The sequence below is a fragment of the Rhea pennata genome, chromosome 24 (assembly GCF_028389875.1).
Source record: "Rhea pennata isolate bPtePen1 chromosome 24, bPtePen1.pri, whole genome shotgun sequence".
NCBI classification, from domain to species: domain Eukaryota; kingdom Metazoa; phylum Chordata; class Aves; order Rheiformes; family Rheidae; genus Rhea; species Rhea pennata.
In genome coordinates this window covers 2,963,094-3,031,432 of record NC_084686.1, presented here as the reverse complement: position 1 = coordinate 3,031,432, position 68,339 = coordinate 2,963,094, and the positions used below count along the sequence as shown (strand labels likewise).

Sequence of the window (68,339 nt, the reverse complement as noted above, 5' to 3'; positions counted from 1 at the left end):
GTTCCTTTTTACTCAGCAAGCCTTGGCCTGGTGGCTACCACTGCCATTTCTCTCGTCCTTCACTTATGAGTCTTCATGCTCCCAGCCACTGCTTGGAGCAATACTGCTGCTAATGCAGCATTTTCTTTCCTTCTAATGAGACCATCTTTTTCTGCAGAAGACAGGATTGGTGGGGTTTTTCCCTCTGTCTCCTTATTAAGATAAAGCTGTCATCAGCTTCCCCATTCCACTGGTTTGTTGGGACTTTCAAAGCCTAGAACTGTATTAAATATTCAATCTACTCCTTTGGGCTGCATTACAGCGCCTCTATCCCTCCCTTTAATTGCTCCATCAAGAATAGATTAAAGTTTGATACTGAGGCTTTGACTAGGACTAACTCATTTTGGGCTCTGCTGATTTATTTATTTCAAGAGAAAAATATCTGGATTTTTCTGCTTAAATGAGGCTCTGTGCAATTGCTAAGGACATCTTTTCTTTTGTTCTTTCACTCATTCATGCATCTTTCCAATATTTCACTTTTCCTTGCTATTTTTGATTGTTCTAAATTATTTGCATGCTCTTTCTTTTGTCCCTTTTTTCCATCTTTCTTCTAACAGTGACCAACTTTACATGTCTTCAAACACCCTTTCCAGAATAGCACTGTGCCCTTTACCCCCTCCCCTTGAGAAGACAGATGGAGATTTCCATCCAAGCAGATACCTCCCAGGGGCACTGCTCCATCAGCAAGGTGGCAGAAAGCAGTGCCTGGAGAGAACTTGGCCAGCAAGGAAGATCCTCTGCATAGCTTCAAAGGATGGCTCTGATTTACACGCACCCAACAGAAGCTTGTTAATTTGTTCCCCACCTATTTGCTCCCTGGCCCACCTTTCCCAGGAGGCTGAGCACTCAGCCATGTCTCCAGGGCCCTTCCTTTCTGCCTCTCTGGAGCATCTTTGTTCTTACCCTGAACACTGCTTGCTTCCAGCACTGGCAGAGGCCAGTTTTGCCTTTTTCTCCAGCACAGGAAGGCAGTTTTCCCTGCACTTCAGCTCCCTCCTTGCAGGCTGCAGCTGGAAGGAGCCTTTCATTTGTTCAGGGCTTTTTTCCTTTCCTATGCTTTGCTTTGCCCTGCCCATAGCCACATCTCAGATGCCTTTTGATGAGGTCTGGAGTTTGTGGGTGAGCCCATTTGTGCCAGGATGGGGAACAAGGTCAGCTCCATCACAGGGCTGCACTGCCCTCCAAATTCCTTTGATGTAATTAACATCCTTTTGTTATTGTCTGCAATCATGTCTGTCTATGCTTTAATCATCATCTCCCAGCAATGAGCATTCCTTCTCACTAGGGGCTTAAAAGCCTCCATTATAAACATGTAAATGGGACGCAGTGAGGAGGGAAATATTTTACTACTCCAATTCCTGTGGTGCCACTGCCCGCAAGTCATGATGCTGCTATTAAGCATCTCCAAGCAGCACCAGCATCTGCAGGACCAGACCTACCTTGTTCTAGCATACCCCTAGTGATATGAAAATTCCTAGCCTTTAAAGGAAAACAGAGTTTAAGTAACATGCTAGCCAGGCCCTTCCCAAACAAGAATTAATGCAATAATATTTACAGTACAAATATCAGTTCTGTTCACAGGAAAACCAAATTAAATAGGAATGTGTCAGCACATAGGGAGCTGACTTCAGCTGATTCAGGGGAGAGCTGACCACTCACCTCTTCAAAAGGATGCTAGGATGTGTGTGTCAAGCTAGATGCTCTTCATGAAGGCTGTTCCTCTTTGCAATGATTCTCACAGAAGCAGAGGTCTCAGTGAACCTCTTTGGCTCTTTAACAACAACCTTTCATGTAAGTCCTAACACCTCTTCCGTTGCTCTAATCACTGGACAACCACCTGCCAACCCCCTTCTGCTCTCTGAGGTTGATCAAGACATACCTGTCATTTTGTCAGGCCGTCTCTCCATTGCTTGAGGCTCAGACACAAGATCCCTTGCATGGATGCCCCATAGGCTGTGTCATATAGCTGTCAAGCTTGCTTCTCTCACAAAAACTTCTGTGCCAGGCCTCTTAGATCTCTTCAAGAGCATCCATAAGCATTCAAGCTTCAGGATTCAATCTTCATATGCCTAAAGTCCACATTATAATATTTTATCCTTTTCCCCTCTTCTTTCAGGTTTTGTTTACAGTGGGGAACAAGGGACATTTGATCTGAACTCTCCAGACATGTTGTCTGCCATGTGCATACTAAGCTCTCTGCAAACAGATACCACTAATATACAGAAAATATTTCTCATCTCAGGTGCCTAACTCTTACAGGAAGAAATTGCAGCCAAGGTACAGAGAAGATATAGCAAATCAGGCACTATAGCTCTTTCAGCTCAAGTCTCCTTGCCTTACCTCCCAATAAAATGTTGATGAGGCTTCTTCCATCTCTCAGTTCCTCTCTAGTATGTGAATTTGGCACCTATAAGCTTTTTAATTTCATAAACCATTAGTGCTTTACCTTCGCTTTAGCATCCATCTGCTTTCCTAGAGTTCTCTAAGCCAGGTGTAACCACTTGATAATTCCCTATAACACGATCACATCAGCTGCAGCAGGGCCCCTGTGCCAGACATAGAACTGTACTGAACTACAGCCTCAACTTAAGACCAATGTCAGTAAAAGAGCAGGACAGTTGGGAATTCAAAGTCCTCTCAAGCCTAGCTTGCCTCACATGAACCTTGCTATTTCTCTAAGCCTCAGCACAGCTCCTAGCATTAACTGCAGCAGCATCCTTCCGTACAACAAAGCCTAGCTAGGCTGCTTGCCTTATTTCACAAGCTCCCACACACCCCATCCCCAGAAAGGAAAAAAGCCTCTAGCTCTTTGATGCTTTATATTTTAGGTGCACCTGAGGAATGGGCACATTTTATTGGTGCCTCGGTTTGAAAACAATTACACACACCCTTCCCCACTCAAGTCATCAAGGGGAAAAGCAGAAAAAAAAAAGCAAACAAACAAAAAACCCCACTGCTTACTCAGTTGGAAGGGTAAAGGCAGGAAAGTTAAAGGAGGTTAAACAGACAGATGAACGCTCTCAGCTTTTTGTGTAAGACCTTGTCCTTAGGGGCAGCCCCATCAAATTTAATCCTTTTAAGAAACGCACTGGCTTTGTTCCTGAACCTGTCTTTGTGTTCCCGTGGAGACAAACCCTGAAAGCTTCTCTAACAGCCTAAGCTGAGTGCTCACATTTACTGCCTTAGCTGGAGTATACCCTGACCATGCCCTGGCCTTCCCTTGGCCAACCCACAGCTTGGAAAGACAGGATAAAACAAGACAATTGCCAGAGCCAATTCTGCAGCAAAAATATTCCCATTCTTGCACAAGTGGTGCTGCACATCCTCAATCCCTCTCATTCTTGTATTGGCCACAGCCAGTTAGGGCATCTCTGCGAACAAGGCGGCCTGGACTTGCACTAACAGCTCAGGAGTCTAGAGACTCTGATCTGGTTGCAGGGAATAAGTGGAATTTATAGGCAAACACATCCACTCATCCAGAGGCCTGCTGCAGAACTGCTTCATCCTCTTCCAGACATTGTGCAGTCAGGATTTAACACTTGTTCTTTCCTGTTTGTGTCCCCATCTTGGGATCTTAAAGTATTAAGAGATGATAATTGCTCTTTCCACAACGAGCTCCCATTGACTGCAGTAGAAAACCCACACCTGCTTTTAAACATGGGAATGCTCTTCCTAGACGTCTTCCCCAAATGACTCCCCTTTCTCCCCAGTCAGAATGTAAACTTCTGTGCAACACTATCAATTACTTCCCACTCCTCCTTGATGCTCAAATATCTGCTAAAAGATTAGTTTAAAAGAACAGAGTCCCTGTGCGTGATGCTGACAGCGAGGAAAGTGTCTCCTTCTCTGGGTTCAGCTCAGGCTAGGGCAGGAGTTATGAATTATGATCCAACATTAGGCATGTTTAATAGTGGGAAGAAGGTTTGAACTGGTAGTAGAGATAAGGCATCAAGATTACGGGGCTAATTAGAGTTTTAAGGGAGGCTTGCTCATAAATGATCATGAATGAATAGGGAGAGAAAGAGGGGAGGCTGGCTAGATACATAAACGAGTGGGAATTAATTGTTATAAAGATTAAATTTGGCCTTCTGTTCTGATTAGGACTGGGATATGACAAGACTAGATCAAAGTCTGGATGATTTCAGCCTTTGCTCTGTACGACTGGCCAAAATTGTAAATATCCCTTTGTTTCATTTATTTGGGAGAAGATATATCTATGGATGCAGAGATTAAAATGGCTTTTTTTCCCTGTCAGTTTGGGTGCTGATTTTAATCTTTCTTTTTCCTTTCACAGCTCCATTGCTAAAGAAAAGGAACAGCTCAGAGAGAAATTGGAGCTGCTCCCAGGACAAATGGGCCTGACTGGCAGTGCATAAAATTACCACTGTCTCTTCACCTTGCTTTCTGCATTCTCTTTATTAACTAACTGAATTTGCAATCATTCTCTCTTTCCTAGCTCATTCATTCTCTTTCTTTCTCCCTCTCTCTCCACTCCCCACTAAAAGGTCCATAAAGGTACATGTTTGTGGACTAGCAATGCACCCAAATCATGGGGGAGTGCAAGCAAATGTCCTACAAATGTCACTAGCCCAGGCTGGTAGCAGTGTGGCCAGGCTGGCCCTGTAGGACACACCGGGTCTGGAACCAAGAGCTGCTTTCTCCTGTAAGCCAGCACTGCAAACACTGGTGTGCTGGAGAGGTAACACAGGTACCTGTCCCTCGGGCCAGAGACACATCCAGCAGGAGCTAACAGCAATATGTTACCAGGATATATAGGAATCTTGCCCTCTACTCCTCTAGCAAAGGGAGGCATGAAGAGGAAACGAACATAGGAACGGCAGAAGGCTCAGCTAGCCCAGGATTCTGCTGCCGGCAGGGTCAGGAGCTGATGAGAAGGCCCACCAGCCCCTGGTGGTGTTTAACATACTTCTTGCCCCAGTGCTTAGCAGTTGGAGGGCCTAGGGGGTCCCCAAAGAAGGGGTTCCAGGTACCAAAGAACCCACCCTCCATGAACTGCTGTCTCAACCCCTCTCAGAGCCCTGCCATTACCTGTCACACATTGCTGTCCAGTGCTGTCCAGCAAGCTCTGACTTCAATCCCTAAAATAAGGATTTATACACTACCTCCAGCTGTCAGTCAAAGCACACATCAAGGTTGAGGTTCCAGGAACGTAATTAATTTCTATCCAAAGACTGGAGGAGAAGTGTATTTGTTTAATGAATGCGTTAACAATTTGTTCTTCTGCTCAGTATGTGTTCTGGCATTTTATTAAGAATTTTTTTTAGTGGGGGAGGGGAACAGCAGCTAATAAAATGTGTTAATGACAAATACCAGCTGCATGAACAGAAGACAAGAAAGAGACAAGATGATCCATAGGCTAGATTGAAAGAGACTCTGAGCACAGCTGACAGACCAGGACGGAGAATTCACATCACGTTCACCTTAGAAAGGTGATGGGTTTCTAGCGCTATTAAATCTTGTTTATTAGCGTCCTTCTGTGATGTAACTGTGTCTGAAGGAGTCCAGCCCTCTCCAGACCAGTGTGGTCTGCCACAAGGTCTGTTCTCCAAGCCCTCTTTTTTGCTCTCATGCCACCTCCACATCCCCACAAATCTTAGCACAGTGTTGATGATGTACAGGACTGCATTACCCAACCCATCACCAGGCACCAGCACTGGGGCTTTCTCCTTGACACAGGCACCAGGGCAGCAAAGGAGAATTGTGCAGAGCTTTTCACCCTGCACCCTGCAAGTATTGCTAGGGGCCCTATGGTGCATAGTGTGGGAGCAAGTGGACATGCTGGCCCTAGGCACCCAATGATGCAAGACTGCAGCTGGAACCAAGGGCTGCAGGTGCTGTCCAGTGCAGCACGTCACCAGACAGCTCTGCAATTCCCCCAGCTTCTTCAACAAACTTTCCCTGACCTCTTCATCACCTGTCCAGAGCCTTTTCCCGCTCCTGCACCCTCCTGCCCCTGGGAAATTTTCAAGAACCTCTAACCACACCCCGCTATGTCACTCCTTGACTACTGTGATCAGTGCCAGAGGAAAATATCACTTCTGGAAAGCTGCTGGCAAATTGTTTTCTGCCTTGCTAAGGAGACCCTCTCTTCATTGCTCCAGCTTACTGCTGTTTCCCACTCCTGATCCTCTGGTGGATGTTTTGATAGCCAAGGGGGCTGATGAGGATCCCATCTTGGGGACTTCATGTAATTGTTTCTAAGGCATGATAAGAAAGAACAAGACCAAGAATGATTGTTGACTAAAGCCCAAGTAGAATGAGAGGAGATGCTTCTACCTGTTTCCAACTCAACAGCCTCTTAAACATGCTTCCAGAAAGCCAAGTGATGCAAAACTGCCATTCCTCCCTCTGGCTCCTCGCAGTACCACTCACAACTCTTCTTTGGCTAGTGACATGTCGCTGCTTCTTGCACGGGGTGCCCAACTGCACACTGCGCCAAACCGCTTTCAGGGTGCGCAAGGCACTCCACAGCTGTCTTTCTCACCATGTGCTTTGCAAGGTTCCTGATGCCACTGGTTGCATGGCAACACAGAACAAATGCAGGTATCAGCCACACCAGGGACACCCAAATTTGCCTACTTTTTCCTCATCTCATCCCTGTGTTGCAGACTTTGCCCTCCCATGTAACTCCATCCAGTGATATTTCCTTTCAGTATATGGCTAGATTTCTGAGCCTTCTGCTCTCTTTATCCCTGCTCTCTTCCACATTCAAGCATGATGCTCCAGGGCAGTCTTGTTCTCTCTGGCACTAGACTGTATCTAGGATAAATTGTATTTTTTATTTTCCTAACATTTGTAGCTGACGTGAAAATAAATAGCTAGAATCACCATGCCTTTGTTGTAGCAAATATTGTTTTACAGGAGATGAAGGCAGATATGACCCTCAATATACTGCCCTTCATTGCTGATATTTTCTCTTTCTTCTTCTTTTTAGTGAAGTTTTCTAGAACCATTTATATTTTTCCTTATGTCACTTTAAAATCAGAAAGAGCTTTAAAGAGAAAATTGTACTTTCCTCTCTCAGCTGAAAGCCTTAGCTTTCTTACTACTTTCCTCTTTGATTTTCTTTTCTCCTAAAGTAAATAATACATAAAAATTTTCTACAACAGTTTCAAGAGATTACATTCTGGTCATTTCTCGGGTTCTTTTCCAATATTCAGTGGTAATTATTACAAAAAGAACCATTTTTCCAGCCAAAATCCAGAATGGGAGTGATCATGCAAGCCCCATTTTCAAAAGGATAAGGCAATCTGGCTAGATCCACCTGTTAAATAAATCATGGGTGCTCCAGAGATTTTGGGAGTGCTTTGATTTGCACAAGCTGAAGAGCAGAACTTATATTTTCAACTTCTGCATCCCCCGACAACCCCAACACTTTCTCAACTTGTAATTGATACACACAGAAACTACTAAGAAAGAGCGTGCACACAACACCTACATGTTTAGCACTTCTCACTGTTTGGCGATGGTACCACCTCTTTCAGTGTTTGTCCAGTCAGATACTTACACACATAGCCAGTAGGGTGTTGTTGCAAGTTGCTGAGCAGGGATTGCAGCCTTTGGAAAGGAGGATCAGGAACTGCTCCCCCTGCACTCAGCATCCCAGTATCTCAGGTAGCAGGACTTGAGGAGTTAGCTGACATTTCTCCTGCTGCTAACAAATGCCAAGCATGAGAAAGCAGGAGATGAATAGCAACAGGTCAGGACACAACCTATCCACTTATGAGCCATTTGGTTTTCAAAGGAAGAAGCATCAAAAATTTTCTTGTCTCCCTGACAATGTCGGTTCTCAAACGCAGGAGAAGAAAGCTGCATTCTCAGATGGTTAGAGATGCCCACATTGTGAATGCAGATGGAAATAAAGTGTGGCCATAAAGGACAGTGGCTGTGTGTGAACACTTCTGTCCCCTCCCAGTACAAGAGGAACTTGTTCTCCCTGTTAGGGAGAAGCTAACCAACAGAGTTGTTCTCTGTTCTGCATTAAAGAGTGGCCAGAGTTCATCAGAAACAGTTCACCAGGAATCACACTCTGAAGACAAGCTCTTAAGTCTTTCCTGCTTTCTCTCCATCTGGTCTGAGTTTCTAATGATTGCCCCATTACTGCTGGTGACAGGCTTGTGATAACATTGCCATTTCATTAGCTGAGTATTGTTCAGGAGATTGATGGCTGGCACGCTGAGAAAAATTGCATCTCCCTCTGCAGCTGCCTGTCCCATAGACAGCAATTCATTGTAGATAGAGGAAAGGAAAAAAAACATACAGGACTAGAAAATGGATGTACTTGCAACCCATTCATGTTGAGTGTCTATCTGTAAGCATGAGAGATTCTGGAGTCCAGGCATTTTCCCTTCACTGCTCCATCTCTCAAAAATATTTTCCCGGAGAAAGTAAACAGAAGTCTCAGGACCACCCTCCTCCGCCTTAGCTTGCATAGCCTGACTTGGAAGCTTAATTTTTCTACGATCCAGACTTATTATTAAGCAGACAGCTCCAAAGGACAGCAAATATTGACATTAAACAAGAAAGCAAATGCCATCTTGCTCCTGGGTGCTTGAAGAGAGTAAAGAGAAAATAAGGCTCTGGGAAGTTTTAGAGAGACTAAGGCTTGCTCCCAGGCCTCTGTGAGCATCTGCTCTCCTCTCTCCCTTTTGTTGGGGGAAGAGAGCCTTAGGACTTTCTTACAGAGATAGCCTCCGAGCTGAGACTATGAATGCAAAGTAAGGCTGCACCAAAAAGCAGTGTCTACACCTGGTAGATGACTGATGTGACAAGGCCTGCAACAGGGGTCAAACAAGGAAGCATTCAACCTCAGCCCAGCATGCACCACCTGCTCCAGTTCTCAAATACACATTGGCTTCTCCAGGTTCCAGGTCTCTTCACTGAGCCCTCTGGCTTGTTGCATATTTCACACTGTAGAGCGGGAGCGAGCTGTAAGTTTCCTCTTCTAGAAAGCAAAGCTCTCCTTGCATAGAGCGCTCCAGGTCATCAGCAGTACGGTATTTCCAGGTCTGTCCTTGAAGACTAGAAGGTAGAGACAGGACAGCATCTCACCTGGTTGAAGGCCTGTGCAACAGCCACTCTCAGCCCTTTCCTGAGGCAGGTAGATTCTCCTCCCAGCCAATTTGTTGTTGCCACAGTTACAGGATGATGGGCATGCTTGGCCCTCTCAATTGCTCTCTGGAGGTGACAGGCTAGCTCTTGCACGTGGCACTCTGATGCTCCATCCCCTGGGATCAGTTCCTGCTTCCCAGCCATGCTGAATGTGACAAGACTCATTGATTTTGGCCTTGGTGAGCACTTTCATTCCTGGGAGCTGTGACCAGAGTTGATTAAAGTGACTCAGTGCCAGTGTCTTCAAAACAAAGTATGATTTATTCATTTGCCCAAAGGTACAAAGCATGCAGAGAAAAGAGTAAAAATAATACAAAAAAAAAAAAAAAAACATTTGCATGGTTTTGTCTGACACTCCATCTTCCTTGGTTAGCTTTTGCAAGTTTCTTCCAACCTAGCTGACCTGTTCTCAGGATGGATGAAGCCAAGTGTCCAGTTTTCAGAAGACTTTAATTCACGCTGAGTGTCTTCTTCCCTGCTTTCAACACCTCTGCTGAGCTGAGAAGAGATGGGAGGGTCTACCAGTGAACAGATGGTGTGTGATCCTAGAAATTTTGCACCAGTTTGGCACTATTGCCAAGGTCTGATTTTCCTAAGTTGCTCATTGCCCAGCGGTCTGTTGTCCCGCAATCAAGACATTTCCTAGAGGGCCAAAGAGGGGCACACTCCAGTGTGTTTGTGACAAATAACCCCAGTACATATCAACTGTGCACCCTGTCCAGCCACTTCCAGAATATCATCCCAGTTCTGTCTGGGCCTTCTCATCCGTCTATCCATTGGGAGGCAGTTTCTGATGTGAGAGGCCTGAGAGCTCCTGCTGTGATAAACAAAACCCACCTCACAGCTATACACAAAAAAAACTAAAACCTCATTTATGTCTACTGAGTGAACAAACCACAGCTAATTAAGTTCTGTAACAATAGGATATTATACAAATGAGTACCACCTCCTTAAAAGCACAGCTGGGGATATATAGTTATTCATTAGGTGCCCCTCCAGAGTCACAGGGTGAGAAGTCTTTCACGGCAAGGCCATGCAGCAAAGCAGGAGCTCCCCCATGCCCTGGCAGTAAAATCCAGCCACGATAGATTTTTTTTTTTTTGGGGGGGGGGGGGGGGGAAGGGGGAGAGGAGGGAGAAAACACACACAGACACACACAAACAGTATGAGTGTTCTCCTGCTGCGTCCCTGAGGAAGACCTGAGCTCTCAGCAATCACCCCCGCTGTGGGGTGGTGGGGTTCCCGTTGTGCTCACCGTGGCTTTGTTTGCAGCACCTCGCCCTATGGCAACACAGAAAGGCTGGAGCTGCAGCTGCACGGGGAGCAGAGACACAGCCAAGCCACAGATGTGGTGCTAAACAGGGACAAATGCTCCACGGGCTCTGTCCTGCTGTCTAGCTCGCGTCAAGTGCTGAAGCCTACACGGCACAATTTATTATTGTATTATTGTCTAGGATGCATGTCAGTGAAACCATATCCATCTCCATCGCTTAAATAACTTCTGCTATCGCACAGGACCTGCTTACTAGCTTCGCATATCCTCACCACACCTGGCAGTTCACAAGTTCCTTTGCTCTCCTTTTCCCAGACAGAGCCAAGAACAGCAGAGAAATTTAAATGACATTTCCAGGGCCAAGAAACAAAAGTGCAGCAAAGCCAACACCTGCATCCAAACCTGATGCTCCCTAACTGCCCCCCGCCAGTCTTTGTCCTTTCTTCTCTTGCCACAAGCCTGGCCGAGCTGCTGCCCTGCACTCGATGCTCTGCCCCACCAAAGGCACCCACTGGTACAGGGCAGTACCACGCAGGAAGTGGAAGGTCCCCATCCCTCTGCGGACCAGACTACTAGGTGGCCAACAGCTGCAAGCCTGCTTTCCATTCTGTTTATTTTTCAACCTACTGCAAAGTGCTATTCTTGCTCACAACACTGGGTTTGGAGTAAACAGTACTTGAAAGTTTAAGGTGGATCAGGAAGAGACCTGCTTTGTCCTAGAAGTATGAAGTTTGCTAAGCTGAGCTCAGGCTGAAATGCGCAAGCAGAATGAGGCTGAGCATTCTTTCACCAGCTACGTCCCTCTAAGCTCAGCTCCTGTTAACTTTTCTGTAACTATTGGTTAACAAACATTTCTAAATAAAATGGTATTTTCTAATTGAAGTGGCACGTGCTTTCCATTTCGGAAATCCTGAAATGGCATGATTTCCAAGATCAGGAAGATGATCCCCATCTTCCATTCTTCCCAAAAATGTGGCACTAGGTTACTTGTCAAGACTGACTTATGATTTATTAAAGTTCTGCAAAAAATTTAATTTCAATGAATCAGTTTGATGGCAAAACAAATAATCAGAGAATACCTGATATTATCTACTTATATCTCCTCTCTCCTCACCAGTACAGAGGAGCTCTTCTAACACAGTCTGCCAGCTGCAGAAGTAGAAAGTCTGGATTTCTATATTAGCCCTGTCCTTGGAATAGGCATGTCAGAGTCAAAGAGTAATGAAGGAATCTGAATCCCAGGCCAGAACAGGGTAGGAAGCAAATGAGAAAACTAGCTCCTTTTGCCCAGACTCTCCTCAGCTGGCAGTATTGGAAGCATTGTTTTTTTTTCCATTTTGCAGTGACTTGCATGAGTCTTTTAGTCCCTGGGGAATAAAACATCAAGCCTGGAGCTTGAAAGAGTCTAGAAACCCAAACAGAAAATTAAAACAGAACACAAGGTTTCGTGTGGTACTGATGCAACATCAGTAATTCCCTGTAGTTGCTACCAGCAGCTGTGACATCATCTGTAGGCACCTGAGGCAATCCACAAGCACTCAGGCCTGGGCAAGCACAGTACTAGCACGCTTCCTCCACAGAAGTCCCAGACCATGCCTAGGCGCACACCCTGTTTTGTTATACTCCCCCTTAAGTAGCCACAGTGGGGCCCATTCTCAACATCAGGCCTATTCCTGAAGCCAGAGGTTGGGCAGGAAAGGAGAAGAACCAACCGAGGAACCAAGCGAATGCAGAATACAACCAACGAACGGCTGCGAGGGGGGCGGCAGGCAGAGGTTCAAAGGACTGGATTTGCCCTCATCACTGAAGCTTCCCCTGCCTGGACTCAGGTCTGATGGTACTGTTCTGTGTAATTTTGTACTGAGGTCTTGAAAAGTTGGTGGGATTTGTAGGTTTTTAAATCATTTTACATCAGTTCTATGATTTCTTGACTAGCTCTAATTTGCGGCAGAAGCACCAGTAGCCATGCAGAACCATCCCTCCTCCCCTCAAGCTTCTCTTGCTCTTGAGAGCTGCTTAACTAACACACCTGAAAGATTATTTATTTGGCAATAAAAACCACAAATAAAACACAGATGCCTAATGAAGGCAGCTTTGTAAGTTTGGCCCATTTTTTAATTTTAATGTTGCATGTAATCTCCATTCTAGCCTATGGACTGTCAGCTGTTTTACAACCCCTGACTTTATGAGCGCAGTGGGAAGAGATGGCTCAGAAGATGAGCAGGGACAGCAACATTAACAGCTGTCCCTGGGGAACCTAACCAAAGGAACCAAGATTTGTCTACACCACCACTGCAATAAGAGCAGTGGCTGGGCATCCTTTTTCATGACCTACCTCTCTACTTATTTATAGGTATTCAAGCAGCTCTTGGCCTTAAACACAAGGGAAAAGCAAGTTTCTGCTTCACCAACCACAGAGAGGAAGGGACATTTCACTGTGTTTTATAGGAGAGCAACTACAGCAGAGTAAAAGCAGAAACCCAGGGATCTGCCTATGGGAATCAGGAGGTGGGGCAGCGACAGAGCTGGGGGCCCAACCTAGCACACAATGTGCTATAAGGCACCTATAGTCAGGGAGCAGGTACCCCAGTGCTCTGTGTGCCTGTTATGGGTGGTTTGAAGATATTGTCTGCTGTCTCAAACAGAAGTGGACTCAGACTACCTTGCCACATCTGCTTTGTTTCATGCAGCCATGCTGCTCAGTCTGAGCCAATGCCTCAGTCCATGCTACACGCAAAGCCACCGACTTTAAGGCATTTCTTCCAGTGCCCTTGAGATTTGCCAGCCCTGCTTTGTCACTTAAGCAATGGGGACAAGAACAGACTGAGCAGAGCAGTGCTCTTTGCCTCACCTGGCCTTAACTTGATGTCAGCACCACTGTCTCCATCCTCAGGCCCATCACAGCTCAGCCCTAGCCTGTCTCCCTCGATTAGTCTGCATCCTGCACATCAGTGCCAGGAGGCTCCTGAGCCTTCTCATTCCATTTCTCACATTGTCCTCACAAGCAGCAGGTCACAAGAGGGGTGGCAAAGCAGAAATTCAGCCAGTGGAGGAAGGGTAGCAAAGAACTGGCTGGGAAGATCTTCTTTTAGACAACCATCTGAGTTGGGAAAGAATGAATACATTCAAAGACACTCCAAACCACCAGCTGCTCCAGCTGACTAGTTCCTCGTGGGAAGCATGGTTCTGGTAGCTACATGCATAGAGCCCCATATAGCCAGGGCTGCCTGGCCTGATGCCCCTGTATAAGGCAGCATCTAAGCACTTCTAGAGCTCGTTTACCCCAAGAGCTGCTCATCCTCTGCAAGAGAGTGGCCAGAAACTGGAACAGTCAGAACAGTATCCCCTCATTTTAGTGAGGGTACTGGGCATCCCCTCCCTCAGGGACCATCTCTTGCCTGCTATGCCCTTGCCTTTCACAGTAAAAAGTCAGCACTGCCCATCCAACAGCCTCATTCATACTGGTCATTAACACAAGTTTCAAAGCACTTGGTATTCCTTCATGTTGCTTTTGTCTTTTTAATTGGATTTGTCTCCAGTAATTAATTTGACCCTCTGAGACCAATGCTGATGGAGCACATGCCCAAGAAAGTTGATAGTGTTGGGATTATCTCTCTCCAGAGATGATGATGAACAGGTAATGTGGTTGAAAGAAGGCAACATTCAAAGCTTCACTTTCAGATGCTAGCACAGATTCAGCAGACAGGAATGGTTTCCCTCTGGGAGAGAGGCTTGCAATCTTGGGCTGCCTTTGGAGACATCTATAGCCAGGCCAGCCCCTGCACCAGACCACTCTTCCACAGCATCAGAGCTGCAGCTCCAGCACACAGCCCAGCCCCAGCATAGGGCATTTCCCATCGTCAAGGGGCTCTCAGCCAGCAATGAGTCCCATCAATAAGTAACATTCCAGCCTCCTCTCCAGAGCACCATCCTGCCAGTAAAGCCCTTCAGACTCATTCACCTCCTTTCATTATATGGGCTTTGTGCTAAACTTACAGATCAGAGAAAATCTATTCAGGGGCTAAGAATTTTCTGACAGGAAGATGGATACAGAGGAAGCAGGTTCCCTCCCAGAATGAATAGAGGCAGGCACAGAAGTGCTTGTGCATAAAAACCCCAGGCACTGTTTCCATTCAGAGACCCATAACCTCAGCCCTGCTGCTTGCCTTGCTCTCCTGTCTTCAAGAGCCCCAAGCTCACTGCTCCAACTGCTACCACAAAGGATGATCTCCCCTGCTTGGTGAGCACACTGACCTTTCCTCCATGCTTCTGCAACAGGCAATTGCCATTTCACCTGGCAGGGAAGAGGCAAAACACCAGGGAGTGCCTGGAGAACAGAGGCTGCCTAGGTTAACATCACAGCAGACTGAGGAAGGTGGATGCCATCTAACAGCTGGAGACATGGGAAAGAAATACAGGCTTTGCTTCATGAGCAATTTTGCCAGTCCAGGATCAGGTTTTCCAGAGCAGCATACAGTACTCCACTGTTCTCCTACACCAGGACTGCTATAGTAGCTAAAATGGGAGGTTGTGATCTTCTGCAGGAACAGCCTCAATCCTAAAAGGCTTGCAGTCCCCATAGCCAACACAGGAGGTGCCACTGCCTTAATGTCTGGGCAAACTCTGACCTAGAGGAATAATATGACTTATTTACAGTCCTACAGAGAGCCTGTAGCAAATGAGGGAGCTTTATCCTAGTCCTCCACCAGTTAGTCCCTCCCAGGACCAAGAACATGGTTTAATCAAAGTCTATCCTTTCTCTTTGCAATGATACAAGACAGGAATAACTTCCCTAGAAGAATGCTGTCCCCTCTTCTGTGTAGCAACCTGCTAAAGGCAGGGAGCTGTGGAGCTGCAATCATAGTATCAGTCTGTCCTCACAGGCAGATTCAAACTGGCAGAGTGGCCAGAAAGTCTCCATATTATCAAATGCCTCAAGACCACTGAGTTCCCCAGCCTTGAGCTTGTAGGGTCTTTCCTGATGCTGAGCCTCCTTTTTGCTACACACACACACACACAAAAAAAAAAAAAAAAAAAAAAAAGAATACTGCTTGCACAGTACTTGGATGAGATCCACAGGCATCAACCCCCAGCAAGAAAGGGGTGGTCTCATTCCTCTGGCTCTCCTCCATGAATCAGCACATCAGCCACACAAGATGCTTTTTGCATGAAGTGCAGCAACTGCCACCAGCTGTGGAGCTGGTGAAAACCAGCTCAGCCATCAAAGAAACTGTCTCCAGAGACAACTGACACAGATGCGTCTTCGCCTCCCAGGCATCTCTTGTCTTATGCACTGTCACTATTCTGTCTCAGAATTAACCAGAAGGACTTTGTCATTTCAGTTTGACCTTCTAAGGATGTTCAGCATCTGGTCTATTAAGGATGTGACATGCTTCACAGATGTGCAAGACAGAAGGCACAGGCTTTGCAGAGCCACAACCTTGTTCTTCCTGCTTGCTCACGATCTCTTTCCAGGCATGGAAGATTCTCACCTTCTCCCCAAAAAAGGATGCTTTCCAATATTCACGCTAATCCTCCATGACTGTCCAATCTGAACCCCAGCTGAGGGAGAGGTGGTGAAGGCAGCTTCCATTTCTGCTGCCTTGCAGAACAGAAGAACCCATGGTGAGCCTTGCTTTTACTCAGTTGCCAAAATGCTATTAGGAAATGTCTTTCAGTTGCAGTCCACCACTCTACAGCCATGCCCCTGACAGTATGCTCTGCTGGATTACAAACCTTCATTCAAGTACACATCCCAGTAAACCTCCCACTGACCATGAAGGGGCCATCCCACTGATTGACACTTCTTTCATTCCTTTGTCAAATTCACCTGTCTTCAACCACACTGGAAATCCCTGTGTACCTCAGACTCATCAACTTGAGCTGCAGTCTGGCATTGTACCGATACCTGGAGCTACCCTGCTGGCTAGGTTTCCCATGAGGCAAGAAAGAGGCTTGCCTGTCTCAACAAGATTTTACTGGAATCCAGCCTGGGAGAAAATCTGAAGAGCTTCCTAGAGGAGGGGCAGCTCCCCAACCAGAGCCCAGGCAACGCAACATCTTTTCTCCATCTCTCAGAAGACCAGAGCATAAGCCCCAGAGGGAGCTGAATTGGGTACCTCTCAATTGCCAGAAACCAACTTGGATACTCCAGCACAGGCTGCCTGTTGTGACAGGCATTCTCTGTTCAACCTAGGATAACGGAGGTAGCCATAAGAGTCCTGACTCTGGTAAAACCAAGCTTAGTCTCCATTGCTTCCTTAAGCTTCACATACTTGGTCTTGTGAGGCTCCCAGAAGTAGAGTCAGCAATCTCTCTCTCTGCTTCCCCACAATCCTTTGGAGAGGAACTGCTAGAGGCCAGGGGCATTGAAGCTGCTTAGCAGTGCTAGACAGAGTTTGCTCAGGTACCTCTCACCATTGCAACATGCCTGCAGCCCCTCTAGTGCTGACCCTGGGCCCAGCAAGGCTGGCACCACCCATGATCCATCCTGGAACTCACTGTAACAAGGAACTTGCTGAACAAGTCAATCACATCAAGTTTCTTCTGGCTGCACTATGCTCATTAATGGAAACTCACAGCTTGAAAACTGGAGAAGGATGGAAGAAAGGATGAAGCAGAGAAGCTTGTGGTGCTGCTGCCCTGCTGCCTCCCTGAAGACGGGGAGACTCAGGCTATCTCTCTCTCTGGAGGGAGGGAAAGACTGGCTGGCTGAACCTTGCCAGGGAGTGAGCCAGGTTGAAGCAATGTGGTGTTCAGCTGGAGGGACCAGTCCGCAGAAGTGCTGGGCTCTTTGGCACCACCCACAGGACTACCCCAAACATCCAGGCCCACACTGTGCCCTGTGCTTTGTCCCCAGAAAGGCTTTGCTGGGTCAGTTAGGCAGTTCCTTTCCTCAACTATAAAAACAAGCCACAAACACACACCACTCACTGGGCAAACTGATCTGGGCCCATGCCTTCTTTGCTCATTTACTTTGAAATCCACCAGTAAAGAGTACAGATCACTCCCTCTTGCAGACTATAACCCCCGGCCCACTGCTCCCTCACACACATCAACCACCAGCTCCTCCTCCTCCAGCCTGCTAGGCATCTTCCACTGACCATCACTGGAGCCAAGCAGACAGAGCTTGCATTCCCCGCTGGATTCCCACAGCACTTCCCCCACCATGCGCTTCCTCCTGGCTGCCGCATAATGGACCCAAAAACCACAGAACCAATATGCAAATCTGACATTTAATTTGGACATGAGTTTAATGAGGCTGTGAAGATTCTGCCACTTGCAGCCTCCACATCCTACAGTCTCCAGTCACACTCCTTTAATTGAGCACATAACCACTACACATGTATGAATGCAAGCTTGCACACACATGCTTTCCAAGCCAATCTACCCTTTGCAGAACAGTTAGTCCCAACTCCCCTCTCTCTCTCCAGCTCCTCCAAACAAATCTAGAGACTAACCCTCCTACAGCCACACTTGGTCTTTGCAAAGAAGTCTCAGTTCAGATTAGAGACTCCTTTTTCCACTGCAGTCTTAGGACCACTAACCCAGTTTTAATTCAATGCTTTGGTGCTTCCTAAAGCACCTTATCTCCATGCTTTCCCCAGTCCCTGCATTCCTGCACTGAAAAGCAGGATCCTGCAAGTACTGCCAGAGCCCCTTGCAAGATAAAGCAGTACAACAGTATAGAAGATGCACAGGGGAACGTGGTATCTGCGCTAGGAGATAGAGGTTATAAAGTGGCCCTGAAACTATTGGTGTCTCATATCTGTGATTATGACTCCAGGCATCAGCAAGTCCTTAGATCATCACACACCTTTCCTCTGCCCCCCCCCAGCTCCACAGAGAGCTGGAATAAGGCAAGAAGGGTGCAGATCACACCTTGCAAGGCCTTTCCTCCCATCCTGTGAGAGCTGCTAAGCATTTCCCTGTCAGGACAAGCACTAGGCCACCAGCATTGGGCAGGGAGTGTCTGCCATCCTGCCACATTGTGTGCTATTAGGCCCACTGCCAAAAATTCCTCTGCTCCTCAGAAATGGCTATTCCAAACCCTTACCCTCTGGCAACAAGATCAACTCTTCACTAGCTTAAACAGCTCCTTACTAGCCTCCTCCACTCCCCTGGGCATCTATCTCAGCAAAGGCAGCTTGGGCATTCCTAGAGTCCCTCCTTTGCAAGGGAAAAGAGAAAAGGCATCCTTCCTCCCCAATCCACAGGCTCACTCTGACATGAGAGGCACCCCTGGAAAATAGAGCTGAACTGCAACAAAAACCATAATTGGCCTGCCTCTTTGACCACAATGACCTGATATCAATGTATTGCTCAAGGCACCAAAGGCAACATGCATGGAATATATTGGTCCTGAGGAGGGCAACCAGGAATGAGCTATCAGACTCTGTGAAGCTGGCATGATTCTTCAAGGCTTCTAGTGACAGAGAAAATAACCAAACAAACTAAGCAGAAAACAGGGACTCCCACACTCAACAAGGAAATATTCCTTTGTGTCACCTGCCTGAAAGCAAAGGTTTCTGCCTGCTGTAAACACAGAGACTTCAGTCTTTATCAGAAGAGGATTAGGGAGCTGCCCTTCAGTAAGTGAAGGGCCACTCCACATAGCTGCACTATGGCCCGCCCTCATTCAGGTAGAGCACCTTGCTGGGGCTGCAGAAGCTGCAAGCAAAGGCTACTCCTGACCGTGGAGCCCTCCAGAGGTAAGCAGTCCCTGAGGATGCACGCACAGGAGCCAGGAGTGCACTGACGAACAGGAAGAGCACTTTTCATCAGTTCCACTGCTCCTCTGAATGGTACAGCCAGCATTTACTGCCTCAGCAGCTTGCTTTCCTCCCAGCATGTGGCAAAAAGCACTGAGCTGCTCCTCTAGCAGCTGCAATATAGGTCCCATTTTCCCCCCATCTTCTTAGCAGGTGGCAAGAAAAATAGAAAAATAAGGGTCATTCCCCTTCTCTGTTGCTCCGCCTCAAAACAAGTTGCTCCTAGAGCAACTTCGCTGCAGCAGCACTCAAGGCATCTTCCATACAGCATTGATTGGCAAGCTTCAGACAACCAAGAAAGAGAGCTGCAGGCCCTCAGCTCTAGATCTGCCACTTTTAATCGCAAGGAAATGTAAGCTGGGGAGAGGCCATGCAGCTGGAGAGAAAGATGGAGAAATCCAATTTAGGGCTGGAAGGGAGAAGTGCCAGCAGAACCATGGCAGGAGACAAACAGAGAAAGGCAGGTACATGGGACACTGGCTCTCCTCAGCACAGGCAGGTTCCAGGATGAAATATTAATGCCAGCATCCTATGAAGGCAGCAAGCAGCAGTGTCTGCACTACTTGGCCATGAATAAAAGATGGGCCTCAAAATGGGGAAGAGCAACAAATTAATCAATCTAAGCAAAAGCCTTTCTACTCCCATTAAAGAAAAAGCCTGGAATCCTCCCACATGCTGCTCAGCCTGGGGAGCAAGCTGGGGCACAGAGGGAAGACAGTATAGGCTGGGCAGGGGCTTCCTCCAAGGACCTGGCCTTTGCCACTGTCCAGCAGCATCTTTGAACTCCAAACCAAGTCCCCATTCAACCCTCCATCACATCTAGCTTCAGTCTTAAGAGCTCAGCCTTTGCAACCTCTGAATTCCTGGCCTGTCCCCAGTCTCCCTTAGTTTTCAACTCTCAGCTCCTGCAGGGACATTCTTTCATGGCTCTCTGCAGCGCTCCTCCCTGAAAGAGAGCACATTGTGTCCTCTTCACCGCCCTCATGAACTCCCCCAGGTCTGCTGCTGCTTCTCAGGCATGACTACAACTACACAACAGGGTAAGTGCCACTGCACAACACAGCCCGGGCTAAACTTCCCAGAATCAAGATCAAGGAGTCACTCTGGATCCAGGACCCTCAAGAGGTCACCCTCCCCACCACCACCAAGAGTGCAAGACTTAAGGGGGAAATGGGAAGCAGCAACCACTGCTAAAACAGCACCAGGTAAGGGGGCTGCAGCTTGCAACATGGCCCAAATGCCAAAAGTAAATGGCAGGAGAAGATGAGATGTGCTACAGAGCTGCTGTATCACCCCAGGCACCCCCACCCTTGCATCAAAAGAGGATTTCACTTAAAAAGCTGCACAGGCTGCAATAGCCCAGCAGTGAGCCAAGCCCTTGGGCTTAGGCTACTGCTTCCAGGCAAGTTACCTGGAGGACTGGGTTGTCTCATTGGGAGCAGGTGCTTGGGGAAGGGCTCAGAAACGCTTCTGTCAGCAAGAGTAGAAAATCTGGTTTCTCCTGATTCAGAGCTGGGAACTTTATTTCTGGGTGCTGCTTGGTGGCTGCCCTGACAAAGGCTAATCCCATATGCTTTCCCAGTTGACTGGAAAGAGTGGTGGAGGCTGCTACAGCTGGAAAGCCACCCTCAACACCGAGACAACTGATCTCCTCTTCTGAAGCTTTCTCCATAAATTATGGATTTTAAGCAGTGTTTGCTTAAAATATTCAGCTTGCCACTTAAAAGAATACTCATATGCACCAGAAATGGGGAGAAGGGAGAGCTACATTTCCACATGAAGGAGGGGGAGGAAAGCAGACAGGAGAGAAAGGTATTTCCTCAGCTAATGAGCCAGCATCCCAGTGGATGCGCAATCCAACATGTGAGCATCCTGTACTACAGCTTCACTTGCCTTTCCCTCTGGCATACAGCTTAGAGCCAGAGATCTGCCCAAGCGACAACCTCTACTTTTCTCTGCCCTGCATCCCTGTGTGCAGGTCATCCCATGGCTTCCCTTCAAGCCTGCAAGACAGCACTGTGTTTGCAAAGTCAGAGCAAAGATGGCCCCCATGCTCTGAGGGCAAGAAGTTAAAAAAAAAAAAAAAAAAAAAAAAAACCCTTCATATCTTCCCTAAAAGCACAACCATTGCCTTGATTAAAAAAAACTCTTCAGCTGACATGGCCAAGGGGCAAGTCTATAAGAAGAGATGCAGAGTGCAGTGGCTGAGGTTTCTCATCAGTGATAAATGCTGCTCTTCACCTCTGTCTTGGGTGCATCCCAAACCAGCCAGACACCAGAGTATAAATTGCCACCTTACAGTGAAGAAGGGGCAGGGCCCTGCTGTAATACAAGGAGATTTCTCCTCTAGGTTGCAGCACTTACCCAGTCCCTAGGCTAAGGCAGGCACTCATCTTCTTGGCTGGATTTCACATGGAAGGGACCACAGGTGCTGTAAGTGAAAAGACACAGCCTTAGAGGTGACAGACTAAAGGCATACCCAAGCTTTCCCTGCCCCAGGAAGCCTGCTCAATGCCTGGCTGCATTTTGCAGCTGCAACCCTGGTAGCAGCAATGCTATTGCAGACAGATTTGCAGGAAAAGAGAAGTTCCACAAGAGGAAATAATACACACCAAAGGGCTGCTGCTATATACACATGCTGCCCAACTTCTTGCAGGAAAAGGAACAGACAAATTCCCAGAAAGATAAGCAGCTTTTACTATTGTATACTCAGAGCTTGCTATTTACTCAGGTCTCCACTGAGAAAACCGAAGTGTCTGGAAGGAAATGAGGTTGTAGTAATAGCCAGGATACCTAGGAAGGCCATCACCTGCACCGCATTGCAGCAGCACCAGAGGAGGACCTGACCCACAGCCTCACCCCTGCATTGCCAGGTGCTGCAGAGACCTTTAGGAAAACCCTGCCCAGCTGCTCTCCATGGGAGAAGGGCAGCTGTGCAGGGTCTGCACCTCACACAGACAGTTCCTCTATAACAGAGAGCACAGCCCAGGGAGAGCCCCTGCCAAGGGCTGCAGCTCTGACTCCTGGCTACCCCACATCCTCCTATGAATTTAGGAGGGTAACTCCCAGCCAGCAACCAGTGCTCCCACACCTCTGCTTCAGAGTCTGCAGGGTCTCCCTGTGGTCTGACCCTGGCTGCCTGCCAGGACTGACAGCCCAGGGGCACTCCACCTTTTCTTCCTGTGTGATGCCCCCAGGCCTGCCCTCCTCCTGGCACCTGAGGTGTATTCATGTGCCAAGGCTCCTCAGACCTCTTTAAGCAAAGATCTCTTTCCAAAGGACTTGCCCAGGCTGACTCCAGCATGCAGGTAACCTGGGACATGTCCTGGGGCTGATCATATCAAAAGGACACAAACTGCCTGCCCGGGAAACCTGGCCAGGGGTTGCCCGAGATGCTCCCAGTTCTAGCAAATGGCACCTGGGTGTTCTCCCAGCAGGCTCAGAGCACGCAGCTGAACCAGTCTGGCCAGTACCTTAAGTAAGCTTCAGGCTGGTTCCACCTCATTCTCTCCTTGACTGGAAAAGGCTCTCCTGCATGGCAGCAAAGCTTAACCACACCTGGTCTCCTCACCAACAAACCCTTTCAAGTCCTAGCATTTTGCTCTGTCAGTAAACTGAATAAAGCTTTCCAGGCCCTGCCTGGACCTCCACAGCTTGGGAACTGCAGAGACCAAGGGTCCCCTTGAGTTCAGATTTTCCCAGCCCCTGGAGGTCTGAAATTAACTTCCTCTTGCCCATTCCCCCCTCAAACACAGCCGCCCACCCCCCAGGCAGCCAGTTATGGTCCTCTTGCCTGGAGAGGGCAAGGAGGTGTGGTTGGCTGGGGTCTTATGGCTGGGACCAGGGGCATCCTGGCTGCCCCCTTTGCCCCAGTAACCAGCCTCAGCCCCCAACAGTGAGTCAGTTCCCTGGAGGGGACTAAAAATTCACCATTAAGGCCGGGAAAGCACTGAAGCTGAATAGAGACCTGCTAAACACTTCCAGGAACAGTACAGAAAAAACCCAGAAGACCAAAACAAGCACCTGCTGAACAGCTTCACTAGACTCTGCCTCCTTGCAGTAGTGTCTGTCTTTAGGTGTGCCCAGCAACTAGGATCAGGCCAGCACTACTTCATACTACCACTACACCTGATCCCCTGGTGTAGCTGCTGGGCTCATCAGCTGAACATAGGGTCCATTTAGCCTCTCAGCACTGCCTACCTCCTCCCACAGCACAGAAATATTTAACCAGCCCTGGCAAAGCCTGAATCTGCCCCCTCTTGGTGACCCCAGCAAGGCTGTAATGCTTGCTATCCTTCTCAAGAGGGACTGACCATTCTGGCAAGCCCTATACTATTACTAATAAATTAGACTAGACTTCATTTGCATGGAAAAATATAGCATCAGCCACCCTGCCAAGCTGTTTGTCTCTTGGTTAACACATTTATCCAAGCTGCTCTATTTGTCTTTCCTCTACAGTCTCATTCTTCTGGATTCATTTTGTCAAACAAACTGCACAAGCTGGAATGCCTATTTACCCAGTGCTGTTTGATTACAGGGGTTATTTATGAAACAGCAAGACATATAGCATTAAGCTTCTTAATAATAATAATAATAATGAGAGAAGGGAAGGAGAAAAAAAGGACCAGAAAAGAGGAGGGGGAAAACATTGTTATTACAGACAAAAGCTCCTGCCATGGGTGATGAATTCCAGACACTTTTTCAAGTTGTTCTTGTGCTACTGGCATGATGAATTACACAGGCACCAGCCCACAGCTCTGCTGCAGCAGCACGGCCACAGGCTGCCAGAAGGGAGGGAGGGAGATGCAGGCACGCACCCGCGCAGCCAGACTCACTGAGGCTGCGGAGCAGGGCACAAGCCAGCAGTCACCGCTCAACTCACTTCCCAGAAGGGCTCACACTGTTCGCGGGGATCTCAGGGTTCCTCAGCCCTCCGAGCTTCCCGATTTCTGTCCTGCAGAGAAACTTAGTAGTGGCAGCAAGATATGGGATAGCGATTCCTCAACAACTGCCTCTTTGGGTTCCTGCTGCCAAGTCGCAGCTCTTATTCCATGCAGCCAGCCAGCAGGTTGGGCCCCAGCATAGGCTTAACTGGGCCACCCCAAGCCTACTGTATCAGTACACACGACCCGCAGTGACAAGGACAGCTCAAACACGTCAAAGAGCTTAAGGCCTCAGGAGAGCAGGGTTTGTTTACTCCTACCCTCTCCCCCCACCCCATGCTTTTACACTTCCACACCTGGGGCTCTGCTAGCACTCCCAGAATAGGGGACCAGCCCAGATACACAGCAAGGAAGCCCCAGGTCTGCTCCCGTAAACCGCCACCTCTGCGGAGGGACAACCACACACTGCTCTAGCCTGACTGCGCATGGCCACGGCTCCCGTCCTCTGGCTCCCCTCCACCTCAGTTAGCTTTGGACTGGCAAGTCTAGTGTAAATCCAGAATTATTTCACCAGATCCAGGAGACTTTCCAGACTGTCTTGTACAGCCTTGCAAGCCACACTCAGACAGGCTCGGTAACAAGTTAAAACGAGTCCCAGCCACCAGACTTCAGCTGATATTCACCCTTTCTAGAAACTTGCATAAAGATGGCTGGAGCCAAACCAGACTTGCCACAGCTAAAGGCTAAGATAAGGACCTGTCCCACATTCAGCAGGTTTTATTCTATCAGGATTTGTTCACATCCTTTCCAGACCATCCTGCAACCATCACAAGCAGCATGTGAGCCTCCAAGAAGTAGAGTTCTTGTTTTCACCCAGCTCTAAAACAAGCACACAACAGAAGTGAAGTTCTCTCACGCTTTTCCAAGCACCTGGGTACTCTTTCATGTCTGATCTGAAAGCACCATTCACACTTGAGCACATGGAGATCAATTCTGCTTTTTTTTTTTTTAATAAAAAAAGGACAGGTCAGCTAGATCTCCCTGCCTTTGTATAATACTGATGAATTTCAATCTACTAGCCTTAAGCACCCTGCTCAAAAAACATCCTGCACACAAACCTATCTAGCATCGGTGAGATTCCCAGAAGGATGATGCCTGCAGCCCCTGACGCTGCAGATCGCAGAGGAACCTCACAGGCAGTGCTAGGGCATCCAGCAGCACCTTGCTAGCCTCCCTTCACTTCCCCTACCATTACCACATTCCCAATGCTCAGCCACTAGAATGAAGCAATTACAGCAGAAACTGGTGTTTAGGGAGCAAATTAGCCTCTAACTCAGCGGCTGCAAAGCCTGAAAAATATAGAACACAGAACAAACTCAGAAGAACGGAAAAAGCTCCAAAAATGACTACTTATACTGAGCACTCAACTGAGTGCTTCTAACAACTGTATGCACAGCCCTGCAAGAGTCTAGGCCAGGTCTCCTTCCCCTACATTGCTCCCATGCCAAATAGTCTCCAGAAATCCAGTTAGATTTTTTACTGCAATTTGTATGATGTCCAGGTTGTACTCAGGCTGCTTAAGATATTTAACTGCTGGGTAGTTAAACCCCTTTTAGAACTTGTTTTCCCCTCTTCTCTCTGAGAGTTACTTACTGCTGAGATGAGGTTGGGACTACCCCATCCACTGCAAACAAAGCTCAGTTAGGTCTCTGGACTCATCCTCTTTCTGCCTTGCCCAACCAGGCTCTAATGAGGGCTTCAAGCAATTGAATCAAAACCTCTTTCAAAGGAAGAATCTTGATTAAGGGCCTGGGAGACCTTGAAGGTAAAGTCATTCCTGAAAGAGGAAGGTAATTAATTTTTTTAATCAGCAGGCACTGATCTCAAGGTCTAGAGGACACAATCAGCAGCAAGCTCACTCCCAGATACACATGGAGCCCTGCCACATCAAGGGGAGTCACCAGTCAAAGTGCTAGAAACTGTACTCAGTCCACGCTAGCCTGCAGAACTGCTGCATCACCTCATCCTTCTCCCAGGTGGGAGCATGCAGGGCTGCCTCCCTAGGTGCTTTATGCACTTCACCCTCACCCTGACATAATCCACACCTCTGGTTCTTGCCTTCTAACTCTGCTTCCCCTCCCCATAAAGTTTATGGAGCAAGTCGATATCATTTGTCCCTGGAGACCATTCCTTACCAGCCCAGACTGCTCCCTGTGTACTGCAGGGAAGACCTTGACAATGGGATAAGGAAACCTGAACACTGGGGACCGAAGACTTCGCCCTGGCAGATGCAAATGATTCTGCAACTCTAGCTTCAGCTTTTCCCTCTTCCTTTGTTCATCAGCTGGCACAGATCTGGGGATGCCAGGCAGGCAGAGTTAATCAGGCCTCATTTGTGATTACAATGAACTCTTGCATTTCATGGCCTGCATCCTAAACCTGCTTTCTAATTCCCCAAGGGAGAGGGATTTACACTTTCAATTTTATGTCTAGTTAGTTAATGGTCCATTACTGTCAAAAGGATCAGTAGCTAGAAGTTAAATCCTACAGGATTTACGATAAAGAGGAACCAAAGGCTTCAGAAGAAAACATGCCAGGCAGGGCACAAAGAAAAGAGGGTTTCTTGAAGGTCTTCTACCCTGTGACACTGGTGGCTGACCCTGGAGGGCACAGACCACTGACAGCTCTACAACTCACTGTCTCTCTCTGCTGGCCGCTTCTCCCATACATGCTGGGCTGGTTTTGACTCAAATATCTTGAAGCAAGTTTAACAGCAGCTACCAAGGAGCAAGGGCATTCTGCTGGAGTACAATCCACCGGCACCATTTTCCTAGCTTCCAGAAGGCAGAGATCTGAACTACCAGCCAGAGAGAAAGGTCATGCTTCCTGTGTTCAGCCAGGTACTAGCCCTCCCACTAGAATTTTACTACTGGGAGCAAGTTCAGCCAGAGCAGATTGGCACCAGGCTGGCTTTACGCAGCTCCTCATTGCCCCCATTTTGCAAACTGGGGACACCTCCAGGCTGCAAAAGACCAAGTGTGACTCTACTCAAGCATAAGCTCTTGGAGGACTGTCTACCCAACATTAACACTGAGTATTAGTACGCATGGAAGTTGTGACTGCTCAGACACATTAGTGCTTGAGACTGGAAGGATACAAAAAGGCAGTATGCAAAATAGATGCTAATAACTCCAAAATCCCATCTACCTCTCACCCCAGATCCTTCCTTTTCTAAAGTCATTTAATTCTTAGTCTCTCTTGCAGAAAAACACACAATTGGAACATAGTTTACTGAAGCCCTTATCCTACCAAAAAAATCTTGGGGAAAACTCAAGTCCTGCTTCCTCCCAATCTCACAAGAGGATTCACTTCATAGGGTTTTTTTTCCCCCTACCTGGAGCTGAGCTAACATTGCAGACTCTGTAGGATGTGACCCCTGAGCAACACTGACTGTTATGGAAAGCTACTGTATTGCCACAATACTTCAACTAGGAGATGAAAGAATATGGTACAGATGACAGTATAGAATCACTGAGCAGAATCCACTGCACACTAAGTTCGGTGCAGCTACTTCAGCCGGAAATAGGAGCAAATGTTTTTCTGTCTACCCTATTCTAAGACATGTTTGGGATGTAGGCCCTTGCATCCATTAAGCTGCATGGGAAACTAGGTGCCCAACATTAGTCAAGCACTGGGCTACCTTACATTAATCCTGCTCCCAGCTGGATCTCAAACTCTGCTGTGGGTAGGAAATTATGCAGTTACCTCTGAGGCAAGACACAGTCTTGCACAGACACTATCTAACAGCACAGATCAGAACTCAACAAGAGATATGGATAGGTCTTCACTTCCTTCATTCTAGAATAGATGCTTCTGAGAAGTATACATTGGTTATTAGCAGGCTTGTGTATCTGTTGCCTCTGATCCAGTTCCCTGAGATGCATGGTGTTTGAGCTCTCAGAGCAGAGGTATTAAAGCAGCTACACTGGAAGGTCTGTCAACATTACAAAGCTCACTGTGCAGGGGTTTATAAACTAACCATAAACACCCACTCCAGGCTGAAGCAGGGCAAATCAGGTCTCTGTGCACCTAGAGCAGGGAGATGCTGTTTATTTTTCTTTAATTTTGCAAACAACAAAGCAATTTCTTTTCTGCTGCAGAGTTGTAGAAAGTGCCAAAAAGAGTTCAGCTAGAAAAGGACAGGAAGAAGTATCTCTAAACAGCTACTGAATACTAGCAGACTGTGCTTAGCAAGAGGCCTGAAGCAATTTTATAGGCAACAACCACTGGCAAGGTCAAGCACCCCAACAGGCAACAGACTGAAGGTAGGGCCAAAGCTATTCTTGACAGAAAACCTCATCAGCTCTGTTACCCTGGTTAAGCTGCCCTAACAGCAGAACTGCTTAGGGCAGTAACTGGAACCCAATGGAGAAATTACTCCCTGTAAAGCCACCATAGCACACTCTACATCTCATTGCTAGCATTCATATATTATTGCAGGGCTATTGCTTTTAGCTATTTACTTTTCACTTGTGCTCCAGTAAGCTTTTAAGAGGTCAGTACTTCCCAGCCTCTCCCCACACCTATCACTCCTATAGTTAAGAGCACTCTTCTTTCCTGGAGTATGCATTTCTGTACTTGCCCTCTACCTTAAGGGCCAAGATTAACACTCCTACACCCTATAAATACACATAAATTCAAGACAGCTTAATAAAACATATGTTCATCCCTCTTACCTACTACATCAAGATAAGGCCATATTGAGTTCTAGAAGCACAGAAAATACAAAAGCGTACTACCTACAGAGAGTATCTCAAAGATAGAACAAAAATTCTTTGCCTTACAAAAGAGAATTTTCTTCACACATAGTAACAGAGTACTAGAGAACCTCTACATCCAACCCACTCTGCTAGTAAAGCATCCCCAAAAAGCCTCCCCACAGCAAAAGAAAACAGTAATGCTAGGCTCCATTTTCCCCTCAAGTACACTCCAAAAAAAAAAACACAACACTACCATCTACTGCTGCCTAGTAGAATAACCAAGACACCCACTAATTCACAAAACTAACGTAAAAACTGCAAGCGTGCTGCATTCCAAGCGATCAATCACATAGACCAGCTCCCACCCACTATTCATTCACACATACAACTTTACCCTTATTAAAACCACAAAGCTTAATCTTCCAAAAAACATTTTTTAAACCCACACCTACCCTTCTCCTAGTACCACACAGGACCTTGACTGGATTAAATACATACAGAGAAGGGTTGTGCTCACATACACCTGTGTGGGGGGAGGTTTCTTCCCCTCCCACTATTAAAATTGTTTCTAACGCTTCTCAGCTGGCTCTAGTGTAAATTTTGTAAAGTATCTCCACAGCTGAAGCAATTAGTGTAGTACTAAGGGGAATGGAGGAAAAAGCTAGCTCTGATCAAGTTTTTGCTTTGCATGAGCAAGATACAGAGGGACTTCTGTGTATTCCTTACTAACTCTTCAGACTTGATTAATTTGTGTACACAAAGTTTTGCTTCATTTGGATGGACCTTTTTGCAACTTGTTTGTAATATATTTTTGGAAGCATAGTCCTGGGCTCCCAGCACAGATAGGAACTGCTGTATTAAAAAAGACTGTGAATTGGTACCTAGCATTTATTTATTATTATTATAGCAAGCAGCTGATTGCCTTGTTCATGATATTTAATAAATCCCTTTTTTTTAAGTGTGTGTTCATATTTAAGTAGAACCTTCCCCTATGTCTGTGTGCGGGCACAATTATAGTAGAACATTTTCATCTGACAATATTTTTTTTCATCTAATTTTTCCCTACTTTTCCCATTTTGCTTGTCTCTCTTTCCCTGACTCTGATTTTCCTTAACCGAACTTTCTTTGTTTTCTTTAAATCCAGTCAAATCGTTCTTTGGATTTTTTGGATTTACTAATGTGTGGCCTCATGAATATCTAGAAGTGCTTCCTTCAAGTTTATAAATACCAAGAGAGAGAAGAAACCTTATTGAATAAAAAGAATAAAAAGAAACATATTAAATGTGTTTGCCTTTGGTAACGACTGCATAGGTTCTGATGCCGTGTATTTTGAGGCGTACATCTTCTCTACTTCCTTCAGTGCGGATGGCAGTGAGGCTGTCGCTTCCTAAACATGGCTGGGTATCTTTGTCCAAATTCATTTTGACTGAAATCACAACTACAGCACGTTACGCGCAATGGCCGGCTCCTCGCGAACACCCTCGGCTGCTCACAGAGCAGAGCAACTACCTTGATCCACTTTACCCTTGCAACAACGAGCTGAAAACCGTAACCCCTTAAAAAGGTCCCTAAGCCAGGAGGTGCATTTAAATAGCCACTTCTTATACAACCTGATGACTTCTAAGCTTATTTCAGGATTTTGGATATTTCAGAGGGCCCAGTTTAAACAACCCAGGAGCAGATTGTGATGATCAGGCTGGCCAGTGCCCTGCATCTAGGAATTTCAAAGCCTTTTGAAAAGTACAAATCCAGGTGCAGGCATGAGAAGCAGAGCTCGAGGTAGATAGCATAAATCTTTCCTTTCTTTTCCACATTTTTTTCTACTGTTGTTCAGGAAGGGTAGATAAGAGGAGTTTCTTAATAAGCTGTTTTTTAAGAAACACGAAGGAAACCACTGCAAAACATTGATAACTTCCTGGTCACATACTGCATAGTGATAATAACTTTTACATGTAAAAGGCTTAGAATATTTTGTTCAGAATGCAACTCCAGATAATATAAATCGAGGAGTAAAGTTTTTGTCCTAGAAATCAGGCAATGCCTTGTTAACTGCCCAGCAGGTGTTGCCAGTGAGGACATCTGCCCAGTAGCTGGGAATACAGCTGGGAACCCTATATATTTTCCCAGGTGTCTAGGTGCTTTTCTGCTTGTGCTAAAGGCTGGTGTGAAAGAGCTGCGATGTGCTGGAAGGGTCTTCAGTGCACTAAGGACTGGAGCTTCAGAGAGAGACAGGCAGATACAGGTATTTGGGTGGATACTAGATATAAACATCTTGAGAGATAATAAAGATATTTTAAAATGTTTTGGGGCTGGAGAGTTTGTAGACAAGCTCCTATTTATTTCAAGTACTTTCTTAGAGTGGGTGGGATGTTTACAGAGACTTTTTTTTTCTAATTAAGGTGTAGGGGGTAGGATACTTACTGGGATTCTGCTATCCATGTATTAGTAAATATAATGCTGAGGGAGGGACAGCGAGGCAGGGTGGTCCTGGAAGTGTTGCACCTCCAGCTGGAGCTGTGCCTGAACACGAAAAGCTAGGTGACAGAAGGGAAGAAGACTCAGTGGTGATTACTATTTGGTTTAATACCAGTATTGTGACACTTCCTATTGAAAAAGAGGGATGGGCACCTTAAAATGGTGGTAAAAGCAATGAAGAATAGCCTTGGGATCCCCTTGTAGAGCCCCCCCTTTCCTTTCCTAGCTTCAGGGGCCTTGGGGAAGGCTAGGTGGTTGGTGAGGGAGGCTCTTCTGCCTCGTACTCCTGATACCAACAGATCATGGTGACAAATCTTTTACTTAGTGTTTAAGCTCTGGGGAGAGAGGATGCTGTTCTGGGGTGCTGTTGCAGGCTTATGGCCTTTTCTGTAAAGTGTGTTTGCTATGCAAATAGAAATGATCCTGGAAGACCTGCAGTCTACTCTAAAAGACCATTTTAGAGCAGGGGAATACAAGTTGGGTTAAATCTGTGTTAGTAGCTTTTTTTAAAATATATATATATATTTGTAGGCTAATTGTTAATGTATTTACTCTGGGATAATTTTTACATAATTTTCTTCGGTGGTTTAACTCTGATGGCTTATGTGGGAAGCAAACAAGCCAGAGCAGTGTGCTAAGAGTATAGGTGCTGGGACTGAGTTGCCTTGTTTTTCTAGGGACTGGCCACTGGGTGTCAGGCCTGCTTCTCATTTCGTGGTCCCTTCCAACTCATGAGTAGAGCAGGAACTATAATCTGCTCCCCAGCATCTGAAAGGTGATAGGAGTCTAATTCAGAAGCTATGTCCCAAGCTTTCAGTATGGCTTGTGGTCTCTAGCTCCACTTCTTCCAAAGTGCATGCCGATAGCTTTCCAGGCCATATGGCTGGTAAGCAAAGAAGTGCTTTATAACTGCTGCAGACATGGGTGTGTCTTCTGAGGGTTCACTGGACACCAAGTAATAGGAATGAAAACCTAGAAAAATAGCTGTTGAGTGAGGCAGTTTTCTACACTGCCAAACCTAGCATCACACACGTCTGTTGGCATCTGTGCATAAAACACTACAAAACTGTCACACTGCCATGGACTGTTCCCCTCCAGCAAAAATGCTAGTGTTTTGTTATAGTTGTAGTAGACTACTGTTCCAGATTGATTACTGCATCTGCATATTATTGGACCACCTGATAATGGAGATATTATCCAAAGAGATGCACAAACAGATTTTTGTCCAAATTGCTGGCATATACAAAGCTTTTTATGCTGCCTCTGTCAGCTGCAGGAACACAGACGATAGCTAATCTGGCATAGGCTTCCTCCTTCGGAAAAGTTTTGGAACACATCTGAATCAGCAGACTAAATTTATACTGGTTCAGCATTTCATCATGTTGCTCCAGTAGCTCTGACCTGATAGCAGACAATGAAGACCTGGACATCAGCTGTTAGTGCTACCAAGCAACAGCTCTCTCTTTATGTTGGGGGTACCAAGGCTGCTTAGGGGAGTTAAATAATTATCAGTGGAGTTCCTGTTAATCCCTCCTGCCTCTGGGTTGCTCTTCAGGCTCTTGGACGCTGTATTGCAAGGCTCCAGCCCCATAGCGCTGGAGTCACTAAATAACTTACTGCCTCAGTGGTGTGTCTGCAATACAGTCCTGCTCTGCCCTTTGGCTGCTTTTGCCAGCCCAGCTATGAAAGCTCTTTTCCCACCAGCCATGCTAAGGAGGATATGGTAGATAGGGGAGACTAAAATGGCATCCTGGTATTTGAAGTGCACTCTGACTCTCGATGCTTAAGGGAAATTTTCCTTTCTGTAACTACCAGAGTAAGCTGGATGGTATGGCCAGCCAGCTAGGCCTCTGGAGTTGCAGAGTCCTGAGTAGGTCTTAAAGGCAGAAACGGCTTAGCCTTGTGTCACTGCCCTAGTGCTCCAGTCGTGCTGACTCAAGGCTGCTGGGGTTTGTCTCTGGCAGTTTACCTCACCCCTCAGAACTACTGCAGGAGCAGCTCATTTGCAGGAAGGATGGGAAGGGGGGTGGGATTACTGACAGGGTTATAATGTGACCTAGGATTTTGTTTGATGGAGGATGTATGTAAAATTGCCTTCTAAAAGTGAGGACCTCTGGACAGGTGGAAAGACCACAGAGATCTATAAAATAGGTGCTTTATAAATGCATAAGGAACAGTCCTTATTTCCTCAAAATTTATAGCTCTTTCCAACCACTTGTTCCACTGCAAAATAGCATTCTCCCTTTGGAATCATTACTGGCAGAGGAGTGATATTGCCAGAGCGTTTGTTCTGGGAAACGAGCAGTACAAATGTGGGAAAGATTAAAATGGATGTTTTCATGTAAAAATCATCTTAAATGGGTGCATATGGTTGAAAAGTTAGGGGAAAATGTATCAGAGCACATAATGCTTATTTTGATTCAAAAATGTAGGAAATGAGAGGGCTTCTGGTCTTAAAGCTGTGCTCTGTGGTAGCACGTGGACTCTGCTGTCTGTGACCGGTGTTACGCAACCGGACTCGATCTAGGTCGGAGCCTCCCGCTCCGCGGGGCTCGCGGGCAGCGCCGAGCGGTGCGGCAGCGGCTGCCCGCGGGGCAGGGCGAGGGCGCCGGCCCCCGGCCTTTGGCCGGCGTGCTCCGCGGCCTGGCTGCTGCCGGCCGCCCCTCCGACGTTACCTGGGGTTTTCCCTCGAAACGCTCGCGCTCTGCCCTCGTTTCCGCGCGACGCCTGCGCTCCCCCCGCGGCGTACGACCTGGGGCGCCTCCGCGGGCAGGAGCTCAAAGCCGCCTCTTACCTAGAAGCAGAGTTAGAGCGCGGGCAGTGAGGAGGCCGTTGCCGCCCCACCGGACAGGGAGGCTCCCTGAAACGCCGCTCGCTCTCCCCCAACCCAACTTATTTCCCTGCCGGATGCCGTCGAGCGGCACGGACAGTACGTGGGGAGGGAATGTGCAGAGAGACGGACTCAGGGCGTTACCGCCTCGGGGTCCCCCCCCCCCCCCACCGGGCTCGCAGGGCGGCAGCTTCGCGGCTGCTCGGGCACGGGCGTGGGCAGCGCCGCGAGAGCCCGTCCGCGCGCCGGGCCCGGGCCCGGGCCAGCGCCCGCCCCGTCGGGCGACGAGGCTCCGCCCCCGCGCCGGGGGAGGGAAGCCCCGCCCCTTTCTCCGCCCCCGCGTCCGGGAAGCCCCGCCCCTTGCCCCGCCCCCGCGCCGGGGGCGCGCCCGCCGCGGAGCCGTGCCTCGCTCCGCTCGTGTCCGCCTGCTACTTTGCAGTCCCGGCGCGTTGTTTCTAAGCCTCGGTCAGCACGGGAGAGAAGAGCCTCCGGAAACGGGAGCGGGGCTGGTCTCACCTGGCGTCCGCTCCCAGCCCAGCGCAGCGGCGGGGGTTTGGGTTAAACCTGCTGCTGCTGCTTTAGGAGGACGGTTTTGATGTGGAAACTCTTGGGGAGGGTTTTGGTGTCACTTAGGTGGGAAAACTGACATCTCTTGCAATGCTGGAGAGGGACCTTACCAACAGCACTTAGCTGCATTACGGAGGGCACCGCAATTGGGCACGGTAACGGTGGTGCCTTTTCCGTGGGGGTGTTGCATGCAATGTGCTCGTTTCAATCTGTTTCATTTTCATGCTTGTACTTACCAAGCAGACAGTAATTATCAATTGCGCTGTTGTCCCCAGCAAAAACTCTCAGAGCGGAGTGGGTGCTCAAAGGCATATTCTGCTTTCTGTTGAGTGTATTGATCTGCCAGGACAAAATTAAAACAGGTACAAGGAAGGAAAGAGCCTGAGCGTGTTCAATTAGCCATGTTTTACATACAGTAGGAACAACTCGGAAAGCGATGAGGTCGTGATGGTTGAGTTAATCTTTCCAAGACACAAATGAAACCTGTGTTTAAGGTTTATCTTCCTAGGGAAATGGTGACAAAATGGTGCGGGAGTGCAGAAGGATTTTGCTGCCACCTTATGCTTGCAAACAGCAAAGTGCTCTCAACAGAAAAGATAATCCTCAGTACAAAAGATCATCGTCAAATTTGATGATAGAGGATTTAAAGTTTATTACTTTTTTTTTTTTTTTCAAGAATTCAAAGACCATCCTGGAGTCAGTTTACTAAGTTTAAGGTTGCAAACAGCATTGTCTGAATTAGACTTATGCTAAGCCTCTAACTAAGCTTTCCCCAAAGCTGCTTGGTTTTGGTAACAAAACTCTTTGGACTCTTTCAATAGAGAAAAGTTTGTCAAAATGATACTTTTTGAGGACCACTGAGGACCATATCACACTATTTTTGATAAGCCCACAAGAACATGGGAATTCCAGCCTTTTCTGCAATATCATCATCTGGTAAACTGCAGGTCCTTTATACACAGACACATTCACTCTGCTTTGTCATCTTAGAGACCAAGCAGGATGGCTACTGGCTAAGAAACATCTCTGCAAACTCCTTCCACTCCTCTCATTTTTATTCCAGTGTTGAATCATGACGGCTGTGCTGGTGCTGGCCAGCTGGACCGGAGCCCTGGCTGAGCACTGCTATTTCCCTGTCAGGATCCCCACCATTAAGCAACTGTCGGCTCTTTGGAAGTGACCATCTTGGGTGCACCGATGGTGCAGGGAAGCCTGGGAGGTCTCCACCTGAGCCATTGCATTACAGAGCAAGAGGCTCATGCTGGCCCAAGGCTGGGACTTGCTTCCTGCTCTGAATGGCAGTAGGATGGAAAAAGTCCAACATAGCAGCATTTTCGGGAATTCAAGTTGCTACATTGCACCACTGTTTGGAAACAACCCTCTCCTGTGCCATAGCATAAATGAAGTGTCGGAGCTTGCTGGAGGGCCTCTAGCCGCCACCTTGATGGCTGCAGTAATAACTCAGCGAGTATGCTGAAGAGCGACGGTGGGTATCTGGGTAACGCAGCCTTGTAATGCAGCTCGAGGCTAATACTGCCTCATGCTCCAATCACACATCCAGCGCTGCCTCCATGAGCAAAATACGCGCTCTCCTGATAACAAAAACGTGACAAAGGACCATATGCACAAAGAGTTGCAAAACCCCAGAAGGGGAAGACACCCCAAGGGGTGTAACACAGTGACAGCAGACTGGTTGCCCGAAGAACCATGCTCAGGTTCCTATAAGCATACGTAGTATCCATGCTTCTGTAAGTACTTGTGTGCCTAAGTATTAACCTTAGCTGTACATTACTGGACAGCTGGGTTTACTGATGTTTGGAATGGAATCATAATAACATTTATTTGCTTTTATTGTTATTATGTAATTTCATAATAAACTAATTAGCCTTAAATGGCTAGTCTCAGTGTCTGTTATCATATTGCAAACCAATATTTCAACTAAACTTTTTGTATCCCCCTCCACCACTACAATCCAGATATTTTTCTTTGATCTTGGTTTCTAACCTTTTACCCACGGCTTTGCATTCCCCATTACAAAAGCCCAGTGATTCTTTCTGGCTGTGCTGTCCTTATCAGTAATGCCTCTCCTAGACCTCAGTAGCTCAAATCAGAGGATGGGCCTGGATGGGGGGAGGAAAAAAAACAGAGAGAGAGAGAGAAATTTCTGCAGCATGTTTTTCCATGCAGATACTGATGCACAGAGCTGTGAAATGACTCATTTCACATCCCTGAAAGAGACTGTAGAAGAGATGGGGATGGGGCATTCAAGCCGCCTCGGTCTACAGCAAAAGCTCAGGCGGACGAGGCTCTCCATCCTCCCTAGCGAACAGGAGCAGACAACAGCAGGTAAAGAGCTGCCTGGGAAACGCTTCAAAATCTCCCTCTGCTCCAAACAGCTTGTCCTTACAGACTGCAAGGAATTGCTCAACGACTAGATGCAACCTAGGTCCGGCTGCAGCCGCGGGGACGATGGTGCTTGTGGCTTGGTGCTGGGGAGGAGGGCAGTGCCGAGGGCATGCCCAGGCGCGTGGGGCGCCCCGGGGCCCGCGGGGCGGCCGGTGCCGGCCGAGGAGGAGGAGGCGGGGTGCCGGGGGTCTCAGGTGCGCTCAGCCCGGGTGCACGCTCCCATTGTCCCCGCGAACAATGGGGCAGATGAGCTGCTGCTGGAGCTGATGACACAAGCCCAAGTGCGGGCAGCAGCTGGCGGGATGCTAAAGGGAAGCACTGTGTGCGCTCCAGCCCTATGTGCGCAGCTAGGGTGGCAGCCAGGCCTGGGCATCCCTCTCCCGCTGGTCCTCCAGACAGTCCCCAGCTTCTCCGAGGATCCGAGCTCTTGCCACTGTCTGAAAGGGAGAAACATTCCTGCCTTTCCTTAACCCCCTTCTCTCTGGAACAAGGAGGTTCCTGGCTGGCCTGGAGTGCAGGGTACCCCTGCACCCCCTCTCCTCTCCTCTGGAAACATCCACAGGAACCTGCATGGTGAGAGTTAATCATCCTGGCCTGGTGGTTTCTTCATAAATAAGCAATGCTCATAAACTGCTTCCACTTCTGGAAGGCGCAGCGGGTTGGAAGAGTTAATGCAGGGAAGCCGTTTCCATCTCCTGTAGCTTGCATTATTCATTTCTCCAGCACCTAGGGCCAGGAACAGAGAGGGGAAAGCAAGGCCAGGGGTTGTGGATGGGCAGAGGCAGCACTACACACTCGAGATCTTTCTTTGGCCAGCACCCTCCTAGTTTTCCCCTCCCCCACACCTTGAAACCCTCCAAAACAAGGGGATCTAAACAAGGGTTGCTCTGGGGGTCGGCTGCCCATCCAGGACTGGTAATGCTGCACAACCCAGGACCACCCCACCATGGGTACAGCCCTTTGCTGTCTTCATGGGGTCATGGGCAGTCACAGGGGAAGGAGTTCACCAGGTGGAGGAAAGGAGTTTTGCCATTGAAAATGGTATCTTTCCCCAGTTTAAATTCATATGCAGGGACCATGGCTGCCTTGCAAGGAGGTTGAATGCAAGGCCCCTGGCCACTTGTACTGCAGTAAAGAGACCCAAATCTGTGAACTCTGAGCCAGGAAACAAATTATCTGGCAACTGCTGTCTGGTTCAGTTGACAAAGATGTTCCTCCTTCCCCAGAGACTGATGTCCCTCAAAGCTCAGCATCATTGACCTCAAAGATCAGGTTTGCCAGGCACAGTTCACCCTTCCCTGCAGCTGTGCAGAAGACAACCAGCCACTGCTGAGCGCCAGCGTGATGCATGCCTTCATCTGATGAGAGGCAGTGAGGAGGAGCTTGGAGCCAGCAGCCAAGCAGTGCTCATATTGCGTCTGGGGAGCAGATGGAGCAAGCCGAGAGCTCTTTGCCTCCATTGCCTCCCACTTCCATGCTGGGTTGGCTCCCCTGTGTCCTGGCTGGCTCCTGCAACAATTCCTAAGCCTCTTGTAGGAAGGTTTTGCTGGCCTTAGGCAGGAAAGGCTACGGACAGAAGACGGTCGCCACCTCCCTCAGGGCTGGTGAGCCCTGGCAGATGGACACTGGGCTAGACGGACAATTGCTCTGCTCTGGTGGGGCAGGAAAGCTGCACTGGTGGGGCCCTCTGGCTCCCTGAGCCCAGCAGAGTGGAAATGTGGCACTGCCAGATGAAGCAGGGGTTTACTGTGTGGGTCCCTACACTGCAATGAATACTCGCTGCTGGCGGCTTCCCAGCAAAGCCTCCACCCGGGGCAGGCCACCACGACAGGCCACCGCTGTATCCCCACTCTGGGGCATCCCTGCATGACTGCATTAGAGCACGGACCTGGGACTTGCTGCTCACCAGAGCACACCTGCAAATAGGCAGGAACAGAGGGGAGGGAGGCGGTGTTCCTGCGGGTGGAAGTGCCGGTGCACGCACTGGAGCTGATCCCACTCCAGGATCACTCTGTGTTAGGCTGAGGTCTTCAGCCTCTGGGGCTTCTCTGTACCCAGCACATGGTCATAAAACAGGCAGAGGCAACCAAGGAGGAGCTCTGCTCCCTCCAGGCAAGCCTCCAAGGCAGAGCGGGGGCCTGGGCCAGCCAGCCACCTCCCTTGCTACGCTGTAGTGTCTGCCCTGAGCACAGCAGACCCCGGACTGGTGCTGCAGCAGGAGCCCTGCCTGCGCCTGTTTTCGGTGGCTATGCGCTGCAGGCTGGAAGGAGGGGAGTAGTCTCCTCCACCCCTGCTCCATGCAGTGGTGCCGCAAACCCCAAGGGCTGCATATCTGGGCCATGCTCCATATAGCATCCATGGGGCCTTGTTGGGCTCCCAGGGGCTGTTGTGTCTCTCCGATCAAGGGCAAAGCAGCCTCTGAAGCCTCCCCTTCTTGTCTCTCATGGATGAGGTGGGAAATGGCTGGGTTTGGCTTAGCGCTGTGAGTGGTGTGAGTGCTTCGCAGCCCTCCAGCCTGCTGGTGCTCTGGGGCCAGACGGATAGCACTGATTCTCGGATGCCCTTACTCATCCTGTAGCTCTCCAGCTGCTAATGGCCTCTGGGAGGATGCCAAGGGTCTCTTCCTCTGAAAGAGCTGCTTTCAGGGCCTGCTGGCTAGGCCCCACGTGTTCCCCCTCTCCAGCAATTAGCAGGGGGGAGCGAGCGGTTGCTGGTGGGGACGGGCTGCTGCGTGGGCGTCCTGCTGTCGTGTTTGGAGCAGGACCCACAACGCGTTGCCATGCAGTGATTCACGAGCAGCAGGGAGAGGGAGAAAGACTCTCTTCTTCCCACATTTAGGGGCAGGATGAGGGCAGGAGAGAAATGTTCCTCTTGGGAAGGATGTGGGCCCACATCCCTCCTAGAGGAAGGGGGTCTCCTGCAGCTGGACATCACTGGGGCAAAGTCAGCCTTCACTGCCTGCTGCAGCGCTGCCAGACACCTGAGTCATGGTCCTCAGTGGCTCTGCTGCCAGCCATCCTCCTGCAGCAGCTGGGAGCAACGAAGCCCCCAACACACCCCTGCAGAGCAGTAGGACTCCCTGCATGGCCCAGCCATGCCAGGATCCGCTTTGGACAGGAGGTAGGGGCAACTGGGCTGATCTGAGCTCCCAGGAGGGCTGTCTGTGCACTACCTCTGTTTGTCCATCTGTCCAAATGCATCGACCCACGTCTGCCTGTCCCTCCCTGAGCCTTGTGCCTTCTGGTGTCTGTTTGTCAGTCTGCACCACTGTGCCACACTCTGCCTGACTGGCAACCTGCCTGTGTCCAATTGTTCCTGTCTGTCCATCTTTCTGCCTGACACCTGCCACTGCACACACTGCCCTGCCTGCCCCCCTCTCCATCTGTCTGTCTGTATGTCATGATTAATTTTTCTCTTACACACTCTTCCTCTCCTTTGGAAGCAGTCTAGGGGGGACCTTCCTCCATCTCTGCATTAGGCATGACCTGAGGGCCGATGCTCTTTGGTTCATGGACAGCCGCCAGGCTGCAATCTGCAGTGAGGCTCCACCAAGCTGGGAGAACTTCTGCAAGGAGCCTCCTGCAAATACCAAGGCAGGAAGCTGCCTGCCAGCACTGCCCAGAAACTGCACAATCACGCCTGCCTCCACAGCACCACCAGCCACAGATTTAAAGGTAGCTGCAGTCATTTGCAATGGGCCTTGGGCAACTGCGTGACTTCAAAAGCCTGCCCTTCGAGCTTGAATTCCCGTGTTGCCCACTCTCATGTAGCTGGGGGCTGTGGAGGAGACACAACCCGCAGACATGTGCAGCTGAATGTTTGTCTGCGGGCACACGTGTGTGCACATTCTTACTTGCTATGTTTGGATGCACACCTGCTTGCATTTTTTGTAGCACAGCAGCACGGCAACATGCATGACGTGTCTGTGTGTTTGCATTGCGTTGACCTGCAAGGTTGTGCCACACTGTAAACCCTGCCATCAGATAGCTGCCAGTCTGTGCCATCCACACTCAGCAGTGCAGTCGCACGCAGGTGATGTGGCTGCATTTGATGGCCACGGTCTGGGTCCATTTGACACCCAGCTGCCACAACAGGACCAGGCCTTTGCTCTCTGCACAGCAGCAAGCTCCCCCCTGGGAAGCCTGCTCTGCCCTCCCCAGGCATCACGGGACCCTCAGCCAGCCTGCGTCTCAAGTCCTGTTTGGGGCAGCATGCCCACAGCCCACTTAGCAAGAGAGCACCAGGAGGCAAGATTCTACTGAACAGGCAAAACTGCTGCTGCCCAGCCAGCTTGCAAAACCTCAGCACTCGAATGACACCTGGGATCAGGTTCTGCTGGAGCGGAATATGACTTTTCATATCAACTTTCACAGTGCCAGCCATTTTTGTGGAGCCCAGTGAGGGGGTGTGGGAGGGGGTGAAGATGGGGCGGGCCATCCTGCAGCCCTCCGCTCCTTCCCGAGGTGCCTCCGGGCCAAATCCCCAGGGCAGATCGGCTCCCTGGCTGCTGCCCTCCTCTCCTGCCATCCCTGCCTTGCAGGGGGCAGGGAGGGGGTCTTTGCCAGGCTATCCTCTGGGTCCAGAGGGGTCTGCCCTTGCAGAAGCGGCTCTGCTTAGCCCCTTCCCCACCACGCGATCGCTGATGGGAGCTTGGGAGGCACAAGCCCTCCTTAAGGTCCTCACTGCCACCAGCGTTTGGCCTAGAACATGAGGTGTGGGGCCACCAGCATCACGGAGCGAGCCTCATCCCTGGGTGCCCCCTCCCCAGCGTGGGGGAGGCGGGGGGGTGGGTACCCTTGCTGTGCGGCTCGGGGCGGGGGGGGGCTCGGTGCAGGTGCAAACCTGGGGAGCCGCCGCAGCACCCCGCGCCCGGCGGAGGGGGGCGGGAGGCGGGGACCCCCCCCCCTCCCCGCACCGCAGGGCCGGGGGCCGAGCCAGCGTGACGCCGCCCGGCCCTGATTTGCTGGTACCGCCCGCCCGGCCCGGCCCAAACTGCGGGAGCGCCGCGCCGCGCCGCCCACAGCGCCGCCGGGCAGCACCGCGCCGCACCGCGCCGCACCGCGCCGCACCGCGGCCGCCCGACAGGTAGGCACGGTCCCGCGCCGCGCCGCGCCGGGCCGGGCCGGGCCGAGCCGGGCCGGGCCGGGCCGAGCCGCGCGGGGAGGCCGGCTCCGGAGGGTGGCGGGGCGGAGGGAGAAGGATGCTCGCGGGATTTTTGCGCCGGTGCCGACGTCGCCTCCTCCCGCTGTGTCCCGCGCCGCCGCGGCATCCCTCCGCGGGCGCGGCCGTGGGCGCGCATCCCCCCCCCCCCCGGCCCCCACCGCGGGTGTGCCGGGCGCGCGCCCGCGCCCCCCGAGCCCGAGGGCGGCAGCTCCCGCACAGACCCCGCGGCCCCGCGCGGGCCCCGGGTGCCGCTGCCGCGTGCCCTGCTCCCCCCGCGCGCACGGACACGCGGGCGCACGGCGGCCCCCTCCACGCGCGGCGGACGCTCCCCCGCTCGCTGGCAGCCGCTCCCGCGCCCGGCCGGGGGCAGACGTCGTTTCTCCCACCCTGTCCGACTCTTTCTGCCTGGCTTCCCCGCCCTCCGCCGTCCCCGACGGCCTGTTTGAGACCCTGAGCTCCTCAGCGTGGCGGGCACAGAGGTGCCGTTGCAGGTGGTGGAGCCCGCGGTGCCCAAGCTCTGTTCTGCGAGAGCAGGAGCCGCTCCGACGTGGCCGTCCCTGTGAGTCCTGTCCCCGCGGAAAGCCCCGGGGGCTCAGGCGAGGGCTGCCTGGCTAACCCTTCTGCTGATGCCACTGCCAAGAGGAGAGAAGGGGGACAAGGGACCCAAGGGCATCAAGTCTAGAAGATCTAGTTCCCTTTGTTTGTAGATTGGGGGGGGAAAATTCTCGCTCTCCAGGAGCTCAATTACACTGATTTTCTGGAGAAAAGGCTGGTTGTGACCTAAAGGGTGTTCCAGGTTGTCCAAGGAAATGAGGTTTGGGGCTGAGAAATGTTAAAGCGAGGGGCAAGGGCCAGTTTCTAGGAACTGAAAGAGGCTCAGACAGCCTCCTCCCTCATGCCCTTGTCCTCCATATGAAATCTCTTGCTCATCATGATTGAACAGAAGGTAATTTTTATTCCTGGCCTGGGTTGGGGATTGTGGATTTAGAGAACCTTCACAGCTTCATAGTGAGCAAATGGGTTTGGTATTTCCTGCTCAAATGTTATATGAAAAAACCCCAAAAATGCAAAGTAGAAAAATCCAGCTGACTGCAGTACAGACCATTCCCAGCTCTTCCCTGGATGCTTAGTCAGGTTCAGATGGGCAAACCAGTTATCCATCCTTCTCTCTGCTGGCCTTGGCTCCCAAAGGGCTGGACCCAGGCACACATCCCCTAGCCTGGAGGACTAACTGGAACCATTTGGTGTGTCCTTCAGCCCCAGTTTCGGCTTCGCTGCTCCCCCGCCCTACCCTTCCACTCCGCATATCTGCGGCTGGATTCCCTATGCAGTTGCTTGGCTGGACTGCAAACCTTTTAACCAGTTCCTCTTGGCTGGTTTGGGCTGTCAGCACGCCCAGGGTTTTGACAGTAAATCTGTGGGCGCCTTACCAGTGCAGACTGCAAGGCAGCCTAGAGAGAGATGAGCTCCAGACCAGGGGTGGAGAGGGGGGACTCTCCCACCCCAAAAGCCTTCCTCCCCATGACTCGGCAAGCTTAGCTCAGCCCTTGGAGACTTGGTGCCATCCTCTGGCAGCCTTGGTTCCCTGTCTGGCTGCCTCCTCCCTCCTTCTCACGGCTCTTGGCCCCTTTCCCTCACTGCATTGCAATGAGTCATCTTTGCTGAGCTCACCCGCTGGTGCTGCGGAGGGGGGGGGGGGGGGGGGGCTGGCAGGCCTGGCCGCCCAACGGCACAGAGGGAGGGTCCTCACCTGGCACCGCGCTCGCTGCAAGCCACGGAGGGGTCTGGCCGTGATGTACGGGCCCAGGGATAGGTCCTGGCTTCTGCTCCCCATCCCTCGAGCAGGCACCCAGCCGGGGTGTGCGGCAGAGGGCCGGGAGGGCTGCAGGCACAAGCCTCACTGCAGACAGCTGCAGGTCTGTGCCATGCTAATTTAACGCCTGGTGTGTGGCATCCAGACAGGGTAAAGAGCGTGGCTGGCACTGCCTAAGGGTATGGAAAGGTGATGGGAGCCAGACCCTGATTACCCTGTTCCCTAGCTCCTTGGCAGGACCAGCCTGTCTCTGCTCAGTGGATCAGATATCATGATGAGGAGCAGGCAAAGCACCATCGTTTGTGCAGGAAGACGCTGTCTGCCCATCCTTGCTGTGCGTGTGTGTCTGTGCACATCTCTGTGCTCACATCCTCATGCCAGGGAGGATCCTGGCTAACTGCCTCCCTCTCTCCCTGCCCAGACTCCCTTCGCACTGACAGCTGCCTCCGGGCACCCCGGCGCAGAGATGAACCCCACAGTCGGCATCGCCGTCTTCCTGACAGGTACGGCTGGCGGGCAACAGATCCCCTCCCTGCCATCTAGGGACCTTGGCCGCAACCAGCCAGACACACACAGCAGCTCTCAGAGCCGGGGGGTGCAGGGCTCCGGCACTCCCCGTGCAGTGTAGGTGCCAGGGATCTGCACATGGTGGTCCAAGACCTGCGGATGGGGCATGCTGGAGCATGGAGGGCTCAGGGTGTGAGGTGTCTGGGGAAGGGGCAGCCCAGCTCAGTTCTCTCCAGGGTGGTATTTGGCACCTGGGAGGGCTGGGAAGCTGCGTGGGCATCCCCAGCACTCACCACTCCTTGTCCAACCCCTGCTTGTCTCTCCAAGTCCTCCAGGCCACCCACTGCCAGATGATCAAGGACCTGAGAGCCTGCCTCTTGGGCCAGAGTCTGCGGGTGGACTGCCGTTATGAGAACAAAACCAGCAACCCCCTGACCTATGAGTTCAGCATCACCAAGGACAACAGGAAGCACGTCATCCACAGCACCATAAGCGTCTCTGAGAATGCCTACCGGAACCGGGCCAACGTCACCATGCACAAGAACCTGGTGTGCCTCTACTTGCAGAGCTTCACCACCAGCGACGAGGGCGTCTACATGTGCGAGCTGAAGGCCACCAATGACTACACCGGCAACCAGATAAAGAACATCACTGTCATCAAAGGTGAGTTTGGCCTCTGGCTCCCACTCAGCCTTTCCTTCCCACCTGCCCCTTAGGTAGGTAAGGCCAGCAATGAAATCCATGACTGCCTATGTCTCCTAATCCCCCTAGAGCCCTGACAATGTTTCCTAAGCCTTATGTGCCCATATTCAGGACAGCAAAGCAGTCAGCCCCACAGATGGCCTCACTCTGCCCCATTTCAGTCTCCCTCCCCACCCTTTGCTGAACTGCGGTCCCAGCACTGGGCACCAGACAAGCCAAACCAGGCAGCAAACCAGGAGCCCTCTCGTAGCCGATGCTTCGTAGTCAGCCCTAGTAAAGGGGACAGGTAGACTGGGGAAGCACACAAGAGGCTCGTGGTCTGGAGCGGGAGTGCAGAGGGGATTTTCCATCCCCACTTCCCCCAGGAACAGTCCCCCAGTTGCAGATCTCTTTGTCTCACCTGGTGCTTCTCCCCTTGTCACCCTGGGCAGGCAGACGCAGGATGTGATGTTTCCCAGGGGTCTCCATGCCTCCAAAATTTCCCACTATGAGGGCACAAGGTGGGAGGGAAAGCTGAGGGTGATGGGCTAGGCCAGGACATGCTGCATGTCTGCAGCAGAAACCAGGCAAGAGGCCCAACACCCCTTAAAACATCCAGCCTGATGCCTGTTTTGGGGGGATCTCACGGCACCTCCTCTCTCCCTCCCCCTTTCCCCTCCTTACAGACAAACTGGAGAAATGTGCCGGCTTCAGCCTCTTGATCCAGAACACCTCATGGCTCCTGCTGCTTCTCCTTTCCCTGCCTCTCCTGCAAGCCGTGGACTTCGTGTCCCTGTGAAAGGAAAAGCACGCACACTCGCTCACCCATATACACACACACACACACACACACACACACACACAGCCCCCCCCCAAGCAAACCCGCTCCCCACCGCTGGAACGTGGCCCTTGGAAAGAGAAGCCGAACGATTCGAAACGAATGCAATCTCTATGTTATCTCTATATAGCCGTACAGCTAACGCTAGCCCCCGTCCTGCGCTGAGACCCGCCGTCGCACGCGCACGCACCCCCGGCACTGCCCCGCGCCCATGCATGGTGGCTCCGCTAGGCAGCGTTGCTTCTCCCATCGCACCTCCCCGAGCTTGCTCCGGCTGCCGTGCTCCGGCTGCGGGCACAGAGCCAGCTTCTCCCATCCCTTTAGCTGTCATTTTTTGCCTGTTTTCACCCGGGGAAAGACAGCTGGACTAAGAGGTAAGAGAGAGGGAGGGCACAAGGGTGTGCAGAGGGCCGTCTGGGCTGGGTGCAGAGCCCGCGCCCGGAGGAGATGGGGCTGCCGGGGCTCCCGCCTGGCCCGGCCGCTACTGAAGTGACTGGGTGACGTCTCAGCCTGCTCCCGCAGCCCGGAGGCAGCCCCAGCTGCCGAGGGGAGGCCGAGGTGGGAGCGGGTGGGACGGGAACCCTGCCTGGGCGCCCACGGGGAAAGGAGCAGGGAGCCGGGCACAGGGCGGCGCGGCTGGCAGGAGGGAGGGAAGCGGCTCTGGGAGAGGCACGCCGAAGGCAGCCGCCTTCTCGGGGCTCGCTGGGGCCCTGGGAGGGCTCTCACTGCCAGCTTGCTTTGGAATTGAGTTTTTTGTAATCTGTTTTTTATTTTTTCTGCTGAGCTGAAGCGAGGCATCCAGACATCGTCGGGTGCTTTGAGGCTGTGCGAGCCCGAGCCATCCGTCACTTGCTGTCCCCGGCGACCGGTCATTAGCTGTGACGAGAGACTTGCTGCCAGCACCTACTTGCGGTGGAGGCGAGCAGAGCTTCTCCGAGCTAGCGGCAGCCTGGCCCTCGCTCCCTGCGGGGGCCGGCAGCCCTGCCTTCACCCGGGCGCCCCTGCCCCGAGGTCCCGGTGGCCTGGAGGGGACTCCCCGAGGGACCCTGACCCCTCCCCAGGTCTCTGCAGGGAGTTCATCGCCTACCCTTCTCTGCACATCTTCCCTGAGGAAGCACCTGAAGGTCCTCATCCCTCCTCCCTGCCTGCCCCGGGCCCACAGGGGAGGCTCGGCAGCCTTCCTCCAGCGCAGTCTTCCTCCAGGCCCCGGCCGTGCCAGGCGCTGGGAGAAGCCCATGTGCCCCCTCCCCTTCCTGCCCCCACTCGCTCCCTCTCTTTCGGCACTGCTTCCCGGGCCCGGCGGGGTGAGAGCGGCCGAGGGAGCCAGCCCGGGGCAGCGGGAGGTGCGGGCAGAAGGAGCCAGGCTGGCGCAACGCGAGCCCTGGCCCCGGCGAACTTTCCTCGCGGTTCCCGGGCCGTGCCGAGATGCAACTCTCGGCGGCTGCTGGTCACCCCCCGCTTCTCTCCGCGCGCCGCGAGCTGCCCCCCGCCCCGGCCCTGCCCGCTCGCTTGCTGCCTAGCGCTGCCGAAGCTCGCCGGCGGGTGCCGGGGCGGGCGCCGAGCCCAGCCCGCTGCGCACGGGTGCGTCTCGAGCCTCATTTTTTTGTGAACATTTGTAATTGTTCCCACAGCTTGTCGTAAAAAGAAACTTTGTTAAAGGGGGGGCAAAAAAAAAAAAAAGGAGAAAACGAAGCCCCTTCCGGAAGCAACAACAGGAAACCCATCCGTCAAGAGCTGCCCTCTGTCTGCACAATAAAGCCCTAGGTCGTGTGCTGGAGCCGCGTGTCTGTGGGGTGCGGGGGGCTCCACGGGGGCCCCCCGTGCCCTCGCGTCGCTGCCGGCCGGGCCCCATTGTGAGCTCGGGGCCGGGGCTCCGGCGGAGCCGCGGGGACGCCGGGACGCCGGCCAAGCGGGGTAGGTGGGGCCGGGCACCCCCGGGGGGGTCCCGGGTTGGGAGGGGGGGGTCCCCTGTTCCCGGGCAGCAGGGAGGAAAACGCCGGTGTAATTGCATCCTGCCTGATCACCTGCAGCCGGTGCTGCCCAGGTTACAGCACCCCGGCGCAGGCGCCCGGGCCGGGGCCAGCTGCCCCCCACGCCCCCCACCCCGGGCGCCCTCACCCCCACCTTCGCGGCAGGCCTGGGGGAGGCTCCTCCGCCCGCCGCGCACCCCAAGGGGAGCAAAACCCAGACCGTCTCCTCCGCTCGGCTCGCGGCTCTGCCCCGGACCCTCCCGGCAGCTGCGGGCTCCCCCTTCCTGCCTTCCTCCCCAAACCGCCCCGTATCTGGACCCCCCGGCGTCGCCCCTCGTTCCCGCAGCACCCTGGCCCCCGTCTTGCTGCCCTGCTCGCACCCCCTCGCCACGGGCCGCCAGCCCCCCGGGGCTCATGGCCCCTTTAAGCCTTCCCGAAGCTGGAATGTGAGAGGAGCCTTTCGGCGCCCTGTGAGGCCAGATAAAGACACTATATTTATCTAGCCGGTAACCCGAGCCGTGAATTTCTGCCGCGGTGTTTTTACGCGGCCCCGCGGCCCTCCGGCACAGCCCCCTCGGGCCATTTCGCCCCGTCCCCGGAGGGCGGAGGAGCCGAGCCGGGGGCCGTGGGGCGCCGCCGGCCCCTCCGCATCCCTCGCTCTGCTCCGGCCCCGGAGGAAGCGGCCGAGGCGGCAGGACGGGCGCGGAGCACCGAGCCCCGCCGTGGAGCCCCGCGGCCGGGCCGGCCTCGGCCCCGGGACCGCCCCGCCGGCCGCCCCTCGCGCAGGTGAGCGGGGCCGGGGGGCGAGGCGTTGCGAGGAGGACTCGGCACGACCCCACCTCCACCCCCCCGCCCTCCCCTTTTCCCTTTGCCCGGGTAAAACCCTGGGGAGAAGCTGCCGGCCGCTCAGCCTTGGCGCCTCGCTGCTCCCCGCAGCCTCCTCGTCGCCCAGCGCTCGCCGCCCGGGGTGCTCCCCTGGGGTCCCTTCTTTTTTCTCCACCCGCAGACCTCAAAGCAATGGGTCCTAGGTCAGGGTTCCCCGTGGGTTTGGCGTTTTGCTGCCTCGGGGGGGTGGCCCGGCGGGAGGGCGGAGGAGCAGGTTTTGCAGCCAGGCGGGTATGTGTCAGCGGCACCGGGTGAATCCAGGCCGGTGACTCCCAGCCAGCATGTGCAGCAAGTTGGAGGGTTCTCAGGCCCCGTGCCGGCGAGGGGCATGCCTTTGCCACGGGAAGGGCCTTGGCTGGGCTCGCCCCTGGCAGCACGCGTGACCTCGGTCCCTTAGCCATGGGAGCGAGCACGAGTGACACGGGGGAGCCCTGGAGCCGCGGTGGCACGCGTGGCCTGGGCACCGGTGCTGGAGCAGGGCTGCTGGGAGAGCCCCAGGGCTCTGAGGTCTCCCTGCCTGCTGCTTCCCATGGGCTGCTCGCAGAAGCAATCCCACCGGAGCGCATTCCAGCCAGGGCTGCCCGGGGCTGCCTTTCCCCGCGGGAAATGCAGCCGTGCCTGGCCTCATCTCCCGGGCACGGGCCGGGGGCTGCCCTGAGCCCTAGGGCACCGCGGGGACGTGGACGTGGAGTTCCTCCTCCCCAAGCCGTGTCCCCTCTGCGCCCGCCGTCCCGGCGATTGCTCCCTCCGTAACCTCCAGGCTGGACTCGGTGTCTCGGGGGACGCGGACACTGCTCCAAGCCTGCGTAAGCGAGAGGCAGCTGTGCGGTGGCACCTTGGACTGAGCTGGGGCTGTGTAAGCTGAGCCTGCCCGGGTGCTCCGCAGGCTGCGGCGGGGACACGGCCTTGGCCAGGGCCCAGGTGCAGGGCAGCGGCTGCAGAGGCAGCAGGGTGCCCAGGAAGCGTCCTTCCCTGCTCGTCTGCCTCTGCGGCAGCCCTAATGCTACCGCAGCCTGGAGCTTTCCCATCGTGCCCGTCCCTCGGGGAGGCTGTCTGGAGCTGTAGGCCGGAGCTGGAGCCTGGGGGAGGATTGCCCAGCAGGGAGAGCAGCCCCTGTGGTGCCCGGACTCCTGGGCCCCCTCTCCGTGCCGGCTGCTCCCCGGCCGTATGATGACGGAGCGGACCGGACGTTCCCGTGCCTCAGCTTCCCCGGACGCCCAGGGAGGATAATGAGGGTGCAGGAGGCCTGACTCAGCGGTGCCGGCCCGGGGCTGTGCCAGGCGGGAGGAAAGCTCAGCGTTGTTGTGGGCAGGGAGGGGCCGCGCGGGCCAGGAAGCAATGGGAGGATCCAGGGTTTTCTCACACCCCCTCAGCTCCGCCGGCTCACGGCTCGCTCTGGTCTCCCGCAGCCCTGGGGTCCGCGCAGGGCAGGCGGTCGCGGTAGACGCAGCGGTCTGACACGGTAAGGTCGCTCCCGTCCCTGTAACACGGACAGGTTAGCGCCCACGTCCGGGCCAGGTTTCTGCTCCTGGTTCCCACATCCCGCTCCGGGCTGCCCCGCATGGCCCAGGCGCATCCGCTCTGTGTCGCCCTGTCCCGCTGCCAGAAAGCACCTGCCGCGCTCCGCTCCAGCGCCAGCACCTTTCCCGGGGGCAGAGCACCCTGCGCGCACCCAGGCGAGCCGCTGCCCATGGCGGCGGCGGCACCACGCGCCCCGGAGCAGAGATCCCGGGTGGGCAGTGGGTGCAGGACGGGCTGCTGCATGCTTGGGGCCGGCCCGGAGGCGGCCGTGCGGAGCCCGGGGCTGCGGCACCTCAGCTGGCCGGGGGCACGCGGAGCGGGGAGCGTCAGAGCCCGGCTGCTCCGTGCCCCGGGCCAGGCGGGTGCTTTCCGGGAGCCGAGGGGCTCAGCGGCCGGGCCAGGGTGCCGTGTCCCTCCGAGCGCCGTTCCCCACCGCGCACGGCGAATCCCGGCTGGCAAAGCCGCTGCCGGTCCCTCCCAGCACTGGCAAGGGCGTCCAGGGCCTGGCAGGGAAGCGCCGGGTGTTTTCGCGGGAGCATTTGCCTGGAAGCGGATTATTCACCCCTCCGTTCCCAAACAGGTCTGTGCACTCCGGCTTGCTCTTGCTTGTACATAGTTTCCTCTCCGCAGTAGCAACAGCAACCGGGAGGTGGCCGTACGGCCACCAAGCTGGGCTAGTGGCCAGGAGGCCACGGTGGCCCACAGCGCTCCCCACTGCCGTCTCCTAATGCGCTCCCAGGCCACCTCCACACCAGGGTTAGCTGGGATGGGGTAGGGGCACCCGGGGGCGGCGGAGGGGGCTCGTCCCCGTCCCGCCGTGCGGCGCTCCCTCCCCTCCCGCCAGCTCCGGTTTCGCGCAGATCGGTTTCGCCTGGCTGCCGGTGGAAAATGCAGGGCGCGGGCGCCCCGTGCCCGGGCGCCCGGCGTCTCGCCCTGAGCAGGACGCCCGGGTCCCCGCGGGAGGACCGCGGCGCTGCGGCAGCCCCTCGCCTTGCCGGGCGGGCGGCGGTGCCCGTGCCCGTGCCCGGATGTGCGAGAGCGGGGTCGGGCCGGGTCGGGCCGGGCGCCCGGCTCCGTCACCCGCCGGCGCCGCTGCCGCTTGGCGCGGGGCCCGCACGGGCCAGAGCCCGCCCCAGCTGGGCTGGGAAAAAGCTCTGAATCCCGGTCGTCTCCCTGGCGACTGGAGACTCTCCGAGCCACACGAGCCGCTGCCCCGCCAGGCACCCGGGGCGGCCCGGCGCCGGGAGCGCCGCCACCGAGCCGCCCGGCCGGGGCTGCCGGCCCCGCTGCAGCCCCCGCAGCGGGCAGGGCACCGGCCGCCTGCCCCTGCCCCGGAGCAGCCGTGCCAGGGCCAGGCCCTTGGGCCGGCTCCGGACCGGCGGGCTGCGGGGCGCTGCAAGCGGCGGTGGCAGCGACGGAGCCCCGCTTTGCCGCTGGCCTCGGGGACCAGGGCCCCCCCGCGGGGCGCATCCCTGCGCCGCTCCGCGTCTGCCGAGCGCTGGGCTGGCTCCGCGTTTGCTCCGGGTGCCTCCGTCCCGCCTGTCCCCCTCTGCTGCTGCCCCTCGGGGAGAAGCCGCCGGGTCCGAGCTGGATACGGGCTGCCCGTGCGGCGGGGGCCACCGCAGCCGCCTGGCCGCGACGGTTCGTGTCGGCCCGAGCCGTTGCTGGGAGCAGGCGGCGCACGGGGCCGGCCGCCGGGCCCCGAGCGTGGGGGGCAGCCCCCCGGGCACTGCTTGCAGCACGGCACGGGGGTCGTCAGCCTCCGCCACGGGGAGCAGGGGTGGAGCGCGCGGACTTCCCGCGACTCTCCGGGAGGGCTGCCGGCTCTCCGGGGTCTCCACGGCTCCCGCGGGCGCTGACGCCAGGCTCTTCTCTTGCAGCCGATGCCTCCAGCGGAGCCTGCTGAGCCCCGGCCTGCAGCATGTCCCAGCTCTCCTCCACCCTGAAGCGGTACGTTGACTCGTCCCGCTATGCCGAGACCGCCTACGGCAGGGTGCCCGCCGGCTACAGCTCCTACTCCTCCTCCTACGGCTCCGCTTTGGCCGCGTCCTACGCAGACAAGGACAAGATCGGCTTCAAAACCAGCCCCGCCACCAGCTACCTGGCCTCCGCCCGCTGCTGCCACGCGGGGCTCTCCCCCAGCAGCGGCTACGACGCCGGCCGGCTCGCCCTGTACCCCGACTCGGGCGCTCGCCTGAGCCCCGCGTACGGCCGCAGCCAGCCCCGGGCGCCGGGCGCCGGGGGGCTGAGCGGGGGGGGCGCGTGCTATGCCTTCGCGGGGCCCCCCGGCAGCCCCCCGGGCTACGGGCCCGCCGCCGCCCCCCTCAGCCGTCGCAAATCCACCAGCCACTCGGACCTGGCGCGGGAGTTCGCGGGGCTGCGCGCCTCGGACAGCGGCTACGCGCCCGCCGCCAGCCCCCCGGCCGCCCGCACCCTCTACCAGGCGGCCGCCCGCTCCGACTACGTCCGCGACTACCTGGAGAGCTACGGGAGGAAAAGCGGCCGCGACGGGCTCCCCGCGGCGCCCCGTGGCCCCAGCTACGCCGGCCCCAGCTACGCCGGCCAGCCCCGCGAGAGGGACAACGGCGGCTGCGGCGCGCCCGCCTGGGACCCCCCGGTACGTGGTGCTCGCCGGCAGCCGGGGGGGAGCGAAGCTGGGGCGTCTCGGGGCACGCGGGCAGCGCCGGCTTGTGCTGAAAGCCGAGGGAGCTCACGCACGTGCTCCGGGGGGGGGGGGGGGGGGGGGTCTCGCCGCGCTGCTCCCTGTCGCCGTTTTTCCCCGGCTGTGCCGGGCAGGGACGGCCCCGACCTTTCCTTGGCGCTGCCTTGCATTGCGCAGCGGTCCTGCGCCAGAGCTGCGCGGTCGCCCGTGCCGTGGGCACCTCGGGGTGCTGGGGACACGCAGCCGGGGAGGCTGGTTGGGCTGGGGCGGATGCTGCGACAGGGACTCAGTGCCCAGGGGCCGGCCGGGTTTCGCACCGGCGCCCCGCAAGCTCCCGATGGCAGGTACCGCCTGGCCCGGCCGTCTCCGGGCGCCCAGCCCCGAGCAGGCAGCGTGCTGCTCCGCGTGGCTGCGGCAGCCGGCAGTGGCCACGGGGTCGGCAGCCACGCTGCTGGCGGCGCGCCGGGGACAGAGTGTTTTTTCCATGGCTGTGACGCTCCGTGCAGCGTCACCGGTGGTGGCGGAGGGCTGGGTGCCCCAGGTATAAACCAGCGCCGCGCCGTCCGCCGAGCGCAGGCTGGGCGCCGGCACCGCACGCGCCGCCCGGCCCGGGCGCACGTGGGAGAGCAGGCGGGTGATTTTCCGCTTGGGTTCCCTTCCGAGCTCGAGTCGGACCCTGCCTGGGGCCGGGGCTGACCTGCCCTGCGCTCCCCTGCAGCTCCAGCCCACCTCGGCGGGGAGAGGGGAGCCGGGAGCGTCTCCTCCCCGAGCGCAGGACAGGAGGTTTCTCGGCTGGTGCCCCGGCATCCCTCCCTGGGCCAAAGGGATCGGGAAGAGGCCGGGGAAGGGCACCGGGCCACGGAAGCAGCCTCCAGGCTGCTGCCCGCCCCCCGCTGCACACGTCTGCCCTGGCACCCTCACCGCCGGGGGCAGAGGGTGCCCCGCGCCTGGGCGAGCCCGCGCGAGCAGCAGGGACCCCCTGGGGCAGCGAGGGGCTGTGCCACCCCCAAACCATGGCCTGGGGGGTGTGAATGCACCCTGGGGGTCGTCCCAGGTGCCGGGCAGGCGGGGAGGCTGCACCCGTGCCGCAGGGCTGGGTTCCCCGGCTGCTCACCTGCTATTTTCCACTCTCATGCTCTTCCCCCCTCCCCGGCTTTTCCAAGCTGGGAAGCGAATGCATCCGGTTGTAAAACAGACCGCAGGCGCCCGCGGTGGTGCCAGGTGCCGGAAACAAGCCGGGGGGCAGGAGGGAAGTGCGTGTCAGGGCCCCGGCACTGCCGTCGGTTCTGCCCCATTAGCCGGGCGCAGGGCCAGCAGCACCCGCTCCCCTCGGAGCGGGCGCAGGCCAAGCCGGAGGAGATCGTGCCTGGGAGGCGAGGGTGCCCGCCTTGGCGCCTACCCGCACCGCGGCTCCGCACCACGCTTTGTGGGCCTGCCGGCTGAGTGGAGGCGCGTGGCGCGGTGCTCCCGCGCCTCTGCGGGCTCCCGGGGAGGGCAGGCTGCCGGCGGGGGGCAGAGCCGGAGCCGTGCCACCCCATTAACTGCCCTGGGCAAGCACAGGGTCAGAAGGCCAGAGCCGCTCGCAAGATCACCGGCAGCTCTCTGCAGTCCTGTCCCGAGCAGCTGACAGCCCTGGCCTGCAGCCAGTCCCTGCCCTGGCTGCCTTTGCGGTGCCCGTCGGGCCCGTGGCGGAAGGTCACCGCTGCGGAGGGGACACCTGAGGACAGGTAGCTGGCTCTGAGCAATGATGTCCAGCCAAGGCTCCCTTCGCTCCCCAGCTCCGGCCTTGCCCGGAGAGCCCGGGTGCCCGGAGGGAGATGCTCTGCCGTATCTGGTCCCTGGAGCTCGATGGCCGCAGGCGAGGAGGTTCATCACTGGATGCTGTGCATCCCACGCTGCCCAGTTCCCCCGCTCTTGCCTTGAAACCGGCTGAGCCAGCTCAGTGCCTCCCCTGCGGGGGGGGGGGGGTGCTCTGGCACCTCCGTGCACTGCTCGGGGCCGGCCGGACCCTGGGGCAGATCCTGCCTCGGAGGCTGCTGCCGGTCCGCAGGGCCGGGCAGCCAGCGCGTCGGCTCGGGGCGCGCAGCGCGTGGGGCACACTGTGCGAACGGCCTGTGCTTGCCCCCCATGGGCACGCGCAGAGCGGGGGGCTGTGGCACCCGGGCGGGGTGGGGGGGTGCGCAAGCGGGTTGTGGGGCACCCGTGCGGCCGGCGGGGCGTGAACCGCCGCGCGCACGCTGTGTCCCGGGGTGTGTACAGTGTACACACCGCGGGGTGTGTACATATACACACGCACGCGTGCGTGCACACGCACGCGGCGATTACGACAGCCGTCCTGCTGTGATGCAAAAAGCCCCGGCCTTGCAGATGAATAACGCTGCAAGATGCCTCCTCGGATATTTTTATTGGTGCCAAAAATAGTCTCCCTCCCTTCCCCTCCCCTCCCCGCAATCAGCCCCTCCGCCGGCTGTGCCGGAGCTCGCACGGCGGACAGGAGAGGCTGCAGCCACAGCAATTGGGATGCAAACAGCAGCCACCGACTCCGGCTTTGCCGTGTGGGGGGGACCAAGGGGGCTGACACCGGAGCAAAGCGGCCGCTGCTTGCGTCCCCTTCACCCTGAGCCCTGCTCAGGCCGGCGGCTCTGGCTGCCCTCCGCGCGGCCCAGCGCGCTCCCTGCCTCGGCTGCCCGTGGAAATTTCCCCGCGCGAGCAGGCGGTGAGGACACCCGGGCGCGCGCAAGCAGCCGCAAGCCTCAGTCGTCGCTCGCCCTGCTGCAGCCAGCGGGGTGACGCAGAGGGAGACGCCGGGCCGGGACGCAGGACACCCGGGCTCCCTGCCGGCCTCCGCATCTGCCCTTGCTGCAGGAGCGGAGCCGGAGCCCGGCCCGCTCCATGCCTCGGTTTCCCCCGTGCTCGGAGGGGAGGCGGGAGCTGGTGCCCTGCTCCTTGTGGGGAGCCCAGGGGGTCCCTTTGCCTCATGCTGGGCTTTGGAGTAGCTCTGCCCCTGCAAATGGGACGAGATGCAGAAGCGCTCTCTGAGCGCAGCGCCGGTGCAGCTCCTAAAGAGCCGTGCGCTGCCTGCTGGTGCTCGGCTCCCCGCGGCGGCCCTAGCCAGGGAGAGAGGCTGCTCCCCGAGAGGCGGAAATCGCGTGCTTGCGAGCCCCCGCACCCCCTCCGGCAGCCAGCAGCACCGTGCGGGGCGCTGGGCAGCGGGGTCTGCGCGCCGGGGCTCTTCTGAGCCAGTTTTGCCAAGAAACCCGCAGCTCAGCCAAGCATCTGCATCCCGCGGGGCTGCAGACCCCCCCACCCCCCGGGGAGCGGGTCCCCGGGGAACCGGTGCTGGGCTCGGCGGGTGCCCAGGCCGGGGGGAGGGGGGGATCTGCACCCTCCTGCCATCCCCCCCCCCCCCCCCGGTGCTGCTCTGGGGCTGGCGGCTCCCGGCCTCGCAGCGTCGCAGGGGGCGGACGGAGAGGGCGGCACGGGGATGCTGCGAGCGCGCTCTGCAGCCGCGGCGGAGGCAGCCGGGGCCGCGGGTACGGCCGCCCCTCGCGGGCCCCCCTGGCTTCCCGGCTTCGCTGTACCACGCGGCGCGGCGGGGGCTGGCCGTCACGGAGCCCTGCTCCCTCCTCTCCACCCATTTGATGTCAGAGCCGCTCAGGTGCCGTCAGCCCCAGAGCCGGCATCGGCATCGCGGTCGCTCCCCCGGGCACGGCCGCCCGCCGGTGCCCGCCAGCAGCGGCCAGCCCAGGCCCCGAGCCCCTGCACCCACCGCCGGCCGTGGCGTGGGGCCCCCGGGCATCCCCCCCGGCAGCACCGGCCCTCGCCGGCTCCTCTCGCCTGAGCACCCGCCGGGGGCATCATGAGGGACTCCTACACGGTGACGCTGCCCGAGGAGCCCCCGGCGCTGCCCGACCTTCACAAGGACCTGCGCCCCCGCGCCTCCATGCCGGGCTCCTTGCTGGTCTCCACCTTCGTGGGGCTGGTCCTCAACAAGACCAAGGTACGAGCCCTGCGCGCCCCCGCCGGACCCCCCCCATCCCCTGCGGGAGCGCCGGGCAGGCGGCTCAGGGAGGGGGCTGCCCCTGCCCGTGCCGGGGAGGAGGGGGCGCCCCACGGCCCCGGCTCCCCCTCGGGGGGTCTCCCGTGTTGCAGAACGGCGATGCCGGCGTGGGCGGCCGTCCCCGCTGGCCGCGGTGCAACGCCCGGGAGAGCAACAGGCGAGGTGGGCGAGGGGGGTCTGCGCCCCGCGGCGCGGGGGTCGCGCTGCGGCCGGGCTCCTGCCGCCTCTGCCCGGGCACCCCCGGCGCCTGGCAGCCCGGGGGAGGCAGGCACGGCCGAGGGCTGGGGCGGGGGGGGGGGGGGGGGGGGCGCGGAGAGCAGCCGAGATCGGGTGTCGGGGCTCCGGGGTGCTCGTCCCAGCTCTGCCCCGACGGTGACCTTGGCCGAATCCCGGTGCTCCGGCGTGCTGCCCTTTGCAAGGAGGAGACTCGCGGGCCAGGCCGGCCCCTCCAGGCCGTGCCGCCGGGCTGCGTCCGGCCCGGCCCGGAGCCGCCGTGCCCGCGGCAGGTCTCCTACCCCCGCGGAGACGGGGAGCAGGGCCGGGGGGCCGGCAGAGGAGGATCCCGGCACTTATGTAAGCCTGGCAGCTCCGGCTCTCCCGGTGCGCGGGCGGGAGCTCGGCACGCCGAGCCCGGCGGCAGGAGAGTCTGTGCCCCGTGCGCCGTGCCCGGTGCGCCGTGCCCGGTGCCCTGTCCCCCTCCCGCGGCGCAGCCTCGGGGAGTCCCCAGCCGCGTGAGCCAGCTCTCCAGCTCTCCAGCTCTCCTCCGCCGTCTCCAAGCAGCGCCGTGTCCTAGATAAAGCCCCGGGCGAGGGGGGGGGGGATTAGCTGGAGTTGAGTCACCTAGGGGAGGGGAAAAAACACGGGGAAAATGAGACCTCGGTGCGGACGGGCCTGCGTGGCGGCGTGGGGTGCCCCCGGGTGCCCCGCGGGCCCGGGCTCGGCCCCGGGGCCGCGGCGGGCGGCACGGGGGGAGGCCGGGTGCGGGGCACGGCGGCACCCGTGCCGGCGGGACGAGCCCCGGGACAGCGGGGGCGGCTGGAGGAGGCTGCCCCCAGCCCGGCCCCGCGCCTCTCCCCGTGCCCGGGGGTGAGCGGCAGGGATGCTCGGCGCTTTTCGCAGCGCGCTCGCGGCCGGCTCAAGCTCCGGCTTGGCCCAGGGTGCGCGGGGGCCGCGGGAACACGCTCCCACGCAGGATGCTGGGTTTGCCCCACGGAGCTGCATGCCCCCAGGCAGGGTGAGGGGGGTCCCTGCTGCACGCCGGACCCCCGCTGCTGGGCGATGCCTGCGCCGTCGCTAAGGAGCGCGTGTAACCGTAGCTGGGTTATTTTGGGCTGCTGTCAGGGCTGGGTGCTGAGCACCTCCCACACACGCACCAGCTGCTGCTATTTCGGAGCTGCTGGGCCCCCTTCCCTGCTCTCCTCCTCCTCCTCCTCCTCCTCCTCCTCCTCCTCCTCCTCCTTGTGCCTGGGGCTGGCAGCCGGGGCGTTTGCCCGGGGGCTGTTAAAGCCCGGTCGCGCTCGGGGGCACGGCCGCTGCCCAGCTGTCCGGCGCGCGCAGCTGCGCGCGTCTGTCTCTGCACGGGGCACGAGCCCGCCCGGCTCGCGGTGCCGCCTGGGGCCGGCGACGTCCCCTCCGCCCCACCGGCGCAGCCCGGCGAGGCGGCAGCACCGGGAGCAGAGCCGCGAGGCTCAGCTTGCGCTTCCCCGGCTGGACTTTACCCTGCGCGAAAAGCCATGCCGAAGTCCGGGCTGCGTCTGTGCACGGGAGGCGCGGGCGAGGCGGGCGGCAGCGGGCCGCCGCGGCGCGGGCGCGGGGCAAGGGGCAGCAGCGCAGCCGGGCGGGAAGGACTTTGAGCCCCCGCGTGCTGCCCCGGCACGGGGAGCTGAGCCGCGCCGAAGCGGCCAGCGGGACGAGGCCGGGCGGCCGCGGCCGGGCGCGTGGCCAGGCTCCGCGGCGCAGCCAGGCCGGCGGGCGCCCCGCGCCGCAGCGTGGCCCCGGGGCAGCGGCCGCGGGCGCGCGCTGGAGCCCGTCTCACCCGCTGCTCCCCTTCTCTGCAGAGCTCCAAGGCGGTGCAGGGGCTGACCGGCCTGCGCAACCTCGGCAACACGGTGAGTGCTCGGCCCCGCTCGCGCCACTCCTCGCTCCTCCGCGCGGCGGGCCCAGCACCGCGCTGCGGCGGGAGCCCCCGGCCCGGCCCCTCGCCCCAGCCGGGCACGGCCCCGGGGCGCTGCAGCGGCGCTCCCCGCGGAGCCCTGCACCGCTTCGTCGCCGGCCGCAGCCCGCCCCGGCGCCCGCCTGCGCGGGGGCCCCCGCTGCCGCTGCCTCCCGCTGCCTCCGTTGCCATGGTTTTCCTTTCTGCCTCCCCCAGTGCTTCATGAACTCCATCCTGCAGTGCCTGAGCAACACCAAGGAGCTGCGGGACTACTGCCTGCAGAACCAGTACCTGCGGGACCTCAACAACAACAGCCGCACGCGCACCGCGCTCATGTCAGGTACCGCCGGCCGCCTGCCCGCCGCCCCCTACCCCGCGCCCCCTCCTCCCCTGCCGGCGCCGCGGGACCCCCCGCGCGCGCCCAGCCCGCGCGAGCCCCCGGGGCGGGCGGCCGCGCGCCGCTGAGCGGCCCCTCCGCCGGCAGAGTTTGCAAAGCTGATCCAGCTGCTCTGGACCTCGTCCCCCAACGACTGCGTGAGCCCCTCCGAGTTCAAGACGCAGATCCAGAGATACGCCCCCCGCTTCGTCGGCTACAAGTAAGGGGGCTGGGGGCCCGGGGCGCGCGGCGCGGGGGGGGCCGAGCCGCCGCTCACCCGCCGTGCCCCGCGTCTCCTCCAGCCAGCAGGACGCCCAGGAGTTCCTGCGCTTCCTCCTCGACGGGCTGCACGGCGAGGTGAACCGCGTGCTGGTGCGGCCGCGGGCCAGCACGGACACCCTGGACCACCTCCCGTAAGCGGCGGGCTGGGAGCGGGGCGGCAGGCGGATGCTGGCCGTCCCCGCGGACAAACACGCCGCCCGTGAGCCAGGCCCCGGGACGGCAATGGGTCCCCTTGGGGGCCCGGTGGCACCCGGGCCAGCACTCATCCCCCCTCTGTCTCCTCACCTCCCGCAGTGACGATGAGAAGAGCCGCCAGATGTGGAGGAGGTACCAGGAGAGGGAAGACAGCCGGATCGGGGGTGAGCATGGGCCTGGGAAGGAAAATGGGGCTGCGGGGAAGGAGGGCAGGGTGGGGCTGGGCACCGCGGCGGGAGCCGGGGGTGTCTCACCCCTCCTTGTCCTGTTCCCGCTAGACCTCTTCGTTGGGCAGCTGAAGAGTTCGTTGACCTGCAGCGAATGTGGCTACTGCTCCACAGCCTTCGACCCCTTCTGGGACCTGTCTCTGCCCATCCCCAAGGTAAGGTGGCCCCATGCCCCTGTGTCCCCACTGTCCCCCCATGCCCCAGGCAACCTGACCCAGCTTTGTGCTCCCACAGAAGGGCTACGGCGAGGTGACCCTCATGGACTGTCTACGACTCTTCACCAAAGAGGATGTGCTAGACGGGGACGAGAAACCGGTATGGGGTACGGGGCACGGGGCACGGAGATGGGAGCACTTGCTGTGGCCCAGGCTGGGCCCGTTCCCCTTCGTTCCCCATCCCCAGGACTCCTCAGTTCAGTGTCCTGCATGGCTGGCTTGCTCCCTGGGCCACTGCTCACATGATTTATCTCCCGCAGACATGTTGTCGCTGCAAAGCCAGGACAAGGTGCACAAAGAAATTCAGCATCCAGAAGTTCCCCAAGATCCTGGTGCTTCGTATCCTGCTGGCTGGGGTGCGGGGCCGGGGGAAGGGGGTGCTGGTGAGTGGGGTGGGGGATCCAGTTGCATCCCAGTCCCCTTTGCTCCCTGGCTCCTTGACACCTGCCCCGCAGACCTGAAACGCTTCTCAGAGGCCAGGATACGGACGAGCAAGCTCACCACCTTCGTCAACTTCCAGCTGAAGGACCTGGACCTCCGGGAGTTTGCCTCGCAGAGCTGCAGTGAGTGCTGGGGCTGGGCGGTGCGGGGCCCAGGCATGGCTCCTGTCCAGCGCTGGGGGCACAGCCAGCTCTGGGATGGGTCCCTCATGCATGCCGGGTCCCCTGTGACCCCGGGGAAGGGAGGGGACATCCCTCAGCAGAGTTGTCTCCTGGGGTTCCTAGCCAGCGTGTGGCAGGGAGATGGGGCACGGAGGGGACAAGACCTGCGGGTGGCTGGGGGTTCCTCCTGGATCCTGTGGATGGGGATGGGGGGAAGTGCCCAGCACTGCTGAGTGCCACCCTTGCACCCTGCAGACCATGCTGTTTACAACCTCTACGCGGTCTCGAACCACTCCGGCACCACCATGGGGGGACACTACACCGCCTACTGCAAGAGCCCCGTCTCCAGCGAATGGCACAGTTTCAATGACTCCCGGTGAGGCTGCATGCAGGGCGCGGGCGCCGGGGGGGCTCAGGGGGCCGTGGGAGCAATGCCGTGGGGCTGGAGAGGGGAGACCCCTCTGCCCCGCAGCATCCTGCTTGGGGCGCCCCGATGGCTGGGGCGAGCCGAGCCCCGTTGCTCCCCATTCTTCATGGCACGTCTCCCCACATCTCCGCAGTGTCACCCCCATGTCGTCCAGCCACATCCGCAGCAGCGATGCCTACTTGCTCTTCTACGAGCTGGCCAGCCCCTCATCACGCATGTAGCCAGCCCTGCCTCCCCGGGGACCCCGTGCCGCCCCACGCCAACCACCGTGGCTCCTCACAGCCCGTTCTCCTTGGGCTTCCAACCACGACCACCGTGGCTCCTCGCAGCCTGTTCTCCTTGGGCTTCCAACAACGACCACCGCGGCTCCTCGCAGCCTGTTCTCGGGCTTTCAACCACAACCACCATGGCTCCTCGCAGTCTGTTCTCCTTGGGCTTCCAGCCATGACCACCACAGCTGCTTGCAGCCCATCCTCCTTGGGTTTCCACTGTTGCCCTCCAGGCAGAAACAGGAGGCGAAGAGGAGAGAGACCAATGACATGGTGGTGGTCAAGAAGCTAGTGGCGGCCGGGGAGCAAAGCCCCGGGGACAGGGACATGGACACCGAACTGGAGAGCAGCCCATGGCAGGGCAGGGCCCAGGCAACTCAGGCACCTCCTGGTCACTGGCATTTGGTTTTCGCCTTGGGGTTGGTTTTTTCCTTTCTTTTTCTTCGTGTGTAATAAAAGTACTGAGCAGGGGACTCGGCAGGCATGGGGCCACCCGCCCCACTGACTCGGCTAGGACATCTGCTCCTGGACCTGGGGACCCAGGAGCGCCTCCCTCCTCCCTCTCGGCGCTCCCCTTTGGCTTGGCCATCCCGGAGGAATCGTGAGCTGCTCCCGGCACCTCTGGACCACCTGGCAAAGGACCCCAGCCTTCGGCCGTCTCCATCCCGTCCGCAGCGGGGACGCGGCCCCCGCCGGGCGCCCTCCCGGTGCCTCATGCGTGCTCCTCGAAGCCGCCTGAATTCAGGCTCAGACTCTCAGGGGTGGGGGGAAACACATTTTGTGGAGTTTATTTGTATTTATAATGGACTTTTCTCAACCCAGAGCACCCCTCCGGCTTCCCAACTCTTGGAGGACTTGTGCTGGGGCATGCTTTGGGTAGGTTTTACCTGCCTCCTCATACGACGGTGCCTTAAACCATTTTGGGGAGCGGGAGGCCGTCAGAGCTGCCCAGCAGTGTCCGTCCTGGTGGAGGAGAGGCGGGGGGAGATGGCGGCTTTTGGGGACCATCCGCCCCTGTGGCTTTCTCCTCCCCGCAGTTATAAGCCCCCTGGATGTCTGGGGATGCCCGTCCCCACCAGCCCCACTGCTCTGTCCTCCAGCTAGCAAACGCCAGTGGCCTTTTTAGCCTTTTCTCTAATTTATTCTCCTCCTCATCCCGCCCTGGCCGAGGCGCAGCGGGAGGGGAGAGGGGCCCGACCCAGCACGGCCCCACACCCAGCAAGAGGCGGCTACGTCCAGCTGCGCCACCCGGGCTCCCGGGAGCTCTGCCCACTGCAGGCATGCTGGGGCGCGGGCCGGGGCGTCCCCGTGGGGCACGGGCCGGGATGGAGGGGCTGCCCCGCGAGAGGGGCTGCGCTGGGGCGGCGCTGCCATTCGGCAGGTGGCTTGTTTACTGTGTAAGCAAGAAGGGCAGGAAGCGTCTCATAAAGGGAGACCCGTGCAGGAATAAATTTTAGCTTGAAGAGAGCGTTGTGCAGGCGCGCTTGTCTCTGGGCGGGCAGGGCCTGCGGCTTCGGCGGCAGGAGGGAAACCGAGGTGCCAGGACAGCAGCAGCGGTGCTCTGGGGCTTGGGGGCTGCAGGTCCCCCTCTTCCAGCCGCCCACGGGTCGCCGGGGGCTGCGGGAGCCTTGCCTTCGCCTCCGTCGTCCGGAGGGGCCCTGCACCGGCGTGCTCCCCGAAAACCCCTGCGCAATGGCCCCTTTCTGCCCCGCACAGGGACAGGGACGGGCACGGAGGCATTAAGGGGCTGCAGAAACGCAGCTGCCTGGGCGCACGCGGGGACGAGCCCAGCTCCGGCTCCCCGAAACAGCCCCGCACCGGTGCGGGGGCTGGGGGCACCAAGCAAACCCGCGGCCCCTGCGCCTGCCTTCCCGGCTCCTGGGTCTCCCCGCTCCCTGCCTCCACGGGCACACGGCGGAAAGGCGGCCCGGAGGGGGGCCCCCCGCCACCCCCAGCGCTGCCGGCGCCAGCATGCCTTCCCCTTTAAGACACCGGGTCTCCGTGCCAGGGTCCGACCTCGGCGTCCTCAGCTGAGTTGGATTAACGGGGCGATGCGGGAAGGGGCCAGCGGAGGGGACAGGGGCCGCCTGCCTCCCGCAGGGCATGGCCGAGGGGTCCCCAGGCGGGGGGGGGGCGGCGGCCGGGCGCGCAGGCACGGCCAGCGCCGCCGCACCTCTGCCCGGCGGCAGCGGCAGGTCCCTCCGGGCCGGCGGCGGCGGCCGGGGGGCGGGCAGCCGTGCCGGGGGGCAGGTTGCACCGGGAAGGCTTTTAACCGCGCGGCGCCGGGACTCGCGGGCTGCTGCCATGAGAGACCGCGCCGAAGTCGCGCTGTGCCCCGCGGCGCCGCGCTGCAGCAAGCTCGGGCAGGGGCGGCCGGGCGCGGCCCCGGGCAGCGGGTGCCCGCGGCCGCCCCCGGCGCCGCCCGCCGCTCCTTTGCAGACCGAGGTCCGCAACCCCGTCTTCGAGGGCGCGGAGAGGCCGGCGGCGGCGGCGCGCCCGCCCCGCGGCGAGGAGGACGGGCCGGGCCCCGCGGCGCCCCGGGAGCAGCCTGCCGGTTCGTGCGCGCCCCGCGCGGGGGGCTGCCGGGTCCGGGCCCGCTCCGGGGCCCGCTCCGGGGCCCGGTCCCGCTCCGGGCCACGGCCCCGCTCCGGGCCACGGCTAAGCCGCGCCGCCGTCTCGGCCCACTTCCCCCGCCCCCTCGCAGGCCGCCGCCTCGGGGTCCCGGCGGGCTGGCGGCACCGGCCCGACTGCAGGTTCACCTGGCTCTGCGCGGCTCTCATGAGCGCCCTGCTCCTCTTCCTCATCGCCCTCCTGCTGGGCATCGTCGTCCACCGTGAGTGCCCGGGCGGTGGGGAGGGGGGGACGCGGTGGCAGCCCCGAGGCGGAGGGGGGCACACAGGGGCCCAAGAGTGCGTGGAGGGGCCGGCGCGTTTGGGGGGGGGGGTTCAACTGCCCCTGCTGTCCGCTGCTCTCCCCCCGCCGGGAGCAGAGCTGAAGTCCGCGCCGCCACCGCCGCTGGGCTCCGCGGCCGCAGCCCTGCCCGCCCGCGGCACTGCCAACGGCACGGCGGCACCCGCCCGCCGGCACCCCTCGGCCCCGCGCACCGCGGCCAGCACGCCGACGCCAACACCGACGCCAACACCGATGCCAACACCAACGCCGACAGGTAAGCGTGCAGCGCCGGTGGCAGCGGCGGTGCGGGGCCCTCGGGGCTCCGGCTCAGCCCTGCCGGCCGTGCCGCCCGTGCAGGCTGCGGAGGGACCCTGCGGGGCCCTGAGGGCACTTTCAGCTCGCCCAACTACCCGGCGCCCTACCCGCCCAACGCCCTCTGCGTCTGGCGCATCGAGGTGGGCCGGGGCCTCGCCATCCAGCTGCGGATGGAGGCGTTCAGCGTGGAGGGCACCGCGTCCTGCCTCTTCGACCGCCTGGAGCTCTACGAGGAGCCGGCGGCGGCCGGCGGCACAGCGCCCGCCCCAGTGCGGGGCAGCACGGCCAGGTGGGAGCAGGGGGACGGGGCGGCGGCGCCCCGGGGGGCTGCGGGCGTCACCTCTCCCCATGCGCCCAGGTTCTGCGGCAGCGTGCCCCCCCCAACCTTCCACACCGACTCCAACCACCTGCGGGTCACCTTCGTCTCCGACGGCAGCGTGGGCGCCCCGGGCTTCAGCGCCCGCTACCGCGCCGTGGCCCCCGGCGAGAGTGAGTACCCCCGTGGGTCCCCCCCCCCTCCCCAGGGCCAGCGCCGCGGCTGGCGAGGGGCACCGTGCTGTCTGCGTGTGCCCCCCCCCCCACCCCCCAGAGAGCTGCGCCAGGGACGAGCACTTCTGCGACCGGGGGCTCTGCCTCCAGCTGGGCTTCGTCTGCGACGGCTTCCACGACTGCGCCGACAGGAGCGACGAGGCCAACTGCAGCCTGAAGCACAAAGGTGGGCTGCCCCCTGCCCCCCCCCGCACCCCCTGCCCTCTGCACCCCGTGCACCTTGCACCTCCTGCATCCTTCGCCCTCTGCACCCTTTGCTTTCTGCATCCTGCACCCCATTGCCCCCCGCAACCTCCGCCGCAGCGCGGCCCAGCTTGAAGGCGCAGCACGGGGTAGCAGGGCAGATGGGGCGAAGGGAAAGGGTGCAGGGGCAGGGGGTGAGCCGCATGCATGTCCCCCCCTCCAGAGTGCGGGGGGCCGCTGACCGCCTTGGAGGGGCATTTCTCCACCCCGAGCCATCCGCAACCGTATCCGCACCAGCAGGTGAGAGCAGCGGTGCGGGCAGGGGCTGAGGCAGGAGGAGGAGGAGGAGTGTGCGGGCAGCGCTGGGAGGAAGGCAGCCTCCCGCTGGGTCGAGCAGCGGGGGAGCCGGGGGTGTCCCTGCCCGGCTTCACGAGTGTCACGGGCTGTCCCCTGCCCTGCAGCTCTGTCTCTGGCAAATCTCGGTGCCCGTGGGCCACGTCATCGACCTGCACTTCCACAACTTCAGCCTGGAGCCGCACGAGGACTGCAGCTTCGACTTCGTGGAGGTGCACGACAGCGCGGGCACGGGGGCCCCCAGCCTTATGGGCAGGTACGGGCACAGCGCCGGGTGGGGAAACTGAGGCACGGGGCGGGCTGGCGGTTTGGGGGCCCCGCTGGGCGCCCTGACCCATCCCTCGCCTCTTGTCCCCCGCAGGTTCTGCGGCCACCGGCTGCCGCCCGCCCTGACCTCCTCGCGCCACGTCATGACCGTCCTCTTTGTGGCGGATGAAGGAGTGGCGGACGATGGCTTCTTTGCCACCTACCAAGCCCGCAACGCCACGGAGAGTAGGTAGCCGAGCAGGGGAGCAGGTGGCCCAGGAGGCTGGGCAGCCTCCGTCCTTGGAGGCTTTCAGCCTGGATAAAGCCCTGGGCAACCTGGTCCAAGCGCAGAGCTGGCCCTGCTTTGAGCAGGAGGTGGGGGTGGAGACCTCCGGAGCTCCCTTCCCGCAGGGATTACCCTGATCCTAGCCGGGGGGGTCACGGCTGGCAGCCTCTGCACGCAGGCGGGATCCGTCCCCCCTGGGGAATTTGAGATCTCCTAAGCAGGATGGTGACTACAGAGAGCAGGTGGTTAGCAGGGGGCCAGGCTAACTCCGCTCTCGGCCGTGCCCCCGCCGGGCGCCGCGCTGGCCCCTCTCTCCTGGCAGAGACCTGCAGCCCGGTGGAGTTTTCCTGCGGAAACGGCGAGTGCCGGGCGCCGGAGTCCGTGTGCGACGGCTGGCACGACTGCCCCGACGGCACCGACGAGCTGAACTGCACCGGCGTGTCCTACCCGGCCTCCGGTGGGTGCCAGCCCCCCCTTGCACCTCTTCTGCACCGAAAGCTCAGGCGGCGGCGGCGGTGCAGCAGCATCCTGTGTCCTCGCCGGGCCAAGCCCAGGGCTTGCAGCTCCCTCTGCACTCACCCGGCCCTGGCGGCAGGCCGGCACCCCCCCCTCCTCGCGCCCATGCTTAATGCCCGCCAGCAGCACATCTGGCGGGCACCGCTGGCGCTCCGAGCGGCAAAACGCCTCTCGCCACGGCAGGGTCCCTCTGCGAGCCCCTGGAAGTGGAGATGTGCCTGGGGCTGAGCTACAACACCACCTCCTTCCCCAACATCTGGCTGGCCATCCCCGACCAGGCGGGAGCCGCCGAGGTGCTGCAGGACTACCAGGTGAGGGGGCCGGGGGCCGGGCGGGGGCCGCGGCGCCCCGCCGCGCTCACGGCCGCTCCCCCGCAGACCCTCGCCGAGCTCGCCTGCTACCAGCACCTCCGCCCCCTCATCTGCAGCCTCTTCGCGCCCAAGTGCACGGCGGACGGCGGCGTCCTGCAGCCCTGCCGCGCCGTGTGCCTGGCCGCCGAGCAGCGCTGCCAGCGCTCGCTCGGCCTCCTCGGCATCCTCTGGCCCATCAACTGCAACATCCTGCCCGACTCCAGCGACCCCGTGGAGTGCTTCCAGCCCTGAGCCGGCGCGAGAGGAGCAGCCGCGGCCTGAGCAGGCTCCCCGGGGCGGCCGCCTGCCCCACCGGGCCCTTCCCCGTTCCTCCCAGTGCAGGCAGCCCCAGCACCGCCCTTGGAGCAGCACCCCCTGCCCCCCGGCCTGCCCTGGGGGCAGCTGCCCACTGCTCAGGGCTTTGGGCTCACCTGCGGGACTGGGACCCCGGAGAGTGGGGTGGCCTTTCGCAGCCCTGCTCCACACGCTCTGCCTCAGTTTCCCCTGCGGTCAGCTGGAGGCTGCCCTGCTGTGGGAGGACGGAGGGGTGAGGGCAATGCCCTGTGCTGGAGGGGCCCTGCTTGTGGGGAGGGCACCGCACACGAGTCCAGGCATCGGGGCAAGAGCAGTGCGTGGTTTCCAGCCCATTCCCGTCTCTCGGCCTCAC

At 57.2% G+C, this 68,339-nt stretch overlaps 3 protein-coding genes across 4 annotated transcripts; all 3 read left to right on the top strand.

Moving 5' to 3' along the window:
* Positions 1-42,161: 42,161 nt before the first annotated feature.
* THY1 (Thy-1 cell surface antigen) lies at positions 42,162-46,241 on the top strand. The gene is made up of 4 exons (XM_062594553.1): positions 42,162-42,221; positions 44,534-44,615; positions 44,947-45,282; positions 45,987-46,241. Exons 2-4 carry the CDS (start codon positions 44,579-44,581, stop codon positions 46,097-46,099), a joined length of 486 nt encoding a protein of 161 aa, XP_062450537.1. The 5' UTR covers positions 42,162-42,221; positions 44,534-44,578; the 3' UTR covers positions 46,100-46,241.
* Positions 46,242-48,652: 2,411 nt separating this feature from the next.
* On the top strand, positions 48,653-62,028 carry USP2 (ubiquitin specific peptidase 2). 2 transcript variants are annotated; one of them, XM_062594637.1, is made up of 13 exons: positions 48,653-48,894; positions 52,395-53,131; positions 59,294-59,344; positions 59,605-59,728; positions 59,873-59,984; positions 60,067-60,177; positions 60,341-60,405; positions 60,520-60,623; positions 60,703-60,783; positions 60,944-61,022; positions 61,139-61,246; positions 61,541-61,661; positions 61,846-62,028. In XM_062594637.1, the coding sequence occupies exons 2-13, from the start codon at positions 52,436-52,438 to the stop codon at positions 61,931-61,933; spliced, it is 1,740 nt and encodes a 579-aa protein (XP_062450621.1). In that variant the 5' UTR covers positions 48,653-48,894; positions 52,395-52,435; the 3' UTR covers positions 61,934-62,028. The 2 variants fall into 2 exon arrangements, with proteins under 2 accessions (XP_062450621.1, XP_062450622.1); XM_062594638.1 differs by lacking the exons at positions 48,653-48,894; positions 52,395-53,131 and adding an exon at positions 56,837-57,176.
* A 223-nt stretch (positions 62,029-62,251) lies between these two features.
* MFRP (membrane frizzled-related protein) lies at positions 62,252-67,924 on the top strand. Its single transcript, XM_062594407.1, has 13 exons — positions 62,252-62,353; positions 64,421-64,535; positions 64,686-64,814; positions 64,971-65,115; positions 65,205-65,477; positions 65,547-65,677; positions 65,778-65,903; positions 66,144-66,220; positions 66,382-66,530; positions 66,636-66,766; positions 67,129-67,263; positions 67,506-67,633; positions 67,700-67,924. Exons 1-13 carry the CDS (start codon positions 62,252-62,254, stop codon positions 67,922-67,924), a joined length of 1,866 nt encoding a protein of 621 aa, XP_062450391.1.
* Positions 67,925-68,339: the final 415 nt, after the last annotated feature.

Bases quoted from the DNA above. Each gene is read 5' to 3' on its own strand.
- THY1 (XM_062594553.1), top strand. From the start codon at position 44,579: ATGAACCCCACAGTCGGCATCGCCGTCTTCCTGACAG. The intron at 44,616-44,946 runs GTACGGCTGGCG...TGTCTCTCCAAG, and splicing joins CATCGCCGTCTTCCTGACAG to TCCTCCAGGCCACCCACTGC. The intron at 45,283-45,986 runs GTGAGTTTGGCC...CCCTCCTTACAG, and splicing joins GAACATCACTGTCATCAAAG to ACAAACTGGAGAAATGTGCC.
- USP2 (XM_062594637.1), top strand. From the start codon at position 52,436: ATGTCCCAGCTCTCCTCCACCCTGAAGCGGTACGTTGACTCGTCCCGC. The intron at 61,247-61,540 runs GTGAGTGCTGGG...TGCACCCTGCAG, and splicing joins GTTTGCCTCGCAGAGCTGCA to ACCATGCTGTTTACAACCTC. The intron at 61,662-61,845 runs GTGAGGCTGCAT...ACATCTCCGCAG, and splicing joins CACAGTTTCAATGACTCCCG to TGTCACCCCCATGTCGTCCA.
- MFRP (XM_062594407.1), top strand. From the start codon at position 62,252: ATGGTGGTGGTCAAGAAGCTAGTGGCGGCCGGGGAGCAAAGCCCCGGG. The intron at 64,815-64,970 runs GTGAGTGCCCGG...CGCCGGGAGCAG, and splicing joins GCTGGGCATCGTCGTCCACC to AGCTGAAGTCCGCGCCGCCA. The intron at 65,116-65,204 runs GCCAACACCGAT...GCTCCGGCTCAG, and splicing joins ACGCCGACGCCAACACCGAC to CCCTGCCGGCCGTGCCGCCC.